At 37.6% G+C, this 72,089-nt stretch overlaps 2 protein-coding genes across 2 annotated transcripts; one reads left to right on the plus strand and one right to left on the minus strand.

Moving 5' to 3' along the window:
- Window positions 1–8,802: 8,802 nt before the first annotated feature.
- LOC140148906 (GTPase IMAP family member 9-like) lies at window positions 8,803–16,403 on the plus strand. Its single transcript, XM_072171006.1, has 2 exons — window positions 8,803–8,882; window positions 15,144–16,403. Exon 2 carries the CDS (start codon window positions 15,178–15,180, stop codon window positions 16,243–16,245), a length of 1,068 nt encoding a protein of 355 aa, XP_072027107.1. The 5' UTR covers window positions 8,803–8,882; window positions 15,144–15,177; the 3' UTR covers window positions 16,246–16,403.
- Window positions 16,404–20,176: 3,773 nt separating this feature from the next.
- Window positions 20,177–53,978, minus strand: LOC140148905 (serine--tRNA ligase, cytoplasmic-like). The gene is made up of 11 exons (XM_072171003.1): window positions 53,746–53,978; window positions 44,092–44,174; window positions 39,738–39,818; window positions 38,794–38,952; window positions 34,872–35,012; window positions 33,683–33,838; window positions 31,763–31,984; window positions 29,988–30,117; window positions 29,063–29,220; window positions 25,244–25,373; window positions 20,177–23,570 (listed from the first exon to the last, which is right to left on the minus strand). Exons 1-11 carry the CDS (start codon window positions 53,879–53,881, stop codon window positions 23,422–23,424), a joined length of 1,545 nt encoding a protein of 514 aa, XP_072027104.1. The 5' UTR covers window positions 53,882–53,978; the 3' UTR covers window positions 20,177–23,421.
- Between the last annotated feature and the right edge of the window lie 18,111 nt (window positions 53,979–72,089).

Consider the following 72,089-nt stretch of genomic DNA (forward strand, 5'->3'; position numbering starts at 1 on the left):
CACGCTTTTGGTGTATTCCCGATGTGTTAGAGTAATTTGTCAGAACATAATAAAACCCGGGCATCAAAAGAACACTTTCACTAGGCTTGAAAACACTTATATTGAAGACATTCAGAACGCATAAACATCGATGTGTTCTTGTAGAGCACTATATCAGAGCACACTAAGAACACAATGTTCTGTTTTTGCGTCCGATGTGTTGTGCAGTTTTTGCAGTGTACAAAGTCACTACTGATGAGACAGTGACGTCACTCTTGTCTTAATTATTATTATACTATTCATTCCTAAGATATTAGGAACTATCTAATTATCTTTTCTATTTTCTACGCTGTAATCTTCAATCTTACATCGCTAAATTAATGACCGTCCTAAATTTACATTAATTCCATTCATTTTTGTTTTTCTATATTTAAGCTGATTGCGTAGATGACGGGCAACGGAAGCAAACAGATTAATAGATTTAAACTGATGAGGAATTATACTGTGCTGACTATGTATGTTAAGTTGAAAGTCTTTTCCAATTAAATTACTAAACTAATACGAAGTTCAAATCACGACATGAAAATGCCCTCTTCTTTAAATGATCTGATACTATATACATATATTTTCTTTGATTCGACCTTCTGCCGCTTTATACATGTTATATACTTGATAGAGGGGGAATGTGGATTTAAGTGTATGCGTGCGATGAGATGCTGGATTTGGTAAAAGCTAATTTAATAATCAGCAGGATTCAGGGATCGTGATCAGCAGGATTCAGAATTGATGAATGTGTTTCAGCAAATATGATTATTAGGTTGTCAAGATAGAGTGGATCGGAGGAGACACAAGCTATTAGATGGTTCGAACAACAGAGCATCATTATGCAATTACCCCTAGACAGAGAATCACCAAACTTGGACTAAAATGTGCGATATTTGTCTGCCCTCAGAGAGGATCATTTATTCAACACATATACCAATAATAATTCCACATACATGCAATAATTGAAGTACTGATCGATCATTTACCCGTACATCATATAACTTGATACATATAGGACATAGCCACAAAACACACAAAATATATATTGAGACCTGAGTAACCGTACCCATAGACACAACCTCCTGGTAAAAAGGCCAACCTGCCAATGGAGGCTAATTTAACACAAAGTATATATATATATTATTATTGGGACCTGAGTAAACGTACCCATAGACATCACAGCCTTCCGGTAAAAAGGCCAACCTGCCGATGAAGGCTAATATTAGGACCAGAATAAACGTACCCTTAGTCATTACTTCCTGGTAAACATAGGCCTACCACTGAAAGCTAATTAATTGTATATATTATGACTTGAGTAAAATCGGAGAGCAAACCATACCCATAGCCACTACTTCCTGGTAAACATACCACTGAAAGCTAATTAACTGTACATAATAACTATTATGACCTGAGTAAATCAGAGAGCAAACCATACCCATGATCACTACTTCCGGTAAAACTACCGCTGAAGCTAATTGAACATAACATAACATTTATAACATAACATAACAAGTTAACCTAATAATAAATATGTGGTCATATGATCAGAATTGATATAATTAACAAGAAATAATATAAAGAAAATAAACCGCCCTTAAAGGAATAATTTTTCAAGCTATGGGCTGGGTTGGTGGGGAAATTCATCTCGATCCGCTCTGAGCAATTGCAGACAAAAAAGTGACGATTCAAATGAACCCGGCAAGCAACGTCACACAGTGCATAAACAAAAAGGAGAACGCCCATTGGATGAACGAAGAGGCCGATTGGCAATGAAATCAATACAATAACAATGGGCTCAACCATTCTCTGCTGAGGTAAATTGGTTCTATTTAGACAAGCTAAATATAACCGTATATGCAGAGTGATATAGCAAGTCTTGGTAAACTTTAAAAACCTATTCAAATGCGTTTTGGTTATTTTGTTTTCTACTCCGACACAGGTATATTGTGCGTAAATGTGGGTTTGGGAAAAAGGACTTCGCTATTATTCAAATAATTTTGATTTTTTTTTTTAATGACATATCATTAAAATATGTTTTGAAATATGTAATTCAAATTCAGAATGCAATTTGGTGCGTCTGACGTGCTCTCAGGCCACACAATAAATACTGTGCAAAGGTGGGTGACCGATCCTTTAACATGTGGTTAATAGATTGCGAATTACATAATGCACATGTAGCCTGCATTTGGAAAGATTACCTTTGTACAGCGATTGCTATGGAACAAATTATCATAATTATTATGCAATGATTCGCGTTCAACGGTCTTGATTTCTTATTACCGCATACTTCATCATTTCAATCATCATTATCATAATCGCCGGCATCGTCGTCGGCTATTAATTTTCACATCAACTATATAAATTTAGAATCGATATAAGAGTGTATACGACGTGCTTTGTATATTTCAAATAAACGTTAAACCGAAACAAACGAAGACACAATCTTCTTCTTTATTCTCCGTATATATACGTTGGAAGCAGAATTTATTTCTGCACATTTTGACACCTCATTTGTAGCAATTGACTAAATATTGACGTCACAGTGTACATTTAAATCAATGTTACCCAATATTATAATGGAAGGAAATATGTGTAATATGATATCTGAGTGTTTTTGTATTGTATGTAAGTGCAACTTTTAAATCTGGACCTCGCTACATTAACTCGACTGGTGTTTTATTGTTTTCTGGGCTATCGTATCAAATGAGGTGTCAAAATGCGCAGAAATATATTCTGCTTCCAACGCATTTTACAGATTTGTAATATAATAACCCCTTTTTGAATAATGGCCATTATTTAACGGGGGTTAGTTACTTTTTTTCAGATGTTTATAAACTTCAAGAACATAAACGCTCTGGAATGGTAGAAAGAGCCAGTCGTTATTTCCATGGAGTATAGTGACCTGCTTTTCAGGTCATCTTTAAGATGTAATCAAAGGATTTAATAGCATTAGCGCCTAGCTTTTATTCCTCCATGGATTCAACTTAACTCGGATTTTATTCGGGTCATGCAAAAATTTGTTTACCTCTCTATGAAGGATGAAATCCGTCTGAGCGCAACTAACCAATTAATGGAATAATAATAAAAGGTTGTTCGGATTGCTCTCATTTCATACTGCTCCGTATAATCTAAACTGCGTCATTTCTTCTCATTTGAAAAACAAAGGCTATAATGTATACTGAATGAAAAATGTCGAAAAGGATCGGACGTATATGGGCACTTCATGATACATAATACATTGATATTGCTGCTTATATATGTATATCAGTTCATTGTCAATTGTTTATGGACTCTTTAATGTGCTATTCCACTTTTTGTCCTGTCATGAGTTGAAATCCAGTGTCCAAACATATGGAAATGTTTCTATACAAAAACGATTCTCTTATAAACCATCATGCGCACAGTTTCCACCTCGATACGCACATTTTCGTCCAAGAGCTCTCAAACAAGCAGTGAATTGTCTCCGCACAGTCTTTGATTACACTACACGGTTGAGTGCATAGCCATAGCAATGTAAGAGCTGTGGAGCTTCTAGCTGAAAAATGGGCCTCTTTGTTTTTTGTCGAAACCTCAAGTGTTCCCTTCATCCAATCAGATTTTTTTTGTATCAAACGAAAGCTAACACTTCCCCTAAAAACACTTTTCGTCACTAGGTCAACAGATAACGCAATTCAATGTTATAGCAAGGCGAATGTGGAAAATCTGTTGAAAACTACCTATCCAAGCACATTTTTTTACCAAAATGTAGGTTTTAAAAGTCAAACCCTCAAGTGTTCCTTACAATATTTAAAAACAATTTATGTCATTAAATGAAAAAGCACATTTATATTGCCCATTACAAGCATCACTAGAATGAGCAATGGCCAATTCTCTTTAAATTGCAAATCTTGTGCAAAAAGTTTTCGCCTGTTGTAAATTCAATGAACTATGACTTTGCTCAAGAGCGCTTATAAATTGATATGGACGAAAAAATCCAGCAGAAATTTTTTTCAAAATCGGAAATCCTCAACTTGAGTGGCTCATTTTGACAATTCCGTGATTTTTCATTCACTTAATTGCACTTCCCAAGTTTTTTTTTTCATTGGCAACTGGACTTTTAGTTGTTTTCAGAAAGCAAACCTGGACATTCTTGAAAAGTTATACTCCTCTATATAGGGGGTGTGCACTTATTTTCTGGAATAGCCCAGTATCACTATACACTATCAGTAGAGCATTACCTTAAATCTAACAGAAAAATAGTTCAAAAGCGGAAATCCTCAATTTGAGAGGCTCATTTTGACAATTCCGTGATTTTTCATTCACTTAAGGGATCTAAAATGAGCGTTTATTGTGTTTCGATAGTATTTTTTGTGGGACATGAGAGCACCTCAGACCTATCGAATTGCATTCTGAATACGAAGCATGTCTTTCTGATATCAAATAATTTTCATTTTTGAAAATCACAATATAATACAAATTTTATGACAAATTATAAAAATTTGATATTTTTCAAATTTTGATATATAACAGTCCTTGAAGTAAATTATATAAATCTAATGATATATTCTTAAAGTGTATGTAGCAGGGACGAAAAGCCGACGGTCAATTGAAAATTTTGACCTTTCATATTAGAGATATGGATGTTTTTCCCAAAAAGACCTAAAATTTTTTGGTGTTTTGGGAAAAAAAATCCATATCTTCAATACGAAAGGTCAAAATTTTCAATTGATCGTCGGCTTTTCATCCCACCTACATACACTTAAAGTATAAATCATCAGATTTATAAAGTTTACGTCAAGTACTGTTAAATATCAAAAATATCAATTTTTAATGATTTGCCATAAAATGTGTATTAAATTTCAAATTTCAAAAAATCAAAATTATTTGATATCAGAATGACATTCTTCGTATTCAGAATGCAATTCGATACGTCTGATGTGCTCCAATGTCCCACAATAAATACTGTCCAAACGTTCATACCCCAGCCCTTAATTGCACTTTCAAGTTTTTTTCCACTGCCAACTGGAATTCTAATTGTTTTCATAAAGCAAACTTGGACATTTCATTTCTTGAAACGTTATAGGTGTATACTTATTTTCTGGAATTGTCCAATATCACATATTTGTACACTATCAGTGCGGCGTTACCTTAAAGATTAAAACTGTGTCATCATCAAGACGCCTACCTCTTCCGATGAGAAGAGATGAGATGTAATTAGTAAAAACTATAATCTATTATCATTCGTTAATTGATCAGTAAACCGATTGATGCATGGATGGTCATAATCAATCCCTCCAGTCATATTTAGTGTCGCTGATGTCTTAAGATAATATTGTGAAATATTTTTGATAATTAAATAACACTTTTATCGTCATACATCGTAACCCGGGATGATAACAAAACGAAAATAAATACCAATCTTTATCTTTCCTTAAGGGCTCGGATAGCAACGTTTGCACAGTATTTTTGTGGGACATGAGAGCACATCAGACGTATCGAATTGCATTCTGAATACAATACTAAGAATGTCCTTCTGATATCAAATAATTTCATTCACGTGGAAAGGTTTCTATCAGAGCTGCCAACATTTGAATCTTGAAAAAAGGGAGATTTCCTGTTGTAATCAGCAGAGATGCCACTCAGTGTTCTCAAAAATCCTGAAATGGCACAAAATTCCTGAAAAATGTACTTTTCCTATGTATTAAGTACAGGATCATCTGATTAAAATTTCCTGAAATTAGGAAATTTCCTGAAGACTGGCAACACTGAATCAGGGAGATTTGTCAAAATGTGTACATCTTTAATGGACGAAACCATTTCCTTTTCAGGGAGATGACCAAAAATTAAGGGTTCTGAAGGGTTAAAAGTAGGGAGTCTCCTGCGAAAAGAGGGAGAGTTGGCACGAATTAAAAAAATCGACTTCGGCCTATAATGCCGCGCTATTTAAAAAAAAAAAGGGGGGAAGGTAAAATAGAGAAACATATGCAGATGCATAAAGTGATGAGTCTGAAATATCGCCTTAAACTTTCTGATCGAGACTGATGTATTAGAAAGAAAAAAAGTCGCCGCTACATGATAAAGTAAATATTTAGAGAAAATAATGTAAAACTTTTCGTCACTATGTCAACAGATAACGCAATTCAATATTATAGCAAGGCGAATGTGGAAAATCTGTTGAAAACTACCTATCCAAGCACATTTTTGACCAAAATGTAGGTTTTAGAAGTCAAAATTTTATGTCATTAAATGAAAAAGCACACTTATATTGTCCATATACTAGGGTCACTAGAATGAGCAATGGTCAATTCTCTCTAAATTGCCAATCTTGTGCAAAAAGTTACTATTTTCGCCTGTTTTGTCCTACGGTTGTAAATTCAATGAATTGTGACTTTGCTAAAGAGCGCTTACAAATTGATATGTTTTTTAATTTGCGATATAATACAAATTATGATGGCAAATCATTAGAAACTAATATTTTTGATATTTAACAGTCCTCGAAGTAAAGTTTACAAATCTAATGATAAGTAGCTGGGAGGAAAAGCCGACGATCATTTGAAAATTTTGAATTTTCGTATATACCCCAAAAAAAAAAAAGAAAAACAAAACAAAAATAAAGACCAAAAAAATAATTATAGATATGAAAAAAAAAAATTCAATTTTTAATAATAGGCCTATTTGCAATAAAATGTAATATCGCCAATTTCAAAATATCAAAATTACTTGATATCAGAAGGACATTCCTCGTATACAGAATGCAATTTGATATGTCTGATGTCCCACGATAAATACTGTGCAAACGTTGCTATCCGATTCCTTTATAATAAGAAATAAATTTTTGGATTCCAATTTACCAAACTTTTAAGTTTGGCAAATTGGAATCCAAAATCCATTTAAAAATGGTCTATACATATAACGTAGGCCTATATTGCGAGCACATATTTTGCAATTACCCTCTCGACTTGCCAAAATTGCCCCCCCTCTTCTGCTGGCCAAAAAATCTTGCCCCCGAAACTGATTCCGGAAGCCAAGCTCAGTCCAAATTTGTTTTATTAAACATTGATATCTTCGATGCATGGGAGGTGATATATTAATTATTACTATCATTTCAATAATCATAACGTATTTTAAGCATCGGTATTATTTGACATATTTTCATTATGTACATCTTTTTATTATTACTTATCATAAATAATTTACAGCATGAACTTATCTATATCCCACCTTATGAGCCGTCTTGGGCCCATTCCCATCCCAAGTTTTTTATGATGTAGGCTAATTTATAATGACAGTGATATTATGTTGTCAATTTAATCATACCGATGCAAACTGTTGTATGCTGAATTATATGACATGTGACAATTTCATAGTGTCATCATCGGTAAAATACTGTTATGAAGAATGTATTTTTTATTAGCTAAATGACATTTATTGCAGATTGGAATGGAGTTGGAAGAAGCCGAGAGGCATGTTGGTAAGCTAATTCCGTCATTGCACATGTTCAGGATTTGTTTTAGTTTCATCGGTAATTTGAGCTGATACATCTCATGATCTATGCTATATATCGAGTTCTGGGATTGACAGGGGTTTAAAATTAAAAGCATTAAATCTGTCGAATAATTCGCCGTATATAACGCAATTTAAAACTGATTTTATTTTGTAGTACAAAAATAATAATAATAACCACAACAACAACAACAACAATAATAATAATAATAATAATAATAGTAATTATAATAATAATAATAATAACACTATAATAATAATAATAATAATATAACAACAACAACAACAATAATAATAATATGTGTTGAGGTCATCATCAAATAAATATAAACGCATTAGATGAAGTCATCATTTGAATAAGCTTCATCTTTAACACGAATGTAAAATTGGACGCATCAAGGTTGTCCTCTATCGGATTAGAAATTAGAATATGTAAATGTTAAACAAAACAATTTATATGGCACTATTCCAGAAAATTTCATATAAATATAATATCAAAGCCACAATTCGTTTCACGTCCGCCTCACTCCTCACTTTCTGGAATCAGTTCATATTTCATTTTATTTTTCAATTTTCGTATTAAATTTAAGCCTTTTTAAAGTTAAACTATTGCACTTTCAAGTGTTGTGGCACTCCAACTAAGGGGTCTAACCCAAAAAAATTGTTTTCCTCGAAGATACTGAAAACTGCTAGCAATATGTCAATTTTACCTTAAAACTGAGGCTGTATCAATCAATGTAAATTTTGCCACAAAAAAACCCACACGATCCTCCCTCCTCACTTTTCAAAAACGGGGACGACTTTTAATCGTATATATGGCCTAGGGGCCCAAATTTGCAAAAAGTCGGCGTCAATCAAATTGCGGCCCCTATTTCAACAACAACAAAATTATGACCCCCCCAACGATACACCTTACCCCAATTAGGCTAAAATTGTATTGAAATCAGTATTTTTGAATAAAATAAACACACTATCTGTGGTCATCTTGTGACTCACTACATTTTGGTCATCAAAAATTTTATGACCCCCCTATTTTTCTTTCCAAAAATTATGACCCCCCCCTCCGAAGAAAATGACTATTTGTATTTTCTCTGATCTTAAAGAATTTCACTAAGTACCAAAGATCGCATAAAAATTTATATCATCATGATCATGCCTATATGTCAATATTTTGATACCAAAGAATCGATACCATATAAGAGTAATATTGATAAACGTGATCTATGCAAGAATACTTTGATCTATGCAAGACGAGGTCATGAACTGGTTCCGTCTCTCGGTCTCTACGCATGCTCAGTATATATCTTTAATGTACTCGAGAAGATATTTCCTGGACTCGGCGTTATGCTTTGCAGGCATGTTTTAAGCAATTTAAGGTAAGAAATTTATTCCAATCCTAAATTATCGTATGCAGCCATGTTTTAATATCTTAACTGTGTAAGAATAGTGTCCCAAATATATTGAAAATATCAATGTTTGTTGGTTTAACTCATAAAACATGTTGATTGCTCAATAAGTAACATGAAGACGTACATGTACTCAATATACATGTCAACATACTTGGTATCGGTAAATTTTGGTATATTGGCCGGTTTTTGGTGTGTTGGTTCAGGTACCAGTAGTGGTGCCAGTACCTTTAATATTAAATCAAATTATTATTATATATCCCGGTTATATTGAGTGTGATTTACAGCTGTATCATAAAAACATATCCGAAGCGAAATGTATTTTATAGAAAATACTATTGGCATGACGGTCGCCGGTCGCAAGTACATTATGTAATAAATGTATGTACAACATAATCATAATGAACATAATTATTGGTACTGTGACTATATAATTAAATATTATTAATACCTGATGTAATTAAGGCTCATTTGTATACATAGGCCTATTTAACATGCAGTCGGGCACGACAATAGCTATGACAATGTGGATATGCCATCCTGATAATGAGAAAACAATCCTGATTAAAAATAATTATTCTGATGTGGAACTACCAGGCCGCGCGCGGTACTGACTGACATAGGCCTGGACCTAAATGGTTTGGCAGACGCCAGTTAGTTCTAGTTTTAGTTCTCTCAATATTTTGTTGCATGGTAGTAGGCCTACTACTACTAGTAGGCATAGCACAGAAACTAGAGTCTATAGAAAATGGTTTCAGTGGTTTAAATATAATTAGGAACATGTTGATTCTAGCTCTTTCAGTGTAAACATATGTCATAGTAATTTAGTGAACGCCTACATAGTTAAAATTGGAAAAAATGCTTTAAACAATTCCTGCTCTTTTACGGGCTCTTTTAGTAGCTTTCAATGTTAACATAATAACATATGTCCGCAATAGTGTACATGACCCATGCTGACAAACTGCATAGAATTAATTCACACTTGACATTATAAGGTACGGTTTCGATTCGATTAAATGTAAATAGCATTCACACAAATCTACAAAGCGTGAAAAGGTCATTCAACGATTGTCCCGAAACGAAATACTGTGTTCTGTATTTTTTTTAAATATGCAAATGTAGGATCGTTACCGGTTACCCTATAATTGCCTAAGTCATTTTTTGTAATTTTTAGAATTAAGTACAAAACGTGTTTCAAGCATGCATCAGTTACGTAATCTGCCTAATTATTTCGGATTATTACCTTTCATTAGTATCACCATTAGGGTGCATCAAACGCCCCTCATGTCAACCATATATTTTGTACCTAGTGTCAAACTGTGCCACTTAACTAGAAAACCATCCCCTCCAAATTTAAATTCAATCGGAGGTCAGGATGGGGGTCCACCGTGAGCTTAAAGTTCGGACAGAGGCAACCAATAAAAGTCCGGCCGGCAGCTATTGTATTATATATAGGCCTACAGTTATACACACACATTAATAGCTGCCTTTAGTGAAAGTTTTTAAAGTACTTCATATCTCAGCCAATACTCAATCAAATGCAATTATCCATTTGAACTAAGCAAAAAGGCAGCTATTTTCAGACATATTTGAGGTAATAATAATAGCTGCCATGTGCATATTTCTCTATTTACAGCTGTTTCTGCATGGAAAATGGATCCATCATGCGCTACACGCTTAAAGTTTGTGTATGATAGGTGCCTTTAACAAATGACAAATCAATCAGGCAGCTATTTAGTTTTCATTACTTTATACTGCACATCGATCACTGTGGCTGCCCTATGAATAACAATTGTAATAAATTGCTTAATATTTATCAGTCCATACATGTATGATATGCTTTCTCAGATTAGGTGTCTGCTTTCTATCTTGCTCCACCACTTGCAAGACATTTGATTATGTTTCTCACTCTGGGCAGTAGCTAGGAAATCTGTATGAGTTTAACGACACTTTCTGCTGCATCATTTACCACATTGACGGCTCTAACATTGCTAAGCGATAGCAGTAAAGCTAAGGACTCGGGCCAATCAATTACATTCAAGCAGTCATGTATGTCCAAACTGCTGTATAGTGTCAACATCTCTCTAATGCAGAATCACATTGAACAGCTTCCACAAGGCACTGTGACAACTAAGCACCAGCTACCAAAGATATGTGAATTTGTTGTATTTGCAACAATAATCTAAAGTTCCTGCTGGATAACATACAGTGTTGCTTCTGACCCGCCATGGAATGATCTTCAGTTGTACAAGCGCCTCCTGTAGTATGCCGATATCAATTTCGGTGTTGCAACAAGTGCACGCAAACCCACAAAGCCCTGAGCAGACATCTGTGGTACATGTATCTCACAGAAGAGATGGCAACGCTTGCTCTCTTCAGTGGAAAGGTACCAGTACAATAGAGACAAGCTTTAGCGAGAAGGCTACTTGAACTTAAAGCTGATGCAGCAGCACTAAAGCCATATATTCGCTTGGCGCAGGCTTTGGAAAGCCAAAGTTCCCTGACCCTGAGAATATCACAGTCGTCCTAGCTGATTTTGCAGGCAAGGTTCACTAAGAACATCCTGCAGATCAATGACAAATTCCTAGCAGACAATGTTGACACTTGGCCCGAGTCCTCAGTTTATCTGCAATCGCTTAGCAATGTTAGAGCCTAGATTTCCTAGCTGCTGCCCACAGTTAGGAACATTATCAAAATGTCTTGCAAGTGGTGGAGCAAGATAGAAAACGGACACCTAATCTGAGAGAGCGTAAACTGAATGATGTTACCTAATTTACCAATATCACATGGACTGATAAGCAACATAGATAAGTACATTTATTACATTGTTATTCATATGGCAGCCACAGTGATGTTCAGTATAAAGTAATGAAAACTAAATAGCTGCCTGATTGATTTGTCATTAAGTAAAAGGCACCTATCATGCAAACTTTAAGCTCGCAGCATGCGATGGACCCATTTTCCATGCAGAAATGGCTGTAAAGAGAAACGTGCACATGGCAGCTATTATTATGACTTCAAATATGTCTGAAAATAGCTGCCTTTTTGCTTAGTTCAAATGGATTTGCATTTTATTGTGTATTGTCTGAGATATGAGGTACTATAAAAACATTCACTAAAAGCAGCTATTAATATGTATGTATAACTGTAGGCTATATATAATTCAATAGCTGCCGGCCGGACTTTTACTGGTTGCCTCTGTCCGAACTTTAAGCTCACGGTGGACCCCCTTCCCGACCTCCGATTGAATTTAAATTTGGAGGGGATGATTTTCTAGTTAAATGGCACAGTTTGACACTAGGTACAAAAAATATGGTTGACATGAGGGGCGTTTGATGCACCCTAATTCATTATCATTGGTTCTTGAGCAAAGATTTAGTAAGAAAAATATGTTTAAATGCATGCTTGACCATATTCTGTACTTTGTTCTCAAAATTACAAAAAATGTAACGCAATTAGGCTGACGAAATGTAGCTTTCCTTGTGTATTTTATTTTCAATTTTGATCAAATCTCGGCGTCTGTTTTGATATGTTTAAATCGGCCATTTACTATACATAATTTCATCCTCAGTCCCACCCCCCTCAATAATTCCAGATGAAGTAAGATACCGGGAAAATGGGTGTTTTTGACCTATTTTTCGCAAAATTTCCTGACTCCCCCCAGGATGGGTCACCAAAATTCAAATTTCCCAATCATAGTGCATTGTAGGAATGCCTTTAAGCCTCCTCTGCTTAACAGCTAGACTTTCTTATTCTTAGGCGCTGATAATCAATAATGTAATAATGTTCAAAATTAAAAAAACAACACTTGAATGACATTATAAAGACTATTTGTTAGGCCTCGTATATTTCAGACAGGATATCGAAAGTGTTTTGCTCTATGGCTATACGTGCATGCATAGGAGAGTGATACCGGTTGGTAGCTTCCTTCATATGATAACGCGGATTCTTGAAATAAAGAAAATTATAATGAATTTGCAGTTTTTGTACCATTATTATATTGTTACATATATCCAATGTCAGTAGATGCCACATACTGCAGTTACTGTCCGTTTTCCTATACACAATACACAGTGCTCTCACCATTGACGCGTGACCTCTACAAATGATGTATGTTGGGAGAATGGACACTTGCCTAGTTAACATCACTGTGTGAAAAATAACCAGCCAATATTTTATTTATTCTCCAAAACTTCTAGCAAATATATTTCTCTAACATGACCTAAAATTACAGCTAGGTTAGATGTTCAGAAATGGTCGCACTTTTGTAAAATATGAGTGAGGGCAAGGCATAGCTAGCCAACTCCCCGTGTTAATTGAATGAAGATTTGACCGAAAATATTGGTATCGGACCGCTCACTTCTAAAAAAAAACAAAAAAAAACGGTAAAAGCTACATTTAAATTATTCTAAATAGGTTCTAGAAAATAAAGTTTTGTAACATGTCCTAAATTTTTAGCTAATTTAGATGTTTGGAGAGGGTCGCACTTTTGTGTTTTAGGAAGGATATGTAAACGACAGATAACACCAAAAATATGAAGAAATTATTTCCAAACCGTGTTAAGTCAACAATCATTATGTTACTCATTTTGAAGAATGCTGGTTAACAAAAAGCAGGTCTTTGTCTCATTTCGTGAACAAAAGTACACATACCATTGTTTCCTTTCGTTTCCTTTATAATCGGTTACCCAACTGAAGCTATAATACCAGGTTTATTGCGATGTCGCACATTGAAAACAGACACTTGTGCACAACCAGAGAAGATCTGATTTAATCAGTTGAGCTGCTTCAATGAGTGTTATCTTGGTTTAATAGCTTTTAATGGGGTTTAAGTCCTGCAAAGGTCGAGATGAATTCTACTGTAGACATGACTGCATCATGATAGTTTTCAAAGAGCAGTTCATTTCAGTACCTTGGCATGTTGGCTGCAGAGGCGTAGCCGGGGGGCAAAGGGCGGCTGCCCCTTGTGAGAAGTCCCCCTGTGGGATGCTGGAGGCCCTGATATTTTCAGGCCTCTTTGTATCTTTTGGCCCATCTTGACCATTTTCGTCAAAAGTTTACCCCCTTAAAAGTTGTCTGGCTACGACACTGTTTGGCTATGGGGCATTGGGAGCATTTGCAATTTTGTATATTGAATGCGGAAATGCGGAATAAGGATAGCTTACTTTCAAATGTATATTCTTTGCATTGGTTAATATAGATCGAGCTTACTTCTCTCATCATGCTTATTGTTTTTTACAATGTGATTATAATTATATACCAACGCAAAGAAGAAAATGCGAAGATAAATTAAAGCCACAGGCCTACCCTCCATACTGCAATGTCGGGACAGAAAGTTTCTACAATTAATTTAGGGCCTAGGCCTACATCTCAATTCTCAATTACTTGAATTCCATCACATGCTTTATCAGATTTCGTTTATCTAGTTTATCTGTCAATTGTTGTTCTAAAGTGCATGTTTATCAATCATGAGCGTAAATAGATTGAGTTGTGTCCTTAAACTTATATATACGCAGATCTGTATACTGTAGGCATGAGAATTTGGCGGCTGAAACATTACAATTTGGAAGGGGCATATTCTGTGCATGTTTCACTAGCACATAAAATATTTTCAATTTCAGTCTATTTTTACTCAAATTTAAGGCAAGACTGAACTTATAAATGTGATTTTCAACCTATTCTTTTGAAACTTAGCTGGACTGAATATCTTAGTGAGGAATAATCTTAGTGAGGATTTTTAACGTAAAAATTTGCAATATTTTGTCGTGTTGCCATGACAAGGTGGTATAATATTACGTATGTTTGTTTAAATTGTCGCTTCGTGCAGAGATACGCTTTGATCTTGATATGACAAGACACAAACAAAATGTTCAAACCAGGCTAAAGAGCTTATGCCTATACATGTATGTAAAAACTGTAGTAATATGAACATTTCATATTTGTTTCGTCATAACATTAACCATTTCTTCATAAGAGGGGTTGATCACACGATCGAGACTGGTGTGAGCTTTCGATACTCGAGCGTGTCATCGTCAGAGCAAGTAATTTAGGACAGCGTTTTGTGCGTCCAATTCGAGTTTATTCATCCCCAAATTCTCCAATTCCGTGTTATGTACACAGCGTGTTTTCTATTTCCTTCAAATTTTTGACCGGTATTGTTTGAAACAGCCCAGTTTTAGCGTGATGTTATTTTATTAATCAATTGTATTTCTATTTTCTTATTTGCCTACAGGTCGACAAGGTGAACCACTCTTTAACTTGTCAAGATGACTAACACCAAATACCGTGTCATCTTCCTGGGTCCCACCGGCGGTGGCAAAACCTCCGTTATAAAAACTCTCCTTCGAGTCAGTGCCAACTCCACACCAACTACCAATGAGCCTGAAAGTACCACCGCTACTACTACTACGCACCAAACATACACAGCAACTATCCTCGGCAAAGAGATGGTGTTGACGGACACACCGGGTTTACGCGATCCTGCAGGTGAAGCTGGCATTGAATCGGAACTACACGGTGCTTTTCATGACATATTACCAGGTCCTCACATCGTCGTCATAGTCTTCAGTGTCAGAACATCGGCAGATGTCATACGTAAAACTTTCCTACGATGTCAAGATCGATTGGGTCAAGACGTCACAAGACACATAGCCGTTGTATTTACTTGCGTGGATTCGTTAGAATCTTCTGGTAGCAATTTCAAAGGACACGTCGACTCGCTGCCACGGCATATCAAACAACTCATTGGTCCACAACCTGTGGCTTTGAACAACAATGCCAATGCGCCACTTATTAACGTGCTACAAGTTAAAGAATTGATGACCAAATTTGATCAAATTCTAACCAAAAACTTCGGCATGCATTTTAACGTAAGACGATTGGTTGGATTTGGTCGGGGTGATATCGCAACTGACGTTACAGACGTATTTGAAAAGAACTCCCAAGTTCTAGACAAAAAACTATCAGATAAGAGAGTAACGGAACAAGATAGCTCAAATACTGGAGTAACTGTTGTTACTATTGAACAAACTCCTGGTATTCAGAACGCTGTTTCAGATGCTCATGATGACAACCACGGTAACGGGACCAGCCTCACGCAACAAAACGGCCAAGAAACCAACGCACTTCAGCCCCATCCGGAAAACGTTCGGCTGCAATCTTTACCACGCAGCGAACATGGTGAAACCGCGTCCAGAGTTAGCGACGATGCCAGCCTGATAACGAGCAGTAGCAGCAACCAGGATAAAGATAGCCAGACGTGCTGCTGCTTTGCGAACATAACAAGAAGATTCAGATCGTCTCAAAATGAGCCCGAATTTAAACAATTTAAATAACTTTGTTTTCATTGTCAATAATGATAATGGTGCTTGCTGGTACTAGCATAAATAATTATTTGAAACTATTTCAAATACTGGAAACGTGAAATTTGCAGATCTCTCTTCGATGCATCCGGCATCAGAGATGCCATTCAGTTTTACTCAAAAAAGCTAATCCTGGTGAAAAAAAACCCTGAAAAAAGGGCACGTGTGGATGCAGCCCAAAAGCCCTCAAATGGGTTGAATATAAATAAAAACGCGTGAATTCGGACTCACAAAAAAACCTAAATTCGGGCTAAAACCTGAAAAGTGGCATCTCTGGGAACCATCGAACCTCTTGCATCTTATGATGATGTATACATGTAAACAGGGAACGGACGGACGGGGAAGCCCTTTGAGGTTGCGATTTCTTAATACATGCAATACGCCAAGAATTACTTCTATACCTGGAGTTCTAATGTAGACGACTCTCTCCTCCTCTCCCACTCTCTCTCCTCCTCTCCCACTCTCTCTTCCTCTCCCCCTCTCTCTTACTCTCTCCCCTAGATCATGGAAGAAAGAGAAGAATCTTATCGCTTTCTTCCATGGGCAGATTAACCACAGATATAACCATTCGATTTTGAATTGCTTTACCTGGAGTACATACACGTGTAAGCATTGACGTACCTCCTAATAGCTGGTATCAGCTAGTTGATATCTGCCATTTCAATCATTTTTAGTTTGATGGCTGATTCCCCAATTTGTTGATTACCGAACGCGGCGTGTCTGTCCCCTCCCATAATTTGTTCATTAATTCCAAAGAGTTGTCACTGAGGAGAGGTGGGGCTGGGATCGACTATAGTTCTTACAATGATTGTGTATATAGCATAGCTGCAAATTTCAAATTTCTTTTTCCCAATAATCTACGCCAATTATGATAGAGCCTAATAGTATACTTCAGCTTCTTCCTTAACCATGTTAACGTATTTGTATACATGTATGTGCAAAACTGATTATCAAAAAGTTAACCAAACTTCAAAACGATCAAGTCAAGGTATATCCCACCAAAGATCAAAGCAATACCGTACTTACTTCTCTACAAAAACGGTAACTTTACGTAAATTAAGTTTGTATCAATATATTCAATATGTGATATCTTATACAAGCTAATCGTTGAACTGGTAAGATTCAATGGATAATGCTGCCCAACTACCAAATGCTCGTAATTTTAAGAGTACTGATGTAATAATGTGACATACTTCGTATTATATTCCATATTGTATCAGTAATGGTGAATATTTGCATATCGTTTTGAACATGTTTGATGCCGTACTCCTTTTCAAACAGCTCAACTTGCTAGCATGAAAGTTCATCTGTGTTGGCAAACTTCATAATTGGAAATTTAAACTTATGATCTCAACACAATAAACTATTTAACGATAAACTATTTAACTATGATGATAAAAAGTCGCATGAAGTCAATAACTACGGGTAAGGTGTTGCGCGATGTTTGAATGTCTTAAACATGTTAAAAATATCAATGTTTTTCCAACATTGACTTCACAATGTTTTCAATCTACTTGTCATGAAAGGGAATTAAATAGTAATGTTATAACACCTCATACTTTCTTGATAAATAAAGTGGACAAAATTACAACCAAATCAGTAAAATCACAGTATACGTCAGTCACTGCTATAAGGGACTGATACGTATGATTTTAAAGCTTTGAAGTAGATTTCAAATAATGTTATATCTCAAAAAGTCATTTGTTAACTTCGTGCTCATTGTGTTACAGTGGGTGTTTTCAATGTTTTTATTTCAATGGTAAATGTATTTTTGAACATCACAGCTTAGATTTGGGGTGCAAGAAGTGAAGCAAAAATAAGAGTTAAGACTTGATGACCAAACACTCGTAAACCAAATCAAAATCTAGGGTGCACTATTTATACGAAATGAACGACCTGCTGCGAACTGTCGCAAGTATCTCACTGGTGGCCGACTGAGAGAACCAACTTAGGCTGATGTTGATGGCACAAATTATACAACTGGTAATGGAAGCCAGGTTATTCCAGATATGAATGGACCTTGGAACTAGAACTATAACATTCAGAAAATCGTCTCCTTGTATATCAACAGATTCTCCCATATACAGGATTGGGTGGGATTTTAAATGTATACATTCTCAGAAATTTGTTCCTGTGGAAGGGCAAATGGGATACATTTTTGATTTAGCACCAAACAAGAGGCTGATTTATATTGTAATTTTTTTCAAACCCAATGTCACCAAGATCTGTGGGGACAGTATTTTCCGTGTCCCACCCACCATCACCACCCACTGGTTGAACTTTATGTCCAGTTAATAGCAAATTCGAAAAAAAAAATGCTCAGAAATGTGAAACATTTTGTGAATACTTCTGTTTTTAACAGAAAATCTGATAAAATGTATACGTTATTCAATGTCTTGACTTGTAGTAAGTTGTAATTCATATAGGTCGTTGACTTTGATTACTTGAAATATTTTAATGCCCTGTACTTAAAAAGTGATATAAATTTCATACCGTACTCTTTCATATTATAGAACTATAATATAAAGCTACAATATCCATAAGGATAGTATATTTATTAAATGTTTGTATACAAATATGCTGAAAGTTGTCCAGTGTTCATTTTTTCCTCGTATGGGTATGAAATATAACTTACATTTAGCTTTTCTTGCTTTTTCTATAAGAAAATGTTTCACAATCAAGTGCTTTTCCAAAGGCAAAAACCCCCACATACTCCCTCATTGTTCATGAAGCCAACATTAACAGTTGTGCTTCAAGCTAAATATCCACGGGGGATGGGAGGGGGCAAAATTGCAAAGTTGCCTCATACACTGATCGACTTCCAGAATGCCTTTACTAGGAAATTTACACACTGAAATCACAATTTTAATGCTGAAGTGTAATGCATATCGCACATTTTGGTCCAATTTTATTCCAGTATTTGACACAATCAAGCTAAATGAGGACAAGTAAATTGAAAGCAATTTTTGAGATTATACGGCACCAGCAAAGTCAGTAGAACACTTGATTTCATGCATTTTTTACCTCTGCTCCACAAAATAGTATAGATTCATGGCAGAGTTAAACAGCAAAATGGTGATAATTATTAGTGAAAACAATGAATCCGAACCAAGTTTTGTCGTCTTACAAATGTAGTTTTACTGGGCATCAGAGTCTATGCACTGGGTCATATCTGTGTTGTAACTGAAGTATCTTATAGTGTATGAGGTGCTCCAAGCAATATATCCCCCCCCCCACACCCCCACAGACATCAATAATAAACTTCCTGTAGTCCAGTTGGCTTCCTATAGGCAGTGACGTCAGTGCATTCTCCAGTGGGCACTCTTAAAACAAACTTATTAAAATGAATAGATTCCTCTTCAGAGTTGGACTTACAAGGTTTCTCTCCAATTTTACAAGGTTCCTCTTCAAAAATTGTAAATTGAATGAGGGGTCAAAGGTCAAATAAAAGCTTAATACTTGTCAGAAATATAGAAGTATGCTTCTTATGCTTCTTTGTTATATTTCTGACAAGAATATTAAGCTTTTGTTTGACCTTTGACCTCTCACTCAATTTATAATTTTTGAAGAGAAACCTTGTAAAATTGAAGAGAAACCTTGTAAGTCCACCTTTGAAGAGGAATCTATTCATTTTGATAAGTTTGTTTTAAGAGTGCAGTATTAATTCGGGTCTGTTGACTCAAAACTGCAGTGTTTACATGCGTGATCAATGGCAGTACATGTAATGTCTAAACGCATTGAGTAACTGCAATACAGTACTGATATCACTGCCCTGAGGAAACCAAGAGCAAGTGACAGTTTCTGAGTTGTAATGGTTTCAAAATCTCATACACAAAACTGATCTCCTTGTCCTCAACTTTCCATTTGTAAATTTAAAAATAAATCACCATACAACACAAAAAAGTTGATTTTTTTTTACAATTTATTACATACTTGTAGCATATTGTTTTTGTGACCATTATCTGTATCTGAATAAATATGGACATTTTGTGGGTATAATGAAACTGGCTTTATAATAAAAACCAAAAGACACCCTGGTCCAATTTCTCAAAGTCTGGCTAGTGGTCAGACTTTCTAAGTCAGCAGGCTAGCCCTACCAATGTGGATCCATTTTATGGATTTATCTTTCTAGGTCTTGTTTGAAGTGAAATTGTAAGCACTGGTATATAGGACTACTTGGGCTTAATTAAGCCTGATGGCTTAGGAAGCCTGACCACTTGCCATGCTTTGAGAAAGCGGTCCTCTGTGTCATACCATTCATGATAGCCACCCTCTAAATTGCACGAGTCATCTGGCAATTGTGTATTGTCCTATGCCGGTACTACTTTCATGTAAAGATTAGGCAAAAAAAATTGGAATATCTTTACATCATAGATGACAAAATTTGAAGAAACTAAACAAATAGCCCTTTAACCCACCACAGAAAATTTACATTATCATACAAGTATTGTAACCTTTAATATACATGATACCAAAACCCGTCTTTCGAAAAAAAAAGAAATAAACTGAAAATAATACTCTATTTTTCTTATAATTTGAAATATATTCTTAAAGGAAATTTGTGTTCTTTGTTTTTGTCTAGGTCTAAATAAAAGGAACTTTATATAAATCATATCAAAATCAATAGAAAGTGTCATCAATAATAATAATAACAAAACATGATTATTTTTAAGATGATCTAATATTTCTAGAAGAAAAGTGTTTTTGTAATAAATAGGGGAGATAGAATATGCTCAAATCAGTTCTCAGCAAGTTCCCTTTGCACTTTGTGTGCACCCTGTTAATTGCACGAAAAGTAGGTCACCTAAGGTCACACAGATTTTGCACTGAATGAGGTATCGATATTTTGTGAGGTGATAAAATCAGCATCCCATATGCAGTACAAGTGCGACATTGGCAAACATTGGCAAACATTTGCAAACATTTGCAAAGGAACATTGATTAAGTGTGCAACCCATAGCACAAAATATATCCAAGTTTTAGCACAAACCAGAACAGGTTGCTCTGTAAAGCTATTTAATTTCGCTTGTACTTAATTTCGCTAATTGCCAATAACCACCATTTTCGTGGGTTTTTAATTTCGCTAAAGCAGCAATTCATGTTTACAATTCAATGTAACACTGTCAAATTCATGGGTATGTAATTAAGTGAAGTAAGGCTTCTAGCAAAATTAAATACCTAGCGAAATTAAATGGTTTTACAGTATACCCATAGTCAAAAATCCCCCCTCACTGCAGAGCAACTTGAGGAAAATTGTGCATCTGGTTTGCTCTCCCTTAACTAAATACATGTAGTAGAATGCAGAGGTAACATCTGAACAAATTGTGCAAAGAGGCAGTTCATGAATTCTTCTCTGAACATGTACTACATGCACACTGCTGAAGTTGATAAACAATGTCAATAATATTTCGTAAAATTACAACCGAGAACGTCTTCTTTTCTTGAAGCAAGTGGGATTGACCAGGAGTATACAAATTTGGACTCATTCTTCTCACCATACTGCAGTACATTCCTGACGGCTACCAATTCAGAGCAGGCAAGACTATGATATGTATTAACTCCACCTGAGCCTATATTCTGGTGTGATTGGCACACTTTCACAGTTATGTAGGGTGCCTGTGTGCATCACCTTCTTACCTCTTTGGGTTAATATCACTACACGGTTGCAGCAACTTGGCAGTGTTATTCCCACTGGGTGGTGGTGTTCAGTGAATGTATAGCACCTCATGTCCAAGTGGTATACACTGTGAATACAAATACCTTGTAACACTCTTAATAAGAACAAAGTTCAGCTTAAAGCATTTGGGCAAGTTTGTACATGTAACATAAACTGATTGAAAAGTTCCCAGCATGTAACATCAAATGATGTGCATTGTGGACATCTTCCAAGTCCAAGTTTTGCCAACATCCATTACGCCCTTGTTATCACAAGTACATGATCCTGTGTACATAGTGCACACACAATTACACATACAACACACTGTATACACATATTCAAATGGTTGCAGACCCTGCGTATGTTTAATCATACAGAATCAAGCAAAATCAAGCAAGCTGTGTACACTTTATCACACAGGCACAAAGCCTGAGCATATTTAAACCCTGACTGTGTACACATATTCACAAAGATGCAGTCCATATATGCAAACATCGGGCTCTGTGGTTGGCAAAAAAATGCACTTGGATAGCACCACAAGTACCTGCTGAATTATGATTATTTAATAACAAATTCAGAGAATACAGAATGACAGTAATGGAATGGCTTGTCAGTGAATATAGGGATATATATATTGATTTAAACCAAGAGAACTTACAACTACACCATGTTTATGTGTTCAATGAGAAAAAAGTATACCTTTTGTGAGCCATTGAAAATTTATGGGGGCTCGTCCGGGACATAGACTACAGCAGGAATTTTATTTTCAAAAGCCCAGAAATTTCCGGCAGATTTACATCCCTGTTTCAAAAGCCAATTATCATTTATAGAGGTATACTATTATGGTCCCCAATGAGTGACAATCCTATATGGTGGATTCTCCTGGTCTGATATCTTTGGAAACATATAATTTTCCAACTGGTTTTCAAATAATAAACAGGCAACCCTGCTAATTCCGATTATGTATCATACCAATACATTACCCCTTCCAAAAACTGACCACTCAAAGGGCATGTTATAACATCTTAAAAGGGAGTGGACCGATTTTTCATGTTATGTTTTAATCTTACATTGAGCAGTATGTTTCCAAAATTTTGAGTTGCATTGCTCCAGAGGTTGTGATATAAGAAGCAAAAATGTGTAGAACAATGCCCCATAAGATAGTATATACTTTTGGTTGTGGTTATCACAATTCACCACCATCTAAGCAAAACATTTCTTGGGCCTTAAATTTTTACTGGGGTCACACCCCTTTGAACTGTAATTAAACAAACCCATTTTATGGGTGGGGTCTTTTATTAAATACACTTTACGAAGTCTCCATAAACCTGTTTCTAACCATCACAGAAAAAAAAGCAGCCAACTAAATAGACCTGTTGTTTTTATTGCAAGTTTGATGTATACATTGGTCAATTGATTATATTAAAAAAACAGAGCAAGATTATGTACTTTTAAATGTTTCCTATCTACTGCTTACAGAGTTGATACCCATGTTATTTGCCTAGCTCCATATTCTCGACACCGTCTGCCACATCGCCTTTTGCCCCCTTCCCTCCTTTCTTGCCGCCGCCTTTCTTCTTTTCTTTCTTGGTTTGTTCTTCTATCGGTGCTGGTTTTACGAATTTGATCATCTCTTGGTAAGCTGTCAAATAAAAACCAAAAAAAAGGAACCATGACTTAGAGATACAATCACTATACTGTCCAGAAGGAACCCATTTGGCTCCATTAATGTGCTCACCACAAAAAAATGTAAGTTTTCAACTAAGATCAATTCTAGATTATACAACAGAACAGATCAACTCCTGAAAACTCTTAGCTGATAAGAATTCATGTGCAGTCATAATGCTAAAACAGCACTTTCACTCCAACACAAAACATTATCATATTTGCTTTTCCACAAGAGTAACGCTGAACAGATACTGGGTAGATTAATCCAGCTGACTACTTGTGGGAGTATGTAGAATGCTTACAGAGTAAATGTGAGAATATTTGGGGAAAAATCCCATATTAATTGCACTTTTGATGCATATATTGTTTGCAAAAACTACATGCATGTCATAGCACCACTGTTTTAAATAATCTATTCAAAAACACACTAGCAATACTTGTGAATATGCCTGTATGCCATATATACTAGTTCAACACGGCAGTTTGCGAGCCACTAGATCCCCCCACCCATCGTGGTCACTGAGAGGCTTGTAATACAAATAAGCGGTACTCGAACCACTGGTTCTCCTGCCATAGCATTGACAAGGTTTATAGCAATTTAACTCTATTTGACCCCATTTGACCTTTGACACATGACACACCTCCTAATTCAACCACCGCCTACTTGACATACATCTTTGCTGCGAAGATGGACACCCATACTAGCTTCGATCGAGAGATATCACGTTAACAAGGTTGATAGCAATTTGAACAATTTAACCATCTTTGACCCCTGACATATGACCCTCCTCCGAACTCAACAACTGCCTACTTGAGATACATCTATGCTGCGAAGATGGACACCCATACTAGCCTAAATCGAGAGATATCGCGTTGACAAGGTTTGTAGCAATTTAATCCTATTTGACCCCATTTGATTGCTTTAGCGTGGGCATTTCGGCATAGAAAAAAAAAAAACATGTAGGAAAATCACATTTTTAAGAATGCTACACCATATTTTTTTTTTTTTTACAAGAAATGCACTCACTGCATATTGGGAAATGTATGAAAATGATTAATTAATAGAATTGGGGGCATTCATAATCAACCTCAATTATTTTAATGAACCCGAAAGTCATAAGAGTGCACACCAGTAAATAAGAATCTCCTAAACCATTTGGAGCAAATATCAAGGTTTTAAAAAGTGGTTAAGTGGTATAACACTTAAAAGTAATACATTAGGAAAGGCTTAAAAACAATTAGGCCCTGATTCATATATTTAATCCTCATTTAAGCCTGTGTATTAGCTTGTCAATGAAAAATGAGCAGGATCCAACTTTTTTATGAAGATTTGGCTAAGCTTTCAAAATGTATTACATTTCAGAAACACCAAGCTATTTTTGCGCTGGCATAAGGTGTGTGGCCTATAGGGTGATCTAGTTGGCAATTTTCTGTGAGAAGTTGCAAAAAGTCACTGGACTCCTGTATGTTTTCTGTGCACTGGCTGTCTTTATCTGACCTTCAACTTGCAGAAAGTGTAAGTTTTGAAGAGCTGAATACCTCTCATGTCAAGAAAATGATGTTTTCCCGGACCCTGTTTATACAGAGAGTCAATGGGGAGCATTTACTGGTATGCACTCATAAGTCATGAACATTGTTAACACAAACCTTCAGGCATGTATTTCCTTAGGCCTTCTGGGACAACAATTCCTTCGTCTGTTTGGTTGTTTTCCAAGATGGCACATATTACCCTGGTATTGGCACACATGGTAGCATTTAACATGTGACAAAATTCAGCCTGAAAAAATAACACAGAGAGCTTGTAAGATTTAGGCCTTTGTATGAAGAAAAGAATAGCCGGTTATTATAGTGTCTCATCTTTAGTTGAGAGTAACGTCTCTGATTTCGCAGTTGCCAGATATGAATCGGTGCATTTACGTGTGCTTGTATATGCCCCGCGGGATTAGGTTAGCACACAAGTAACAAATCTGTCGCTATGGAATCCATCCTGACACTACTCTCAACTTGAGACAAGACGCACTATAGTCTAGTAACACACTATAGTCACAGAGTCTAACAGCAGACAATTGACTATTTCTGTAATTTTTAGAGCTTTCAAAATATTTATTTTCCTACATAATACAGGGTGTCCCAAAAAAAGAGGCCCTCATTGCGCCCTCTTTTTAGCCTATTTCTAAAAAGTTGATGAAATATATTTTGGTATGTAAAGAAACCTTTAATTATTAGCTTTAATAAACCAAAACAAATATTTCAATCCGCTCACAACTTTTGAAGATATGCCCTTTTAAAGACAAGTACCGTTTTTCACTCTGTCCACGGATAGCAAACAGAGTGGTTGGGATGGGTCATGCTGTGGAGTGGCCTGCAAGATCACCAGACCTCACACCACTTGATTTCTTCATTTGTGGCAAAATCCAAGATCTTTGCAAATGTATTACTGCTATATTCGCAAGTATCCGGCGCACAAGGTTGGTACGCAACGCAATTGATGCAATGAGGACCAGGGCTGAAACCTGTATTCGTTAAGGAGGTAACCAGGTAGAGGGCAGAGCAGCACAGTAAACTCACTTCAAAAGAACAAGGACAAACTAAACAGCCCTTTTCAGGGCTATATTTTATTCCAAAAAGAGAAATGACTTGTCAATAAAAAGAAAGCAAGAAACAATAAAGTAAGAAAGTAAGAAACATAATAAAACAAAAAGGCATAAAATAACCGAGAAAAACATAAGTAATTGCAAGTATAGCAAAAGAAGTCCCATCCCACATCAATTTTGCCCAAATTAATGACGCTTAACAAAATCCAAGGATTTCACCTCAAGGTGATTTCACCTCAAATCTAAGGATGTTCACCTCACCAGGCTTCTACAAACCCTGCTCCAGAACAGAAGGATCTTTGTTGAACTAGGAGGAAGCGAAGCCGATGGCGCAGACAATCTAAACGGACTCCCCAAGGAAGTGTCCTAGCTCCTCTGCTATACAACATCTATACTAACGACCAGCCAGTTGACAGCCAAACCAAGCGGTTTATATATGCAGATGACTAGCGTAACCAGCCAGAGTACCAGCTTTGAGGTGATCGAAGACACTCTGACAGATACACTGACTGGACTAGGAGAGTACTACGACGAGAATCAATCTGGCATAAACCCAGGGAAGACCCAGGTCTGTGCCTTCCACCTTATCAACAAGGAAGCCAAGCGACAGTTGAACATCACCTGGTCTGGTACCAAGCTCCCTTTCTGCCCTAACCCAGTGTACCTGGGGGTCACACTAGATCGATGCCTATCCTACAAGGCCCACATGGAGAAGACCAAGGCCAAGGTCAGCACACGCAACAACATCTTGCGCAAACTTGCCAACACCAGATGGGGTGCTAGCCCAGATACCATCAGATCAACAGCACTGGCTTTGAGTTTCTCCACCATGAATACGCATGCCCTGCTTGGGAGAGATCATCACATGCTAGGAAGCTGGACTCTGCACTCAACGCAAGCTGCCGCTCCATCACAGGATGTCTAAGGCCTACCAACATGGACAAGGTCTACCTCTTGGCAGGTATCGCACCACCTGACATCCGGAGAGCCGTGGCAAGCAAAGAGGAACGCCGTAAACAGACCACGGACGTAAGACACCCCCTCTTCAACCACACACCACCAACCAGACGGCTGAAGTCAAGGAAAAGCTTCATCACAAGCACCATCCCTCTGCAAACAACATCATCAGAGGATCGCACCCAGATGTGGAAAGAAAGGCTTTCATCTGAAGTAGTCACCACTGAGATGGGGATTCAACCCACAGAATCACTACCTCCAGGAGCAAACGAAGTCTGGGCAAACTGGAGATGCCTTAACCGCCTCCGAACCGGTGTTGGACGTTGCAAGGATACCCTTCACAAATGGGGATACATCAGTGGCCCGACCATGTGTGATTGTGGACAAGAGCCACAGGCGATGCAACATCTGCTGGAATGCCCGCTTTTGGAAGATCCTGTGACGACAGACGATCTGGCGCAATTTTCTCAACGGGCACAAAAGTGTGTTTCTCAGTGGATAAGTACAGTTTGATGTAAGGACATGAAAGAAGAAGAAGAACAAAATCCATAACCCATAAGCCCACCGTTAAAGCCCATTCCCTAAAATAAAGTTGTTATTTTATAAAGTTATCATCGAGGAATGTTTTATATTCATGCATGGTATATGCACTTTTCAATCTTTGAAGTAGCCAAACCTCCTCCGTGGACAGAGTGAAAAACGGATACATATCTTTAAAAGGGCATATCTTCAAAAGTTATGAGCCGATTGAAATAATTGTTTCGGTTTATTAAAGCTAACGGATAAAGGCGTCTTTACATACCAACATATACTTGATCAACAACTTTTCTGAAATAGGAGAAAAAGAGGGCGCAATGAGGGGCCTGCTCTTTTTGGGACACCGTATTTAGTTTTGGTTTTTTTATTAGTAAAAAAGAGAATTTCATTGAAAAGAATACACCCAGATCTTGCAAATGATAGTCCTTGGTTGGAAGTTGATACAAAGACACACACACCCCTGTGTGTGTTTGCCGCCAACCGAGGACAGTGTGTATTTCTATCTAACCACGGACGTGTGTATCATGTTTTCATCGCCTAACCATGGACTAAAATGGCAGATTTTTTTTTGGGTGTGATACGAAGAGGTATTTCATCCATCAACTGCTGACTGTAGTTTTTACACGTATGGTCCGCGGTTTGGAGCAAATATCACTATAATGCATTTAGCATGCATTTGAGGTCTTCTGCAGCAGTTTGAGATTGAGAACTGTCCTCGGTTGGAGGTAAGTCCGCAGTTTAGGGCGAAAAATCTTGTGTGTGTCCTCGTTTGCCGGCAAACACATACGCACACACCCCCACCCCATAGAAATCATCACCTCCCCCCCACACCCCCAACCAGGCGCGTAGCAAGCGGGGGGACAGGGTGGACGAAGTCCATGGGCCCCGAGGGTTCAGGGGCCCCGGCACAAAAGCAAAAATTAAATAAGGGCTGATAATGGAGAGCAGGGCCGGATTTTTATACCATTGGGCCAGATGGGCCCGGGTCCAGGGCAATTTTGGGCCCCCAAAAATTGCCCTATGCATCTTTCTTTTAACCCCAATAACAGCATGTTTTGTGGGTCAAAATAGGGCAAAATTGTAAATTTTCCGCGCTTCGCGCCCATTAAAATACCAACATTTATGTTGATCTGGGGCCAAAGTAGTCTGAAATTGAATTGAACAAAATATGTTAGTCCCCCTTTAGTTAAACCAAAACTTGGCCACTGACTTGAGTGCACATGCCTTCCTCGGCACATGAGTTCGGGACCTCCAAATTTTGGCCTGGCCCAGGGCCCATAAGGTAGGCTAAATCCCGCCCTGGTTAAAAGGGCCCGGACTGTTCCTTGTCCATGGGCCCCCGATGCTCTTGCTATGCCCCTGCCCCCAACAAACTCACCTGTGCATTCATCTTCTTTGTTTGTCCATACCGTACTAGTAATCTCCTTGCCTGGTAGTCGGTACAATTTGAACAAGACACTAATTCACGGAAGGCACCTGACCCTGGGAACCAAGCTTCAAGGTCAAGCTTCTTGGCAGCAGCATTGTTTAAGGCGCCTGGAATGCATAAAAGAAGTGTTTGGTTTCAAGACTGGGTGGATCATTAGGTCTCAATGGTTGCCGTTAATTAACAATAGGCAATATAATATTGATTTCCATCATCCTATTTATCAAGTAAAAAAAAAGGTTATGCATTGCATTTTTGCTGTATCAACCAACAAGATGTCATTAATTTATGGCCTGATTCTCAAACCCATAAAATAAATTCTACAAATTCAATAAAAAGGTAAGCTTGGACCAGACTGTGTTTTGAATGCAGACTCTGGCTATATGCAGAGCTGCCGGCATATATTTTACTACCACACAATGTGCTCATTACACAATCAATTTTATGATTGTTGCACGGATGGATCTCAGTTCAGTGTGGAGACCTATATTCTTTCCAGGATCTGTGGTTTAAGTTTTTAAACTCTTGGTCCGTATGCACAAAAAGAGATAGACCGGGTCTAAAGTTAGACCTGGTCTAAGTGGAATTTAGTCAAGGACATTTTCCTTTACATTTGTTATTTTGTATTACGTTTGAATATTGCATTTAAATCTTTAGAATTTTCTACCTACTCTAGGAAGGAAATAATAGTAAAGGACCATTCCTGATGGAACTAAATTTCACTTAGACCCGGTCTAACTCTTTTGTGCATACGGACCTTCCATGTAAAGTGTAGACCAAGTCTAAAAAAATATGCTACTTAGACCAGGTCTAAGGTGAAGCCTGTTTTGTGCATACCAGCCTAGAGGAGTTCAAATGTAAACTTAATTTGACTAACCTGAAACTATATTAACAACGCGGTATGGTATACCGAGTGATTTGCAGAAGTCTTCCGCCACACTAATCATTTCATCAAACATTTCCCATGACTTATTATCTTGCGGTGAGGTGATGCAGAACTGCTCTATCTGTGGGTTACAAATTGGTCAAATCAACAGAAATATAGATGTTACATTCAATGAATTTTATTAATTTTTTAATATTTTATAAAAATTTTCAACTGTAATTCTTATTTTAAATAAGTTCCTTGCTCCAGCGGATTGCTAAAATATGCATCAGTTGGAGAAAGAGACAACTCATTTTCAAACCTGACAACAAAACCCAACTCTTTAAATTTGAATTGTGACCTTTGTTCGCCACAATACAATGTAAGTTTTCAACTAAATAAGATCAATTCTGGATTATACAAAAGAACAGATCAACTCTCTGAAAACTCAGCTGATAAGAATTCATGTGCAGTCATAATGCTAAAACAGCACTTTCACTCCAACAGAAAACGTTATCATATTTGCTTTACCACAAGAGTAACGCTGAACAGATACAGGGTGGATCAACCCAGCTGACTACTTGTGGGAGTGACTTGCTGATTAATGTTTTGTTTAAAGCAATAATGTGTGATTTGCATAAAGAATAGATTCCTATTTAAATGTTTGTTTTTGAGCCAAACAAATGAGATATAACGAAGAAAATTGCAATTTCATTCCAGTGCCTACAATGCGTGTACTACACTCGCCGATCGTATTATATGTAATATTGCACGGAGCATCGCGCTTGACGTGTGTACTCATAAGCTGACATCCACGGGACATGTTAGCAAGCATTCGATCAACAAACTCTGAATAAAACTGGGTCTTCCCGGTTTTAATATAAAAAGTTAAATATTACTGTTATTAAAGCACTTCAGGCTTAGTCTTTTATGTGATATTTTAGTACACCACTGGGCATTATAATTATGCAAAAAGTAGAAATCTGAATAAAATTGAGGGCGTCGCTGTGAAGCAAATCACACATTATGGCTTTAAGCGCTGTCCATTTTTCACGCTTTAGAACCTATTTATATATTACATGGTGCATTGTGACTTGCTCACATGGGGGGGTGCAGGAGTGTGCATTGTTTTTATAAATCATGTATTATCAGGCCTTGCCATCTAGATTTTAAAGGCGAGTGATTCATCACTCGCCAACATGAATGCTAGTGGTTGAATTTTCACCACTTTGGGTATACTAGTTATCACATAGAGCTTCTGTCTTCAAACAGTATTGATGTATTTGTTGAAATGCGTGCGAAGCGCGGTAAAATTTGCGACTTTCTCCGCTTGGAAGGGCACAGAATCGATTAAATACTGAATTGGCTGATTCGATGGCTGAATTTTGGGAGATTCGCAGCAAGTGATATTTAGTGTCTATGGCGAGTGGAAAAATTAGAAAAATTAGAAATCAAGTTTGGGACGAGCGGTGGCAAGCGAGAGCATCGCTCGCCTCAAACGGCAAGGCCTGTATTATAATCTTAACCCAGTCCTGTCATAAATATCATGTGATTGGTTCCAGCAAAATACAACTGAATTTGGCCTAGCAAATTCTATGAAATGAAAAAACCAAAAGCTGGAAAAATAGAAAGAATATTGCCAAAGTGAATCTAAAACACTCTTGATCAGAACTTTCCCCACATTTTGTCCTGTAAAATACCACTGTGTTACTGCTGCGCTCATTCAAATAAAAAAATTTCTGTAGATATGCCCTCTTTCCAATATCAAATGACTTTTCCCAACTTACTTTTTCAAACTGATGAACCCTGAAGATCCCTCTTGTATCTCTCCCGTGGGATCCAACTTCTTGGCGGAAACATGAAGACATACCGGCGTATTTCTTGGGGAGTTCGTCTGTTGCCATCCATTCGTTCCGATGGAAGGCTGCTATAGGTTGCTCTGAGGTGGCAATTAAGTATTTCTCTTCTATGATGTTTTCTTCTGCCTTTTCACTACCCTTTCCTACAACCTGAAAGAATATAATTTGTTTGAAATGACGATCATAATGATCACAGTGATTGAAACCCCACAAATGATCCCAACTCAAAATTTCCATAGCTTTAATATTTCCTAAAACTATTCTGTATTCGGAAAATCAAGAAATATCAAACTTTCATCTATGAGCAATTAAAATTGTATAAAGTAGGCTTGTTTAATCGTTGTATACATCTTTACTTTATATTGCTTTTACTAATATACTTCCATATTTTACTGATTTTTTATATTTTCATTAAATTACATGGCCATATTGCATTATGTCGAAATTGTTGAAATTCGAACGGAATATAATCATTTCATTTGAATAGGAGCGTTGCACTTCAGTTTTCATATTTTTCACATTTACTTTTTGCAAATTGGCACCATGGTATAGCACTTCAGTTTCTGCCAGAGAAGAACTAACAGCATTTATTTACATTTTGAGAACATGCACAGCGTAAACACGGAAGTGGGGTTCTGATTGGCTGATTCAATTGTCTGACGTAATCTGATTGGCTGGATTACGTGTCAAAACGTTGGTCAGCGCAAACAAAGCTCCCCGTATGTCTCTCATTAACAGAGCGCTCGTGTTAATCTGAGCAAGGGACTGCCGTTCTTCTCTGAAACCGAGTGTACCGCTGTACTTCATTTGCATGCAACGATCAAATGAAACCTGATGAAGTAACTAGATCATAGTTCATTGCTTCAAAAGTCGTTTTTCTTTTTTTTTTTTCTTTATTAGTTTACACTTGATCACTATATAGATGCGGTGACTGCAGCGTATATATTTACAAAGGTTAGGCCATTTTAATTTAATAGTTCATCTCAAAGCCCTTCCCAAGTTAAAAACCTAATGCTGAATGAATTTTTTTTTTTTTTTGCTTAAATTTTTTTTTTCTGTGGGCCGAACTTTTTGACAAGAATAGACCACCTTTTGCATCTCTCAAGGATGAAGAATGCACTGTGGTCAAGATGGAAGAAGTTCAGATTTACGATTTAGGCTATTTTGACGTCTGGCGATGTCAGACGTGAGAATTTTTTGTGGTGAATTTGAAAAAAAAAACCAGCAGATAAAACTGAATAACACATAAAAAGCGGGTGATTTTATTAATGGGCGTGGAGGTTTTGAGACAAACTACATGTATTAAATTAAGATGGCCTTAGGAACTGGTCTATTGAAATGCTTGAAGTAACAGCATATATCAATTTCACCGGTCAATAGCTTGATGAATACCTGATGTGGTATACAAGGTTTAAAGCACAGATCCTCATATCAAAAAAACATGATGTGCACGCATACTACCAGGCAATGAAAAATGACTATATTTTTGCAGATTTTGCTGACCAACTGTTTGGTCACAAGTCACCTTATCTATTGAAACCAAAATAAGGACAAAAAATATGTTTGGTTGCCCTTCGCGACCGACTGACAAAATAGAAATCTTAGGCCAGGTAGTTTTTTTTCAATCATTTTTTTTTAAAGAAACCTTAAATTTTGACAATATCAAGGACATTTTATATTTATTATTCACTCATTTTATTCATTAAATGCATATTTGATTAAAAACAAGAAGTATTTCAATTTAAATTCAGTCCAAAAACGCACATTGGGATTCACCTACCGACTCTCCAAATTTTTGTCTTAGAAGGGCAACCAACCAATCAATTTTTTTTGCCTAACTCCTCATACCTTATAGAGTTCCTCATCAAATTGGCTAAGTTGTGCTACCTCTTGCATGACTTCTTTCCTCATAAAGAATGGTGTGTATAGAGGTGTGTAGCCTTTATCATGTAGCATGCGCATGGCATGTTGCTGTACTGCATGTGACAAAAACACTGCAGCACCCTACAATAGAGAAGGGAAAGTGTTTAATACACAGCAACCTTTACACATGAAGTAGTAGGAAATAGTAAAAAGGTGGTACATTATAATAGGGGTTTTTTTGTGGCAAGTTGTGCAGATTTATATTTTTACCACGGTCACTCTTACATTACCTGCTCACAACATTCGTAAGTCACATTTGCAGAAACAAAACCAACCCAAGTCAAGCTAGCTCAATCAAAAAGGCATTCGACTATGGTCCAAAAGGTTACAGGTTCAAACCCTGTCGGTGGTCAGTACACTCCCGTGTTAAAATTGAGTTAGCTTTAAATTCCCCTGGACAAGGAACTTACTGGTAATTGTCTTGTTGTAACCCATACAAAACTTGGGGAGCTGATCCTGCCTGCGATGGTCAATTGCAGAATGTGTAGGGTGTGCGTTTCTTCTGCAAGTTCCTTTGTGTTACTTAATGGTTTATATAAAGATATGGGCCGTAGTGGTCAGCGACAACCTGTTAAGTGTGATGAGGCTTGTGGATCAACGTCTAGGGATTGTGCCTGTGCGTAGCGCACTATAAATCACTGCATAAAATTAAACTTGTTAAATTTATTCAACTGGACTCACGGTTTTTGAGAAGCAGCGGTTTCACACCTTATCTAGGTGCATCTTCAGGCCGCCTGTTGGTCTGTCGGCAATTGGTCACTGACCAGTGGCGAGATGGTGTTGCCAGAGGTCGTAGATAGACAGACAGACCAACAGACGGCCTGAAGATGCACCTAGGATAAGGTGTGAAACCGTTGCCTCTCAAAACCGTGAGTCCAGTTGAATAGATTTAACAAGTTTAATTTTATATTTGATTATACCTGGATGAATGACAACCTTCACAAATATAAATCACTGCCTTTTTTATTTTTTATTTTTATAGAATGGCTATGTTTTCAGACATTTTGAATACAGACACAGGTTTAATTTAAGTTAATTCCAAAACTCAGATCATGTTACAAATTACCCATCTTGGGCGAGGTTTCCTGCACTGCTTCTATCAATCATTCCTTACCGTTAGAAAATACCCTCTACTCCCAGCTACCGTTGCCCCTCTGTCTCCATCCATACCGTCAATCATGTGTATTAAGTCAACATGAGAATATTTCTTTTTTACTTCGCAGTCACCGATGATTCTCTCAATACCATTCTCATCCTACAAAGAAAAAGAAAAAACCTTGTCATAATGAGTATAACTCACTAAATGTCTACCTGCAAGAGCTAATAATATAAACTGCTCCAAAAAAGAAACTTACCAGGTAAGAAATTTGTCTGTCAAATTCAAACGACAAATTGTGTTACACTAAATGGGATATGAGTGGAAGCAGTGTTAATTGACGCGAATTTTACACCTCATTTGTTGCAAACGGATGAGTATTTTTGAAGTTATGCTTATTTAACGAACCTATCCACTGGAATGAAAGTTGCACTCATACCACTTGAGATGGTTGGCAGTATACAGGTGTAATCAGTGCTCTCCTCTTCTTCTTTGCATGACTAACTTTCCTATTGCTTCTTGTGAGGATGAAGAATGATCAAAGTTCTGAACATCCTTTCATGTGTCTGTTTATTGTGTGAATTCATTGGGGCGGACCTGCAACTTTCAAATTTGATAGTAGGCTTGTTCAAATGAGCATAACTTCAAAGGTTTTGATCTGTTTGCGACAAATGAGGTGTCAAACTCCGCGTAAATGTACACCGCTTCCACTCATATGCTATTCAGTATAATACGATTTGTCGTTTGAACTTGACAGACGAATTTCTTACCTGGTAAGTTACTTTTTGGGACCAGTTTACAAATATTAACTGTCTATGAGTGTGATGGTCGAAATATAATCACAAGGTGAAAGATGGATTGTTCCATTCCACAAGCCGGAACGGCGAGTGGAATGGAACAATACATCTTTCACCAGTGATTATATTTCACCATTACACAAATTTAAGACAGTTAATATTTGTTTTATATCACTCATGCATAAATCCTATTACTAAAATACTATTTAAGGTAGGAAATACATTTTTCATCAACATTACACCATGTTTTGCCGTGATATACTTCACATTTTGGGGTCCACCCCATAATTAAATCGGCGAGTCCAAGAGTCAGCGCACGGCTTGGCACATGCGCACTACGGCAGAGCACTATGATAGTAAAGACTATCACACAGAGAGGGTGATGGTAAAAATGATAAATGGTAATCAACCAATGAACTGTCTAGAATTTATGTATGAGTGATATAATACCAAATCTAAACACCATGAAATTCACCACATCACGACCAAGCTCACATTGGGCGCCCCATTCCTTTTTTAAAAGAGGTCTAAAAGTTGCATTGCCCTTAAAGCTCCAAAGTCACAGTACTTTTTAATTTCTGTCACAATGTAATGTAGGTAATACTCAGGGGAATTCTGCAAGCCTCAGTGATTTGCACACGTCATGCAAGTCATGAGTGCCGGCAGTTCGGGCCTACATGACAGTAAACTATTATGTTATATATATTCAATCAACAGCAGGCAGAATGGGGCTTGCTAAAACTGTAAACATTGACAGATGTTAAAAAGTGCAATTTTTTAATCGCTATCCATAATGTAGTGTTGATGTCTCAATTTCATTCTCATGTTAACATCATTTTATCAGCAAATGAAATATAACAGAAAATGAGTATCTTAACTTGACCGATGACCGTATAAGTTACCTGGCCGTATTTAAATTGCAATGAAATTTACATATCTGTAACAATGTTTCATTATGATTTTCTATTAGAGATTTGTGATTTTCAAGTACTCATTAAATTAAAATTAAATTCAAATTAAATTCAAATATCTTACACTCAAAAAATGCACCACAATTTTCAAAAAACGCACGAAACGTGATTCCCCCCCCCCCAAAAAAAAACGCAAAAAAAAATCTAGTGTATCTCTTACCTCATCATTACACAGAAAAAGAAAAACCCTTGTCATAATGAGTATAACTCACTAAATGTCTACCTGCAAGAGCTAATAATATACAAATATTAACTGTCTATGAGTGTGATGGTGAAATATAATCACAAGGTGAAAGATGGTTTGTTCCATTCCACAAGCCGGAACGGCGAGTGGAATGGAACAATACATCTTTCACCGAAAGTGATTATATTTCACCATTACATCTTTAATTTAAGACAGTTAATATTTGTTTTATATCACTCATGCATAAATCCTATTACTAAAATACTATTTAAGGTAGGAAATACATTTTTCATCAACATAACACCATGTTTTGCCGTGATATACTTCACATTTTGGGGTCCACCCCATAATTAAATCGGCGAGTCCAAGAGTCAGCGCACGGCTTGGCACAGGCGCACTACGGCAGAGCACTATGATAGTAAAGTCTATCACACGGAGAGGGTGATGGTAAAAATGATAAATGGTAATCAACCAATGAACTGTCTAGAATTTATGTATGAGTGATATAATACCAAATCTAAACACCATGAAATTCACCACATCACGACCAAGCTCACATTGGGCGCCCCATTCCTTTTTTAAAAGAGGTCTAAAAGTTGCATTGCCCTTAAAGCTCCAAAGTCACAGTACTTTTTAATTTCTGTCACAATGTAATGTAGGTAATACTCAGGGAATTCTGCAAGCCTCAGTGATTTGCACACGTCATGCAAGTCATGAGTGCCGGCAGTTCGGGCCTACATGACAGTAAACTATTATGTTATATATATTCAATCAACAGCAGGCAGAATGGGGCTTGCTAAAACTGTAAACATTGACAGATGTTAAAAAGTGCAATTTTTTAATCGCTACCTTCCATCAATTTTTTTTCTTCATAATTTGGTAACTTCTGCATCATTTGCCATCACTGACTTCTCAAATTAAAGAAAACAACATCCTTACACACATTGTGGTTACTTTCATTTTTTTAAATCCAAACTCACTTTGGCTGTGGGGTCATGTTCAAAAAGTGGTGCCTTATTTATTGTGTAGACTGTATATTTAACATTAAACAAATACAACAGGTGTCCCACAGGTTTTCTGAATTATGGATGTTCTAATCTAGACATCACCCCTGCTGCTCTTACCACTATACATTACAAGTATTATCTATAACAGGTTATTATATAAATCATCACATACTTCTCAAGATTCATTCTTTACAAGAAACCTGCCAGTAAGAATTGTCTTTAAAACACTCTTTTTGAACATTAAATTAATCAAAATCCATCACTAATTAATTAGATTGTGCCATATGAAAATGTATCATGGAAGAACACCATTTTAAATGCGCCTGTTGATTTGATGTAAACAATCAATCACTTAATTGAATCAAATTCATTAATAAAAATAAATAAATACACAGGACAAAATGAAAATCACTAAATTGAAAATGAAGGAGTAAATAAACTAATGAAAGAACGGACACAAAAATAAACCAAATAAATAAGTACAATTAAAAAAAATCGAGTGCAGCCTGTATTCTTGTGCAATATTAATCACTACTTGTAGCCAGCTAAAAGGCTAGCCCTGCTGGGTTACCATCATTACACACATCTAGACCAAGTTTCCTGCTATTATAGCATTTAGCTCATGCAGAGAAGATAATATCCATAATGTAGTGTTGATGTCTCAATTTCATTCTCATGTTAACATCATTTTATCAGCAAATGAAATATAACAGAAAATGAGTATCTTAACTTGACCGATGACCGTATAAGTTACCTGGCCGTATTTAAATTGCAATGAAATTTACATATCTGTAACAATGTTTCATTATGATTTTCTATTAGAGATTTGTGATTTTCAAGTACTCATTAAATTAAAATTAAATTCAAATTAAATTCAAATATCTTACACTCAAAAAATGCACCACAATTTTCAAAAAACCGCACGAAACGTGATTCCCCCCCCCAAAAAAAACGCAAAAAAAAATCTAGTGTATCTCTTACCTCATCATTACTGATGACGACTGATTCATGGAGAATGTTGCCTATCTCCATCAGGTTTGCTTTGCGCACTTTCTCGCATTCCGCCCGCTCCTGGTCGCACTGTGCTATCCTTTCGTCGATCAACTGCCGTACTTTCTTAATTTGTGATACAGAGAGTTCCTGTTCCAGAAATAAAATTTTGAATAAATTTACTACATGTGTAAAATATAATTATTTTAAAGAGGGTGGTGAATTTTAACTTCTACTGTTTCTACACCATATAGCACAAAAGAACTAACAAAAATACAGATTTAATGGTGTATGAATGAAACCAGGCCCATATACAGGGGGTATCCCTCCCTCCCAAAAAAATCCCATAAAAGCTCCACCTTTTGCTGACGATTCACAGAAAGAAGGACAAGGGGGTTTAGTATACAAAAAAGGTCCTGTAAAAACAAATCCTGCGTACATGTAAAGGCCTGAATGAAAGGGGCATGAGGGGTTAAAAAAAGCTCAATTCACAAATAATCTACACACACATGTATTTCATATGATGCGATTGCATCATCATGTGAACAGTCATATGGGCACGGAAAGCTTGGCTGGCTAAGGTAGACCCACATGACAAGGTGTGCCTGTGCGCGTGGCTGGCAATCGAGGGGTCCGTGGGTCAAAACCCCACCCGAGGAAAAAAGTTTTTTCTTCTTCTTTCTTTCTTTCTCCTTTCCGTCCCCCTCGCCAAAAAGCTACTGAGGCATTAGGGTTAACAATCTGACAAATCTGGTATTACATTTTCAAAATCATAAGCTTTTCAGACACCTTCAAGGACCTTGAAGCTTTTCTGATTTTAGATTTAAAGAATAAAAGCACACTGTTCTTCAGGGAAATGAAAGGACTTCTTGTGCAATCAAACCTACATTGTAACAGACCTCCTCAAAAATGCTTTCAAACTTATCTACTCTTACCCTCAACTTGTCGTTGTCCAGTGCCTCAAGGGATGAGGTGATTTCTTCTGGGACTGGTGTATCATCATCAGCACTTTTTTTCTGAATATAACAGGCATTGGAAAACGTATTAATTTACATCTACACAAAACACAGGAATGTTTTAGGGGGGGGCCAAATTTCCTGAATTCTGGTAATTTCCGGAAGATTTACATCCCTGAAAACAAAAACATTATTAAATTATTAAATATTATGTGTGTATCATCTTGGCTCCACAAAATTCAAACAGGAGAATGCAGACTCCATTATATGGTGAGTTAATGCGCACTGTGCTCAGTGTGCTGCCTTGTGTTTAGTTGTAACTTGTTACTAATGAAATAGTTTTAGTTGAATATTTTCACTGTACCGGTGTTTGAATGGACATCAGCTTTTAAATAAAGCATTTACTGTATTTGGTGCCCTCCCTAATGTACGCGTATTTAGGATTTCTCTACCAGAAGTCAATTTGTGCCCAAATTCTTCCCTTGTAATGCCATATAGGCGTATTGCATAACAAAGGAGATTGATTAACCTCCAAACTGCAAAAATGCAATACACCAGGGAGGAATTTCGGCAAAATTTGACTTCTGGTAGAGAAATCCTAAATCCGCACAAGGCAGCCAAATCATATTACATGTGTACACAGATCTCTGCTCAAAACGGGATAAAAAGAAATAAAAACATGGCAATTTAGGCCAAAAAAAAAGGGAATTCCTTTTAAATAAGGAAAATTCTCATGCCTACATTACTTTATGTAAAAAATAGCAATATTAAGGTGGTGTTAAAGGCAAGGTTTAGGGAAATCATGAATTCCAACATTTTTGCAAATATCTCCAAAACCTTTCATGATACAATCTCAAGTGCGTTTGTACTTATGTAGGGATATGTTGGCCATGTTATGAAGGTAATAAAACCGTTGCCATGGTAAACAAGCAGTCGCTATTGGCTTCTGACCAATCACATTGAAAGTTGGATTTTCCGTAAATCACTTCATTTCAATTTGTCCCAATAAAAGTATACTCACATGTTGAGTCATGTTCCTGCGCACCTCCACTGATTTTCCCGTAAAAAATCCCAGTGGAATTCCCCCTGGGGGGGTCAAAGTGAAATTTCCGTTTTTTGGCCACAGATTCCATATTACTTACAAACTTTTTACGGGAAAATCAGCAGAGGTCATTCGTGATGTTCTTGAACGATTTGACACCATTTTTTAAATTTTTTTGGACATGTGCAATTTCAACCGTATGAGGGCAGTATCCAGGTCTGAAATTTCTCGGTCCCTGGAGAGCAATAATCAGAGGAGGTAGGGTGCTGAAAACACTGCCGAAAATATTTAAAAATTATTATCTTCTTCTGTGCCAAAGATGAAAACGATCCATAGATCTTAAATTTGCATTTAAAACCACCTTAATACAAAAAATACATAACACAAGGTACCCATTAGTGGGTGAAACAGCCTGATAAGTAATAGGAAGTGTCTGTCTGTGTATGAGTGATTTTATTTCCATCTGAATCCAAATTTTAAAAAATCTGTTTCATAATTAAAATGTCAGACACTTGGCATGTTTTTGGAATCACATGTTTCAGTTCATGAGCCAGCAAGATACAATACAATACTAGTGGCAAATGGTGGTCATAGACCACAAACCTAGCTGGGGCGTGTTGGTGTTGTGGAGATATCTGACACCAGCAAAATGTCCCAAAAATGTTCCCATGGTCATGAGGTTTGTTGTCACCGAGTTTGAGTCCCGTACTCCTTACAGATGTCCAGAAAATGCAACTCTAAGATCTTACCCCAGATGACCATTGACCTGACCCCTGCAACATGTTCCAAAAATGTTCCCTGGTCATCAAGTTTGTTGTCACCAAGTTTGAGCCCTGTACCCTTTACAGATGTCCAGAAAATACATTTCTAAGATTTGACCTCTGCATGACCTTTGACCTGACCCTTGCAAAATGTTCCCCTGGTCATGAGATTTGTTGTCACTGAGTGTGAGTCCCATACCCCTTACAAATATTCAGAAAATACAATTATAAGATTTGACCCCAAATAACCTTTGACCTGACCCTTCTAAAGTTTTCCAACATATTCCCCTGATCATTAAGTTTGTTGTCACCATGTTTGAGATCTGTACCCCTTACAGATGTCCAGGAAATGCATTTCTAAAATTTGACCTTTGCATGACCTTTGACCTGACCCCTGCAAAATCTTCCCTTGGTCATGAGATTTGTTGTCACCGAGTTTGAGCCCCATACCCCATACAGATGTCCAGATAATGCCACTGTAAGATTTTACCCCTTTAATGACCTTTGACCCCAATTCTGTATGCACGTTATAGGCATGTGGTATAGCTGATGCATATGCAAATGACATCATTGTACTATATAATGTGTGACAGAAGAAGCATTTTGAAGGTATTTGGTTAAATACTGGAAATGCCCCCTTAATGACCTTTGATCCCAATTCTGTTTAAACAATATAGGCACTGGATATAGCCGATACATATGTGCAAGTTACGTAATTGTAGGGTGTATCGTGTAGGAGGAGTAGCATTTTAAAGTTTGTTGGCAGAAGAAGAAAGAAAGAACTAGTGGCAAATGGTGGTCATAGACCACAAACCTAGCTGGGGCGTGTTGGTGTTGTGGAGGTATCTGACCCCTGCAAAATGTTCCCCTGGTCATGAGGTTTGTTGTCACTGAGTTTGAGTCCCGTACTTCTTACAGATGTTCAGAAAATACTATTTTAAGATTTGACCCCAGATGACCTTTAACCTGACCCCTACAAAATGTTCCAAAATGTTCCCCTGTTCATCTAGTTTGTTGTCACCGAGTTTGAGCCCCGTCACGCCTTATAGATGTCCAGAAAATTCATTTCTAAGATTTGACCTCTGTATGACCTTTGCCCTGACCTCTGCAAAATGTTCCCCTGTTCATGAGATTTGTTGTCACTGAGTTTGAGCCCCAAAACCCTTACAGATATCCAGAAAATGAAATTATAAGATTTGACCCCATATAACCTTTGACTTGACCCATGCAAAGTGTTCCCCTGATCATTAAGTTTGTTGTCACCAAGTTTGAGCCCCATACCCCTTACAGATGTCCAGGAAATGCATTTCTAAAATTTGACCTCTGCATGACCTTTGACCTGACCCCTGCAAAATGTTCCCGTGGTCATGAGATTTATTGTAACCGAGTTTGAGCCCCATACCCCTTACAGATGTCCAGATAATGCAATTGTAAGATTTTACCCTTTAATGACCTTTGACCCCAATTCTGTATGCAAGTTATAGGCGTGTAGTATAGCCGATGCATATATATATATGCAAATGACATCATTGTACTATATAATATGTGGTAGAAGAAGCATTTTGAAGGTATTTGGTTAAATACCAGAAATGCCCCCTTAATGACCTTTGACCCCAATTCTGTTTAGACACTATGGGCACTGGACATAGCCGATACATATGTGCAAGTTACGTAATTGTAGGGTGTAACATGTAGGAGAAGAAGCATTTTGAAGTTTGTTGGCAGAAGAAAGAAAGAAGAATCGGAGAGCATTACAGTACCTAGCTGGGGGGTGTAAACCCCCCAGCTAGGTAAAGAAGAATCGGATTGAAAACAGTACCTAGCTCGGGGGGTTGAAAACCCCCCAGCTAGGTAATTATGCATATATGTTGTGAGTGTGTGATGATGCATTTATCACTTTGAGCAGGGTGAGGTATTATTATAGCTCAGCTCTTTTGCATAGTCTCAGTCCTCCCATAAGGTATCTTCCTAAAAGACGTTTTAAGCCAGAGCACATAACATTGTTTGATTTCATCAGGTTTTGGTATCCCCAAGTGACAATCCAAATTTGGCAGACTTCCCACATGTGGCATTGTACACTGGACCACAATGTATGATGAGTTTAGATGTACATGTAATGTGAATATACCCACTGCAAAGCATTTTTCATCTACTTCTGTTCCTAGCCACTGATGCCCAAGCTGATGTACTCATAAAGGTGGTGATCTCATCTCTTCGCCTTTTGTCTTCCTCTTCTCCTCTTTCCAGTCATTTAATCTTCTGCAAGGTATCTTTGACTAGGGTTACTTTTCTGATTTCTGTATGTCAGACTCTACCACGTAATGAGAGGTGGAGCATTTTCCTTTCCATAGCTCTCTGTGCTGTTACCAATTTCTGTTCCATTTCTTTTGTTGTTGACGAAGTCTCTGCACCATAGGTCATAGTTGTTAGCACACACTGGTCATTAACTCTTCACCTCTGTGACAGTGGTATGTTTTTATTACACAGACACACAAACATACAAACAATAACATAACACAGGACTACTCACTCCTTTCATGGCTTTCATTTTTTCCCCGATGACTTTGCTGCACTGATTCTTCATCTTGTTCAGATTGTCCGCTTGGTACCTCACTGCAAAGAGATGAGAGAGAGAGAGAAAATTAAAAACTACAATAAAAGAGTTAAAATTCATCATTATATTACCATATTATTATAATAACAAGAATTATTTTGCGATAATTAATCTTTCATTAATTATCGCAAAATGACAATTATCACAAAATAACAAAAATTGCAATGCTGACCGACCCTGAGACTAGGATACCTGAAGAATCTCAGGACCGACTGAAAGACGATAGCAACATACTCTAGCATCGAATGCGTAACTATCGACGTACAGTTGTATAGTGTGCAAATTCGAAAACTGGAGTTCTCCAGTAAAAAGAAAATCAACCAAACATCGTGGAAAATAAGCAATTTTTTTTAATCAATCAAGAAATATTTATTATTCATATCTCGACCATTTATGGAATCGATGCATTCCAAAAACAGTTGAGTAGATATCGTAGATAAAGTTATTATTTTAATTTAGCTTTCTTCGCCAACCAATTACCCGGGAGTCCAAGCTTCAAAATAAGCAGGCAGTGCACCCAGGAGTCATTTACCCAATGGTCATAACATTTTGGCTCCTGTTCCACACCAAAATCATATGAACCAGCCTCAACCAGGCTCTACAATTTTTTTAATAGAACCTAGTACAATGTAGATAAAGCAGGTTTTGCAAATTTATTGTGTACAATTAAAATTTAAAATACTCTTAGCTCTTTAAAAATTGCTCCTGTTCACTAGATAATCACAGGACCAGGAGCTGCTTTTTCCAAATGTGTGTCCTGGTCACTGTTATCATACTGACATTTCGATTCAATGCATTGAATTGAAATGAAAAATGGCCAAAATCAAATTCAATTCAATTCCTATTCCAACATATCCAATATAGTAGGTCAGCTACATGTATCTACTGCCACCATGTAACCCCAGCGGGATCCTCCGACAAACCAGGCATTTTCTTGCTTAACACATCCCAATGCTTGTAAAATCAGCTAAAATGATTGAACAATTTGCTGAAAAGTATCTGTGTCAGAGAAAATAGACAATTTTTCTGAGTCTAAAAACAATAAATCGCTAATCGAGAAAATCACATTTTAATTTCCACTTTTGTACACAAGTCAACGAAGAATGATTGAAAAATTGAAACACCCAGAACACATTTGTAAAAACAATATTTTTATTTCAAATAGCAATAATTGCAAAAAGTACATTTGCTATGTCAACAGGCAAAAAAAATATTTCTGTACATTTGACACATTTGATATTTCGGTACATTTGACACATTTGACATTTGACACAAATATTTCGGTACATTTGACATTTGACACATTTTTCTCAAAAATTTGATGACGTCATCAAATTGACGTCACTGCGTCTATGCATCCCAAAACTTTTGCTTTGTACATCATTTTTCTTGTTTACTGGACCATATGGGATGTCACCCTGGCCAAGTCGGAGGATCCCACTGGGGGTGCATGGTGGCAGTAAATAACTAAACTGACAGGTCTACTAATACCAATGCATTGAAATAACACTAACGTAAACGCTGCAATTGAGTCAGAATTTGTTTATACCGCAGTTAAACATAAACAAATATTTTGAAATTAAAAACCAAAATATCAAAATCTGACATTTAAAAAAAAAAAAAAATTTGGGTCGCTCGATAAGGGCAAGTCAACTTATTTTTAAGCCTCATGACAGTCATGACAGTGCAAGTTGCAACACCTGATTTATTATTTCTAAAGCACATGTCAACAATGTGTGCCAGAAACCTACATAGTTGTAACTGATGCAATAATAAAATTAATAATATGTCAACACAGCTGCACTTAATGTATGTATACACTAATACACAGTTCCAATTTTTTTTATTGAAACTCGGGCTCCGACCGGGAGTTCCAATAGACAGGTGTGACTATACTATGTGTTTATAATTATGTATAAAATGTGCATTTACATACAAAGACTTCAGTCTTTATCATAAGCATAAATCTATATTATAATACGCTATTCTCTGTAGATCTGTCTGTCTGTCTGTCTGTCTGTCTGTGACTGCTAATGTGAGGCCACCGTGAGGTCATACATGGGCTCAAACTTGGTGGGTGGGTGCAGCTTGGTATGAGGAAGAACGAGTTTATATTTTTTAAGGTCAAAGGTCAAGGACGGGGTCAAGTTCAATTATTATAATACGCTATTCTCTGTAGATCTGTCTGTCTGTCTGTCTGTCTGTCTGTGACTGCTAATGTGAGGCCACCGTGGGTCATACGGGCTCAAACTTGGTGGGTGGGTGCAGCTTGGTATGAGGAAGAACAAGTTTATATTTTTTAAGGTCAAAGGTCAAGGACGGGTCAAGTTCAATTGAAGTCTAATTTCAAATACTTTAAATGGCAAATCTAGCCATGCCATTGTGTTGACCTTGGACTAACAAACAAAAGTTTCCACGGTGACCTTTTCGTCAGACCAACGGTTAAGAGGTCAAAGGTCAAGAAAGGTACAAATTTCAAACTGCCCCTATGAAGCTCAAACTTGGTGGGTGGATGGAACTTGGAATAACAAATAAAAGTTTCCACACTGACCTTTTTGTCAGACCTACGGTTAAGAGGTCATAGGTCAAGAGAGGTAACAATTTCAAATTGCCCCTATGGAGCTCAAACTTGGTGGGTGGGTGGACCTTGAACTAACAAACAAAACTTTCCACAGTGACCTTTTCATCATACCTACGGTTAAGAGGTCATAGGTCAAGAAAGGTAACAATTTTAAATTGCTCCTATGGAGCTCAAACGTGGTGGGTGGGTGGACCTTGGACTAACAAACAAAAGTTTCCACGGTGACCTTTTCGTCATACCTACGGTTAAGAGGGTCATAGGTCAAGAAAGGTAATAATTTCAAATTGCTCCCATTGAGCTCAAACTTGGTGGGTGGGTGGACCTTGGACTAACAAACAAAAGTTTCCACAGTGATCTTTTCGTCAGACCTACGGTTAAGAGGTCATAGGTCAAGAAATGTCAAAATTTTCAATTGTCCCTATGGATCTCAAACTTTGTAGGTGGTGGGTGGACCTTGGACTAACAAACAAAAGTTTCCACGGTGACCTTTTCGTCAGACCTACGGTGAAGAGGTCATAGGTCAAAAAGGTCAAAATTTCAAATTGCCCTCTGGAACTCAAACTTGGTGGGTGGGTGGACCTTGGACTAACAAAAACAAAAGTTTCCACGGTGATCTTTTCTTCAGACCCCACGGTTAAGAGGTCAAAGGTCAAAAAGGTACAAATTTCAAATTGCCTATGGAGCTCATACTTGGTGGGTAGGTGGAAATTGGACTAACAAACAAAAGTTCCATTGTGACCTTTTTGTCAGACCTTCGGTTGAGAGGTCATAGGTCAAAAAAACAAAGATTTCAAATTGCTCATGGAGCTCAAACTTGGTCGGTGGGTGTAACTTTAGCCAAGGAAGCCCAGGTTTGAGATCTGCAAAAGCCAATAATTATGACAGCCGAGAACCGCGAAATACGGGAACCGCCTAGTAATCTATATAATAATACGCTATTCTCTGTCTGCGCCTCTGTTTGTCTGTGACTGCTAATGTGAGGCCGCCGTAGGTCATACGGGACTCAAACTTGGTGGGTGGGTGCAGCTTGGTATGAGGAAGAACGAGTTTATATTTTTTAAGGTCAAAGGTCAAGGATGGGGTCAAGTTCAATTGAAGTCTAAATTCAAATTGCCCCTATGGAGCTCAAACTTGGTGGGTGGGTGGACCTTGGACTAACAAACAAAAGTTTTCACGGTGACCTTTTTGTCAGACCTACGGTTAAGAGGTCAGAGGTCAAGAAAGGTAACAAATTTCAAATTGCCCCTATGGAGCTCAAACATCGTGAGTGGGTGGACCTTGGACTAACAAACAAAAGTTTCCATGGTGACCTTTCCATCATACCTATGGTTAAGAGGTCATAGGTCAAGAAAGGTAACAATTTCAAATTGCTCCTATGGAGCTCAAACTTGGTGGGTGGGTGGACCTTGGACTAACAAGCAAAAGTTTCCATGGTGACCTTTTGGTCATACCTACGGTTAAGAGGTCATAGGTCAAGAAAGGTAACAATTTCAAATTGCTCCCATTGAGCTCAAACTTGGTGGGTGGGTGAACCTTGGACTAACAAACAAAAGTTTCCACGGTGATCTTTTCGTCAGACCTACGGTTAAGAGGTCATAGGTCAAGAAAGGTCAAAATTTCAAATTGCCCCTTGAACTTGGTGGGTATGTGGAAATTGGACTAACAAACAAAAGTTCCATTGTGACCTTTTTGTCAGCCCTACGGTTGAGAGGTCATAGGTCAAAAAACAAAGATTTCGTTGGAGCTCAAACTTGGTCGGTGGGTGTAACTTTGGCCAAGGAAGCCCAGGTTTGAGATCTGCAAAAGCCAATAACTATGACAGCCGAGAACCGCGAAATACGGGTAACCGCCTAGTATACAATTATTGACTGCTATGAGGGGCATGGTTAAAATTATAGGCCCAAGGTGATCTCAAATAGTCATGGTTTTGAGATCACCGCGGGCGCGGGCCTATAATTTTAACCATTCCCCGAATAAAAAGCAGTTAATATTTGTTTTATATACCAAATCTTAAGATTCTTGTCATCTGGTTGGTTAAAAGTATCGATATTGGGAAGAGAAATTAATAGTTTCAATGCGAACGGCACATATTACAATCTGTGATTTCCGCGTAATTATAACGTGCAAAAATATTAACGCAAACGTAATATCATTTTACGCTGGAACAATGCACACGCAGAACTATGCCCGGGGAATAATTACTTTTGCGGGCATAGTCAAAACTATGCACGCTCTTTTAACCAATGGGAATCTTTATGCAATCTACAGACCTGAAGTCTTGCAGTACATGGATCGAATCCATGGGTTCCTACAGTCACCCATGGAAACTTACCTCATATCAGTTTTAGTTGCCCCTAATAACTCCAAATTGACATGACAATTAATTCTATTTGCTCAATTTCATACCAAAATCAAGGAAAACATGGTTTTATTATTGCAAAATAACAAGAAAATCAGAAAGGTTATATCTAGTCATTTGCAGTAGGCCACTTCATGTAATCAATATTGGTACTTGAATTGCATGACTCAGTGACTTTCTGCTCATTGTTAAACTAAGAGTGATAGTGTTGTAAACTTGATTGCATAACAATAAGATTGCCAACTGACATCCTTTGTATTTGAGTTGTCTGTTGATGGTATTAGAACTGTCACGGATGTAAACATTACACAAAATGTAGGTATGCCAGGTGAATTCAAATTTGCCATCAAACTGCATCATTTTATATATCAAATTAAAGCCCTTGAGTAAAGAAAGCCAACACTGAAAACCTTTTTGTCATAGCACTTTCCGTAGCAAAGTTAAATCTAGTCAAAGATTGACTTTCATCAAAATGATTCTGCTAGCAAAATTCCCCAAAACAGCATTACGGGGGTGTTTCTAGAATCTATCTTAGTCTCATGACGATAGCAGCTTTTTTTTTTAAATGGAACTGCTATCAAAATCCTCTGAAATACCATGTGCGAGTCTCTCATCACCAAAAAAAAACCATATATTTGGGTCAAGTGAAGTATAGACAACATATTTATGAAGGTTTCCTTGAGCAAGAGGTTCTTTTAAATTTCGATGTAAATTTGTATTGCCGGATTAGGCCATTTTGACACTGCTGTGCAGAACTATCTCATTTTGGAAAATGGATCTCATTTTGAAAATCATCTCAAATTGGATAGAATTGAGACCCAATTTGAGAATGAATTTGAGTACAATATGAGATCCATAATCACCCAATTGGTGCTTAAGGGTAGACAGGGTATTGTTGGTCGAAGCAGCCAAAAAAATCGATTTTTATTGTCTAAATCAATATATTAGTGAAAAATAACACTTTGATGTTTTGCAAAAGTTCATTCTACAAATCATATACTTTGAAAACTTGCTTAATTTATTGTTGTTAATGAGTTATGTACATTTTACAAAAGTGTTGTTGTTTTAGCCCTCTTTACAACATAACTCAAGAACCACAGGACCTATAAAAGCATTTCTGTGATATTTGAATTCTTCTACACGCTTTCATAAGGAAATGAGCAATGCAATTTTGCGAAACTCACTACCATTCGCAAGATGTTGTGAACTACCAAATCGCAACACTTTAAAATTGTGTATTACCTTATACATTGGTGCCACCAAATGTTTATCATTTCATGGTCAAAGAAGTTGGGGATCACCAAAATTGTGTTTTTGACAGAGCAAGGCCTAATTACTCCAATTTAATAGCTGAAGTAGTATTGGGAATTTTGTGCTTGCAGATCAGGTTTCTCTGCCAAGAAGACAAGGTCAATTATACTATGAAACATCTTATTGTTGATACATACTTCAACTTTATGTATCCCACTTTAAATATCAGGATTTTGCTTCAGTATTCACTGCATGAATTATTTCCACATTACTTATGCAATGCTGTTGTTCTTTTCATTTTTTGTAGCAAACAACCTGAAACCAACTATCATCCTGGAAATTATAAGTCCTTTGTTAGTGATTGAGCTTGCAATTTTCCGAGCGATTATATGAGTATCAGATTTTAAGTTTGTGAGATATTCTGATGTTTTAAATAATTTGAAAAACATTCTCTTGATTTTTTGTTGCTTTGAAAAGGAACAAGAAAAACATTTTTAGATCAATTTACCTTATGGTCACCTTGTTTATACTCAAAAGACCATGAACAGCAATTAAACCCATACTTGACCATGAGAAGTCTAGACACTGCTTCCATACAGTACCATACTTCATCAACTATAATAGTTAGCAACTTAGCACCCAATAAAACCTAATTGGGTGGATTATATCTCAATTTGTCACTCAAATTGGATCTCATATTGGATCTCAAATTGCTTCTCAAATCTATTCAATTTGAGATGATTACAAATATGAGATCCATTTTCCAAAATGAGATACTTTTGAATATCAGTGTGACTGACTAGCAAATGTGTTAACTGAGGTTTCCCTGTCATACCTACAAAATGTCAACAAAACATGCTACTGCAGAACTCTTTATGGCTATGCCTGTATGTGTGTGTCTGAGGGCTGATCTGAGGGCTGATGAGTGATGACACACATTCGATGGGTGTAGTCTTGCAGCATTGCTTGTGAAAGCCAACTCATCCTTACTGTTCATGATTTAGCTCAAGGTTTAAATAAGAAATCCCAAATTGATATGGCAATTATGGACTTTTCAAAAGCTTTCGATAGCGTACCCCACAACCGGCTTTTATTTAAACTTGAAAGATATGGTATCCTTAATAACACACACAGATGGATCAGCAACTTCCTCAAGCACCGTGTCCAGAGGGTCGTCGCCGGTGGCGAACACTCGACCTGGGCTGACGTTGTTTCGGGCGTCCCTCAGGGCACGGTGCTTGGCCCGTTGCTGTTCCTCATTTACATAAATGATTTGCCTAACAACTAATACTTGCATTCATCTGTTCGTCTATTCGCAGACGACTGCGTCTTGTATCATGAAATTCAAAACGATCTTGACGCTGAGGAGCTCCAAGAAGACTTAGACGCCCTGGTTAAATGGGAAAAGGACTGGCAGTTGTGTTTTAACCCCTCAAAATGTTTCATTATGCGTCTAACTCATGTTAGATCCCCCAAACACTTTGATTACAAACTTGGTGACACAACACTGAGTGAAGCTGATGGCCACCCCTATCTGGGCGTATACATCACCAACAAACTCGCCTGGAATAGTCATGTTAACCAAATAACATCCAAAGCCAACCGTACTCTTGGGTTCATAAAAAGGAATTTATATTCCTGCCCACAATCCACCAAGGAAGCGGCGTATAAAAGCCTTGTGAGACCTTTAGTTGAATACTCATCCGCCATATGGGACCCATACACCAAGGATCTTTCAAACAAGATCGAAACAATCCAGAGAAGGTCAGCTCGCTTTGTTTTTAACGACTACAAGTCACAGTCACCAGGAGTCGTCACCAACATGTTGAAATCCCTAAACTGGACATCACTGAGCGACAGACGCAAGGTACACAGACTCACCATCCTACAACAAGCACGCCAAGGTCACTTATCCCTGCCAACTGGAAAGCTCCTACAGCCGGTCCAGCGTCAATCACGGCATCTCCATTCAAACGCCTACACTATAATATCCACCAACAAAGACTGCATGAAACATTCGTACTTTCCACGCACAGTAATAGACTGGAACTCTCTACCTGAGCATATTACCAACATATCATCTATACCTAAATTCAAAGAAGCCGTTACCAACCACATCCAAGAATCAGCCAAGCAACTACAAGATTAATAGCAGAATACATGCGCACACACTTCCTGACCGTCTGACTCCACCTGGAGTGTTGGCCAGTATTCGTACAAAGACAAAGACAAAGGTACATAAAATAAGGATGCACTGTGCATTTTTAAAAGGAATCCAAACTTCAAGCATCAAGAAATATACCTTGTATTTGTCAGTTTTACCTCATCATCCTGTAGACCCTCAAACACTCAGCATACTGAGTTATAGTGCACTCTATTTATATCTTTTCCACAAATAAGAAACATCACAATATGTGGGCTCATGTTGGGCTCCAATGATGTAGACCAGGAAAGTTGAAAACGAGGAACTCTCAAGGACAGTTTTGGCCTGCATGGATGATTTTAATCCCATTGTACCAGAGTCTGGGCGTACATGGATGATTTTAATCCCATTGTACTATACTACCATACCAAAGTTGAGATAATTGATCTACATTGATCTCATCTTTTGGGTGGGTTCAACATTCCCTGAGTTGGCAAAACCTGCAATCTTCATGGAGTAATTTACTTAGTGCAAAAGTGGTCAAAATATTGCTCTGCAAAATTGCTTTATTTTCATGATTTGGATTTATCATATTGAGCAGCATTCTCCTTGTGATGTTTCTGCACTGAGTCTGTGTAGAGAGGGTCTAGTACAACATCTCTGAGGTAAAACTGACAAATACAAGGACGTATATTTCTTGATGGTTGAAGTTTGGATTTCTTAAACGTACAGTGCATCCCTATGTACCGCTGCAAGACTTCAGGTCCGTACAATGTAGATGTCATTATGTTTATGATAAAGACTGAAGTCTTGCTGGCAAGACTATCAAACACTACACACTGTAGTGTAGAAACATCACAAGTAGAATGCTGCTCAATATGATAAATCCAAATCACAAAAATTAAGACATTTTGCAGAGCAATATTTTGACCACTTTTGCACTATCACCCATGTCATGAGATTGCATTTGCAGGTTTTGCAATTGCAGAGGTCAACATTGCAACAGGCAGGTTGTTAAAATTATTGTCAATCATCAATCATGCAATATCATGAATATATTACCGTAGTAATATTTTGCGACATTTATAATGCAAACAATTAACACTGAGGACACCCTATGGCACCTGCTACAACTTGAGAACAAGTCCTCAAACGTTCGAAATTTGTAGTTACTACAAGCATGACAAGTGATGAGAATAGCTAGTACCGTAAGTACAGCACACAAAAAATACTTACACTTTCGCCATTTTGTGTCGGCTTCAACAACATTGTCAATCAATGTTACATCTTTGAAGCGTTTCGCCTGATTTTCTTTGATTTTATCAGGATCTCCGCCTTTATCAGCACGGAATTGTTCGACATCTAAAACCATTTTTCATTCAAATACTGGATTAGACACGATAAAACAAATGCTATTTTGTTGCCGTCAACCTTGCACACATGTACCGGTGGAAAGATTTGCAATGAAAACAGGTCAAAGGTCAACTTGAAGCAGGGATTGTGTCCAAACTTGTTGAGTTGTCATCATACACAAAACAAGAATTCCAAATAAAAACTACCAATTGAGACTACAGATTGATGTAAATATTTCATTTGTAAATACATTAAATCCAAATAATTCAGTAAATTCTATACAATTGCTTCGTCATTATAATAATGAAAATAACTGATCAATCTAATAAATTTGATTTTAAGAGCTTTTAACACGATCCCTGTCGGTAACCCATCCCATCAATTTAGTGCTGAGCAAAACGCCAAGAAAAGAAAGTAATTTGTGATTGGGAAAGAAGAAGGGAGTGTTCAAAAAACCAGGCCCGTACGCAGGGGGGCCGGGGGATGCGGGAGTGCGGCCCAAAAATATACGGGTTTTTTATGCTTTTTTGGCCAAATGTTTGAGGAAAAGTCCACTTTTCACAACATTGCCCCATGGAAAAAGGTCCACTTTTTCAAAATCAGCACCCCCCCAAAAAAAAAAATCATGCGTAGGCCTACGGGCCTCAGTGGGGAGAAATATTTTTTTCACGAATGAAAACTATAACTTTCAAGCTCTTTCTGACCCCATTCATGTGGTCCCAAACTTTTTGACCCAACCCCCCCCCCCCTCCCTCAGTTATAACCATAGCCGGGATGATAGCCCTACTTATGTAGGCCTACCGGTGTTCAACAAATACTAGGGCTATTGCGGGCTGGCATTTTCTTCGGAAGGGGGGTCCCAAAAATACAGGGGGGGGTCATAGAATTTTCAGACCAAAAATAGGGGGGTTATAATTTTTTAACACCCAAAATAGGGGGGTTATAGACATATTATTAAGGGCTGGTGACTCAAAATTTTCGCGCGCTGCGTGCGCATTCTTTAACTTCGCAATCGAAATTTTAATGCGCTCCACACACTTTCTTCACTTTTAAGTTTTGAGGCTCCGCGTCTTAGTTCCGGCAATGAATAATTTTTTTGAGTCTGTGTAGTTGGAAGGGGGGGGTCATAAAATTTTCGACCCGCGATAGGGGGGTCGTAAAATTTGCCCGCGATAGGGGGGGGGGTCATAAAAAAATTGACTCCGGTCACCGACATATTTGGGACCCCCCCCTTCCGAAGAAAATGCCAGCCCCCTTAGAGGATGTCATTTTCCGCGCGGGTCGAAACATTTTATGACCCCCCCTTCCTGCCCATACAGAGTCAAGTGACAAATTATTCTTCACTGTTGGAGTCGCCCATAGTAGGCCTATACAGTTATAACATGATTCGACCTTTGCAGTAAACCTGCAGGACAATGGGAGAGAGCGTGGCGCAATGGTTAGGGCAGGCCTCCAAAAATTTCAAAGTTTTCGGCGACTTTGGAGAACCACTGGACCTATTATGAAATTTCAGGATCATTCACAGTTAATTTAAAAAAACAAAACTATTTTGGTTGTTAAAAATTATAACCCCCTTTTTGGTCTCAAAATCTTATGACCCCGGCCCGTATATTCACGGCCCCCCCCACTTCCGAAGAAAGTGACAGCCCCTTATTCATTGCTGGACCTGGCAGAGCCCGCAGAGTGTGCAAAACTGCAGAGTGCAGTGCATGCACGAAGCACAATTTACAACTTTGATTGCAAGTGTAAGGTGTGCGGCACTCGCGTGAAAATTGCATAATATCATGAGGCCCCCTAACTAAAGATCATCATGCATATTTTGATCGTATAATTAAACTGAGAATGTCGTGCGCCGCGCAGCGGCACGAAAATTTTGAGTTACCAGCCCTTAATGTGACCCGCCCCACCCCATATTTTTGGTATAAAATAATTATGACCCCCTATTTTTGGTATAAAAATTCTATGACCCCCAGCCCCCAGTAAAATCCTGCCCCCCCCCCCCATTCCAATGATACCCCCCTTACACCAGGTGGATCGAGTTCCAACCAAAAATCAACGTATTGCCCGGTAGGGCCTAAATGTAGGCCCTATCATGACTTTTATAATAATCAATTCACTTACCATAAAATTATGAATCACAAAGATACATGCAGGCCTACCGTACCTACCGGTACCTACAAAATAAGCCTATATGATGATGGTGATGTCGGGGGTAAGGAGTTAACGTTGCACGGTCAACTCAGGCTCTACACTCTAATGACGGCCTATTCATTTTTTTGAATAGAAAGTCTATTCATTTTTTTAAAATAGAAACTCGTCAATTTGAATAGATCCCTTATCATTTTTAAACCGAATCATACCGTTTGATGCGATTTAGTATCAACATCGCAGAAAACTTTGAATCGACACACTCATCAAAATGACGTCAACTATTCAACACCACGGTGATGAGTCGCATTGTTCCTCTCTTAGCGCGAAGCGGAAGTATTTCCAGGCATTTATTCGTTCCCTTTTGACTAGAGTCAAATAGATTCAAATAAATTGGCTAGATTCTAATCAACTGTAACTAGTAAAATATTCATTTTCTGACAAGTGACCTCTTCATTTTTGAATAGAATTTTGGATCATTTATTTGAATAGAATTTTCTATTCATTTTGAATAGATTCTCTTAAGTGCCCGGCGTACATGTTTACCTATTCAAATTTGAATAGATTCTATCCATTTTTGAATAGGTATTTTTTAGAGTGTACCTTTTTACAATCCGATTTCTTTGCAAACAGGTCTAGATTTTAGAAAATAAATCCAGCCATGCGCATGAATCCCGGGGGGTACTCAAGTTTGATTTTGGTAGTGAGTGTGTCGCTGAGAATTTGAATGTGGAGCCATTAAAACACCAAGAAATTTGGACGCATGCATGTACCAAAAGTCAAAATTTCCAGCCAAATTTAAATAAGATTTTACAAATTTCCCCAATTTCCCGGGGGGGGGGCACTTCCATGACAGATATGCATCATGTGCCTCAGGATAGACCCCTTTTTCAAACCGGCTTGTACCCAATGACCCCTTTTTTGTGTTATGGTCCTACATATTACCCAATGACCCCCCTTTAAAAAAATTCATGTACTCAATGACCCCCTTTTTCTATTTCCTGCTGTACCCAATGACCCCCCTTTTAATTCCCAAATTTAGGTGGTATTTGTGTTCTCCTCTAGAAATAATGAGATTTTTCACATTTCCAAGGTGGCCAAGTTGTTTTTACGCAGTTTGGCACTTATTTATGTGTACTTAATGATACTCTTTTGGTAATCCTGTACTCAATGAGTCCCATTTTACTTTTTGTTACCCCAATGACCATCCTTTTTTCAAAGTTTCATACCGAATGACCCCATTTTTATTCAGATTGTGTACTGAATGACCCCATATTTTTGTAATTGTACATTTGACCTGAATGCCCCCTACTTTTAACATGGCCGAGGCACATCCCTGCTATTTCAGATAGGGAGTGCCTCCCCCGGCGTAGATCCCAATATTTTTTATAGGGGGATGCTCCATACAATCATCAGCCCCCCCCCATGTTGACGCCTGTAGGCCTACTGTGTTTCTGACCGAATTAACCTCATTGGCTCCCGGGGGGTACTCAAGTTTGGTTTTGGTAGGGACGTGCCGCTGAGATTTTGGAAGTGGACCCATAAATATACCAATTTTTCAAGAAATTTGGACCCATTGATATAATTAAGTTAGCCTTAAAAGTGTCAAGTTTCTATGCGCTTGGCGCGCGATTTTAATCCACTTTTGCACCATATTTAACTAGTTTAGCTTCAATATACTTAATTTTTTTCGCCCTCACCCCCACCTTTTTTTTTTAGTTTTTGGCTTGCCAAAAATTAATATTCCCCCGCCCCGTAACTCCCAAGGGCTCATAATTAGTGCACAGCCCCTTAGCTAAAGTTCCGAAAATGAACTGAGCAACGTATACCGCCCAAGCTGAAATTTACAGGGGATTGCGTCAGCTCGTCTGCTCCCAGTTTCTAATTTTAGTTTGACAAACATTCTTTTAAAAGGAACGTATACTGTCACATAACATCATGGGACCACGATTCGTACGATTCATGCCCGGATTTATGGGGGAAAAGGAAGAAACCGCCAGTTGATAAAGAAAGGAAGAAAGGTTGATAAATCAGTTTAGTGCGGCCCAGATATTCATCTTTATTGATCATCCATATATAGGCCTAGTCTTTTGGTGGATATTCATGATTATGGCCGGGGATTATGGGTCGGTTCGTGCCCGGGGTTCGTGCACTAATTAAGGGACCGTTCACAAACACTTGTTGGGGGGGGCCTGATGCAAATGGGGGCCCCTGAAAATTTTTGACCCTCCTAAGGGGGGACCATGAAAAAAATTACCACAAATTTTCCTGGAAAAATTGTGTTTATATTATTGTTATTTCACTCCAGAAAATTGATTTCAATTCATGATTCCTATTCAATTCTTTCTAGTTTCTACACCTGGAGTCTTGCTATTCAATTCCAATTCAATCCACCTTGCTTTAGAATTAATTCAATTCGATTCCAATTCAATTTTTCAATTTCAAAATCATTTCATTTCAATTCCAATCCAATGCAGTGAAATTAACTACTAATCAATTCTGAGCATTCATTTCAATTCCAATTCAATTCCAATGCAGTTTGTGTGTTAATTGACCAAAGACACACTGCAACAACTGTGTCTAGAGATTGAACAATTTTTTGTCCTCGATTTGTAAACGCATGTAAAATTTAAACACAAATGTCAAACTTCAAAACATCAAATGTTTAATATCTAAACACAAGGCATCAAATTACTAAACATGTTTAGCATTTAGACATGTTTACAAATTGAGGACAAGATGATGGTGTCTAGAATTGTGTTTAATATCTAGACACTGTTTTTGCAGTGCATGTTTTAAATTTTACTACCAATTTTATCATTTTATAATAGCTCAAAACAAAGTCAAAATCAAGTACACTACTTGTCACAAAAGTATTTCAACAGAAGATACTTAAAGGAGTATTTCGTGATCCTAGCATCCTCTTTTTATGACATTTTTCAGTACATATCCACGAAAAAGCCTATTCCCAAAATTTCAGTTGATTCCGATTTTGCGTTTGCGAGTTATGCATGATTATGTGTATTACACTGCTCCATAGACAATGCGTTGTAATTTCGTTCTGGTGCACCAGAACGAAATTCAAATTTCACGATATCTTTGCAAAACGAATTAATCTGCAAGAAATATTTTGTACATAAACATTATGTAGCCAGAGGTTTCCAGTGATATAAAAATCTCAACTTTTTTTGAGAAAAGTGGGGGATGAGGCTGTGGATCACGAAATGCCCCTTTAACTGTTATGTTAACTCACTTTTCACATTCAAACAATGTGAGTGATCCTAGAGCTCTGGGTCCTATTTTATGAAACTTTGGAACTTTTTACCTAGGACTTACTTCCTAATATTTGTCTAACTTCTTGTCCACCATGCACATTATTTTCTAAACTGAAAGGAGGATTTCGTGATCTTAGCATCCTCTTTTTATGACATTTTTCAGTGGCTATCCACGAAAAAAGCTTATTCCCAAAATTTGATTTTGCGTTTGCGAGTTTTGGATGTTTACGTGTATTACACTGCTCCATAGTCCACTGTTGTAATTTCGTTCTGGTATACAGGTTGTATCAAAATGATTGGTACTCCTAGTTTCCTATTATTATGGACAAGGCTGCGATGCCAGAATGCAACATATCTACCTAATTTGTTGATAAATGTTGTGGTTCATTTCAAGAGAACACAATGTTGTATTTGGCACAAACAGGCTTTTCAATTACAATCAAAACAAATGGGTACCCATTATTTTGATACAGCCTGTACAAGAACTATATTCAAATTTGACGATTATTTGTTAAAGGAATTAATCTGCAAGAATTTTTGGTACATAAACATTATGTAGCCAGAGGTTTCCAGTGGTATAAAAATCTCAACTTTTTTTGAGAAAAGTGGGGGGATGAGGCTGTGGATCACGCCCTTTTAAGGTGTGTGGTACGATCGATAATGGGACCCTGTCCCCACACTGACCTCAAGGATGTCAAAAATCAAGGTTTTGATACTATTAGATAGTCCCTACTTGTCTCCTGCTCCACCTAAGATTGTCACCTAAAATCATTATAAAAATAAAAAAGTGTGAAAAAAGCTGTCAAAGATATAAGCATTTTCTTTTATGGTTTTCTCACAATTTGTTCAAATGTACAATGACTTTTGAGCATAAAAATTAGAAGTTCGAGAAAAATAGGGGCTTTGTGATTAGTGCCAAAAGTTTTTAATATGTGTCTCTTGTGTGATTAGACCTGGAAGTGTATCAGAATTCAGAACGGGGGAAGGGCACTTTTTACAGGTGGAATGATCTGGAATCACAGACATCTGCTTGTGAATTGAAATGCTGAATTGAAATCAAACATACTGCAGTTACTGTCCGTTTTCCTATACACAATACACAGTGCTCTCACCATTGACGCGTGACCTCTAAAAATGATGTACGTTGGAAGAATGGGCACGTGCCTAGTTAACATCGCTGTGTGAAAAATAACCAGCCAATATTTTAGCTATTCTTCAAACTTCTAGCAAATATATTTCTCTAACATGACCTAAAATTACAGCTAGGTTAGATGTTCAGAAATAGTCGCACTTTTGTAAAATATGAGTGAGGGCAAGGCATAGCTAGCCAACTCCCCGTGTTAATTGAATGGAGATTTGACCGAAAATATTGGTATCGGACCGCTCACTTCTGAAGGATGCCACAAAAAACGGTACAAGCTACATCTTAACTATTCTAAATAGGTTCTAGAAAATATAGTTTTGTAACATGTCCTAAATTTTTAGCTAATTTAGATGTTTGGAGAGAGTCGCACTTTTGTGTTTTAGGAAGGATATGTAAACGACAGATAACACCAAAAATATGAAGAAATTATTTCCAAACCGTGTTAAGTCAACAATCATTATGTTGCTCATTTTGAAGAATGCTGGTTAACAAAAAGCAGGTCTTTGTCTCATTTCGTAAACAAAGCTACACATACCATTGTTTCCTTTCGTTTCCTTTATAATCGGTTAACCAACTGAAGCTATAATACCAGCTTTATTGCGATGTCGCACATTGAAAACAGACACTTGTGCACAACCAGAGAAGATCTGATTTATTCAGTTGAGCTGCTTCAATGAGTGTTATCTTGGTTTAATAGCTTTTAATGGGGTTTAAGTCCTGCAAAGGTCGAGATGAATTCTACTGTAGACATGACTACATCATGAGCTGAATTTCATTTCAATTCCACTTCATTCTTCTTCACTCAACATGATTTCAATTCCAATCCAATTCAATTCTTCATTGCTCATGATGATTTCAATTCCAATCCAATTCAATTCATGCCCAAGCCCACTCATTTAGATTCCAATTCAATTCCGATGCATTGAAATGAAAATCGCCCAAAATTCATTTCAATTCAATTCGATTTCAATGCATTGAATTAACATTAGTTTATATGCTTTTCTATGGGGTTGACCAGGGTTTTCTTTAGCATTTTGCTGAAGGGGTAGGCCCTATTTTCAATTTTTTTACTCTTTCAGATCAATTGTGAATTTTTCCTCTGAAGGAGTCAAAAACATTGCCCAAGGGGTATTTTATAATATTATTTTTGAAGACATTTTTAACAATACGTGTGTTTTTGGAGCCAAAGGCGTAGATCCGGTGGGGGGGAGATATCTCCCCAATATTTTGCCAGGGATGGTCCATACAATCATCCCCCCGATGTTAACGCCTGTATGTGGGTTTCTGACCAAATTAACCTCATATTATTTCGTAATTTTAGCCCCAAAAGTGCAAATTTTTGCGCGCTTAGCGCGAATTTATTCCACTTTGGCACCATATTTCAACAGTTTTGCTTCAAAATGGCAAAATTGTTGGTACCATAAACTTATTCTTTCGCCAAAAGGTGCTGGATTCACTATACTTCAAGACATTTTTCACCCACCACCCCCCCAAGTCAAAAAAGAAGTAAAAGAGAAGTAAGAAACTTTTCCAAAATGAAGACCTAATTGAAGCAATTTGGTGGATCATTTTGGCACTATTAATGTGTAAAATTTTCGTTTAAAAAAGCCGAAGTTTTCCCTATTATGGTAGGCCTATAAATTGTGTTAAACATAAATTGGCAAATGTCGAAAGCAGAAGTGAAAGTGGCCATTTGTTTATCAACTACGCAGCTGGGCGATGTTTCCCCCTCAGACCATTTTGGCACTATTACTGTGTAAAATTTAAGTTGGAAAGCCGAAAATTGTAAAATGACGGTTCATGAAGCCTTTCGTTGTCACGTTTTCCCTATTTGGCCTATAAATTGTGTTAAACATAGGGCCTAAATTGGCAAATGTCGAAAGCAGAAGCGAAAATGGTCACTTGTTTATCCACTACGCATGGGGGTGTCTGAGGGGGAATGTTCCCCCCTGAGAGGGAAAATTTTGCAAAATTAAAGTCCAATTGCATCATTTAAACAGAAAAAAGGACCCGAACCCAATTTGCAAGATTTCAAACTGACACTCTACAATTTTGGAGACTCGCAACACAGATATTCCAATATCTGTGCTCGCAATCACTAAAACATGCATGGATCGATGCTGACAAAATGTGACGGGCCCTACAATTGTATCAATTTAAAGCGCGAACAAATACTTCTGCTAAATAATTTGGGATTTCTATTCCCTTAGTTATAAATTGTACTTTTTTATAAGGACATTTTAGCTTTAGCTTGTATTTTGTATAATCTTTGCCATATGAGTTCAATACTATTTATTATGTTATTGATTTACCATGTATAAGATGTAAATCAATATGATTGTATTACAGTATTTTATAATTGTATGAGGGCCTGCTTGGAAAGCAGTGCTTGACACTGAAGTGGAATTACCCTCAATAAAGAAAGATTATTATTATTACATATCGGGAGTAGGTCCTAAATGCCAAAAGCCGAGTAAATGCACAATATCGGGTGTTTCTCTATTCAAATCTTGCAATATCTGAACGCGTACAGGTGTGGTCGTTGGACATTTTGACCCGGAAAAAATTGGTAAAAAGCTGATTTTTGCACCAGACAAGCAGAATACACCATAAAACATCATATCCAAAATCCGAAGAAATCCTCCTTGGGGAATTTGTTTTATCCAAGATGGCCGCCAAAATGGCTGCCACAACATATAATTAGCTGTATCTAAGCTTCTAAAGCAGATATGATGATGATTTTAGTGTCTTTGAATAGGTTTAAGAGGTCAGAGAATTCAAATTTGTACAAATCTAACACACTGATGTCTTCAATCACACTGAAATCCAAGATGGCCGCCAAAATGGCCGCCACAACATATAATTAGCTGTATCTTAGCTTCTAAAGCAGATATGATGATGATTTTAGTGTCTTTGAATAGGTTTAAGAGGTCAGAGAATTCATATTTGTACAAATCTAACACACTGATGTCTTCAATTACACTGAAATCCAAGATGGCCGCCAAAATGGCCACCACCACATATGATTAGATATATCTCCGCTTCTGAAGCAGATATGATGATGATTTTAGTGTCCTTGAATATATTTCAGAGGTCAAAGAATTCAAATTTGTACGTATCTAAAACACTGAAGTCTTCATTCACACTGGAATTCAAGATGGCCGCCAAAATGGCCGCCACCACCACGTGTTATGTTTAGGTATATTTTGGCTTATGAAGCAGATATGATAATGATTTTAGTGTCTTTGAATATGTTTTAGGTGATGCAAAAGTCAATTTTGTATTTATCTAAAGTACTAAGTCAAGTCTTCACTCACACTATATTCCAAGATGATCCTAAATATGGCTAAAATCGAACATGCTTAACTGTATATCTCAGCTTCTGAAACCAATATAATGATGATCTTTTATATCTTTGAATAGGCTTTTAAGAAAATGTAGGTTTTAGGGGTTGCAGATTTCAATGTTGCAATTACTTAAAACACGGAAGTAAGTGCTCAGTAACAATAGAATCCAAAACAGCTGCCACCACATGATTTTCTATATCTCAGTTTCTGAAGCAAAAGTAGCTATCTTCGACTTCATCTGCAAGTATAATCGCCTCAGCGTTTTGACAATTTTCTCCTCTGCAATCTCCACAAGCTGTGACACATTTAAATCCCTTTTTGCGACAGGAACATCCGTTATTTCTACAAGGACTCCTGGAGGATAGTTTACATTTGTATCATACAAACTTAAGCAAGCCTTGTGGTGCTGTATCTACATCCGTAAGGACCGGTGCTAGTACGGTGTCAGAGAGTTTCCAACCCCATTGATTTGGATCCAAGTTATCCACTATCAATGTGTCAGCATCTCCGGTACTATTGTGCACCATTCATCGACTCAACAGCGAGATAAACTGGCATTTGTTCTTATCATATTCAGCTCACAGAATCTATGAAAGTTCTCATCATGACCAGCAGACCTTCCTCTCGAATGAGAAGAACAACAGTCAGTTTATCTCGCTGCTGAGTCGATACTTGGAAACCATTGGTCAGATCGTGCACAATATAATAGTACTGGAGATCCTGACACTTTGATAGTGGAATGTACCCTTCAATTTGCAAGACAAGGAAGAGAAGTACCTGTAGTAGCAGATGACGCAGATATACTTGTCCTTTTGATGTACCACTGAGACCAGACTATGGCTGATATCTTATCTACTTCCATTCAGAGAAGAAAGGGTTGGTGGTTTGGAAAGTTCAAGACCTCCTGTTTATCCATGCATGGAGTGGTTGCGACTCAACTTCTGCAACATTTGGACATGGAAAGACAAGTTTGTGGAAGAAGATCAAAGAATTGCAGCAGATATCATCCTATAGATGAGCGATCCTGAGGCGACATTAGAACAGATTGGTACAGCTGGCATCAGATTATTTGTTGTCTTATATGGTGGCAGAGAAGAAGATTCTTTAAACGGTCTGTGGCGATGGTATCGTCAAATAAAGCATCATTGATCCACAGCTATATACAAAAGCTTTCACCTCAAGAGCAGCGTATTTTCACAGTCTGCGGGTTCTTTTACAGGTCATACTTTGGAGAAAGCTAACAAACAATGACTTGAATCCAATTTAAAGCAATGGGGCTGGAAACACTCTGACATCATTCTAGCACCGGTCCTTACGAATTTAGATGCAGCACCACATAGCTTGCTTAAGCTTGTACGATACAATTGTAAACTTTCCTCCAGGAATTCTTGTGTAAATAACGGATGATCCTGTCGCAAAAATGGACTTAAATGTGTCACAGCTTGTGAAGATTACACAGGAGAACATTGCCAAAACGCTGAGGCGATTATACCTGTAGATGAGAACGAAGACAGCTACTTTTGCTTCAGAAGCTGAGATATATATTCACATATGGTGGCAGCTATTTGGGATTATTGCGACTTGCACTTCAGTGTTATAAGCCCGGGTTTTAAGTAATTGCAACAATTCTCTGACCCTTAAAACCTACATTCTCTTAAAAACCTATTCAAAGATTAAAATCACCATTATATTGGCTTCAGAAGCTGAGATATTTTGCTAATCACGTTTGATTTTAGCAATATTGAGGGCCATGTTGGATTGCAGTGTCAGTAAAGATATGAAGATTAATACAAAATTGACTCCTAAAACCTATTCAAAGACACTAAAATCATTATCATATCTGCTTCATAAGCCAAAATATACCTAATCATATCTGCTTCAGAAGCGGAGATATATCTAATCATATGTGGTGGTGGCCATTTTGGCGGCCATCTTGGATTTCAGTGTAATTGAAGACATTAGTGTGTTAGATTTGTACAAATTTGAATTCTCTGACCTCTTAAACCTATTCAAAGACACTAAAATCATCATCATATCTGCTTTAGAAGCTAAGATACAGCTAATTATATGTTGTGGCGGCCATTTTGGCGGCCATCTTGGACTTCAGTGTGATTGAAGACATCAGTGTGTTAGATTTGTACAAATTTGAATTCTCTGACCTCTTAAACCTATTCAAAGACACTAAAATCATCATCATATCTGCTTTAGAAGCTAAGATACATCTAATTATATGTTGTGGCTGCCATTTTGGCGGCCATCTTGGATAAAACGAATTCCCCAAAGAGGATTTTTTCGGATTTTGGATATGATGTTCTATGATATATTCTGCTTGTCTGGTGCAAAAATCAGCTTTTTACCAATTTTTTCCGGGTAGCCACTGTTTTTCCTCTTCAACGACCATACTATGGACTTGGGACTTTGGGATTTAGTCAGCAAAGTGCCTGAACGCGTAAATACGCGTGTTTTGTGCGTTAAAGTAAACCCTGGGGTTGACCCATAATTTTCATGTCAAAAAGGGGGGCCCTGAAATTTTCGAGGTCTGTATAGGGGGGCCCTGAAAAATTTCGCGATAATTTTTTTTGCATCAGCCCCCCTTTTGTGAACGGTCCCTAAGGAGCCTTGGGGCATGGGGAATATAGGAAGAGTATAGGTCCTAAAGATGGGAAAATCGGAAAATGGCAAGCCAAAGGGAGGGTCGGGGCCGGTGGGGTAAGCGATTTTTGGCACTGTGTGGCGGCACTTTTTTTAATCAAAACGCTCTAAAGGCTTACGCGTGCCCCCTATAGCTTACCCAGAAAACAAAAAAACATTCTATACAGAAATATTTAATGTTTAAATGTCGGGTTATAAATAACATTCAGAAAACATTTTTGAAAACTTCATGTAATACATTTTGACATAATGTTTGCCAAAAAATGTTTTACAATAAGATTTTGACAACATTTTTGCATCATGGTGACATAACTTTGTGTCTTATAATGGGCTATTGCGTTAAACATGGAAGAAAGAGATAAGAAGGAACCACAACGAACGCATTCACTTTGTCCACTCCCTTTACCGACATTTAATTGACATTGTTATTCATGAGGATTTACTTTGATCAATACCCCGCGTTAAATAGGTGATTGGTATTGTACTCCATGTATTTGCATGTCTTCTGGAGCGTGTCTGAAGGATGATTTGAACTAATGACCTTCCGTGCAAGCACTCTATAGGATTTTCTCTGGTGACGTGATCATCGGTCATTGATGGCCTACATCTTTTTCTTCCATTTCGCCCAATTTTCCCGAACTTTGATGACTTTTTTCTCAGAGTTGGCAGTCTTTGGCACTGAAACGAGTTAGCTAGTTACGATTATACACATATAAACTATTAAATTAAATAGGTTTCATGTACCGGACTCAACCGGAACATTGTGCATTATTTAAGAACATTTTGCATCTATTTTTCATCGAAAAAGTCACCAAAATCTTACCTTATTTGCTAAAGATGAAACTCAGCAAAAAACGGCCGATTTTGATGACCTTTTCGATGTGTTAAAGGACGTTTTCTACACAACACGATCAAGAAAACAGTTTGACTGTAGATCCCAAAACAAAGCTACTATACATGTTCAGAACATCAGTGAAATTCCATAATCTTACTTCTGGGTAGCGTTTGTTTGTTCTTGGATGGGTTTGTTATAGTTTTTTTCCATTAATGATTTCGCCAAGCATCGATCGCGGTAAATGGATCATACATGAAAGTAAGTACCATTGATAGCTTTTCTTTTCATGCGTCAATAGATAAGCGGATTAAAACTTGGCCGATCGAAGTCGTTGTGGTTCCTTCTCATCTCTTTCTTCCATGCGTTAAACAACCACCCCTGCATGTAATGGGCATTGGAATTCCAGACTTTTCTGCAGCTTATTTTGTCTGGAATTCCACTACATTTTTGCTCATGGCAAATTGAACATAACAGAAATCGCTGGAATTCCAGACTAATTTTTATAATGTGCTCTGGAATTCCATGCAGGTTTTTCTTGCTAAACACAGATTTGCCCTCTATAGGGGGTGGTCATTTATTTTCCGGAATAGCCCAATATGACCGTTGCGTAGCCTGCATGGAGACGCGACTTTATATAGGCCTACTTGCATGGGAAGCGTCTTAGAACTGGTTTTATGAAACAGGACGCGTCTTTGATTTAAATAAATTGAGTTTTCAGACAAGGCACGTTGATTCTGTTCCTTGTGGATTTTAACATTTGTTATTTGTGAATCCAGAAACATTATGTAATTACGCGAAACACCCATGATGACAAAAAAAAATACGGCACCATATTGAACGATGGACAAGACACAGCGCAAAAAAAAATCACCATTGGACGGTGGACTATTTAATTGCACAAAAAAAGCGCAGTGATTTATAGTGCTCTACTACGCACAGGCTCAACTCCTAGACGTTGATCCACAAGCCTCAGCACACTTAACAGGTTGTCGCTGACCACTACGGCCACACATCATTCCATAAACCATTTAACAACAATTCAGGGACTTTGCTGCTACAAGAGCGCATGCATAGACATTCCACAAAATAATAACCTTCGCAACCAGGATCAGCTCCCCGAGTTTTGTGCGGGTTGAACGAGACAATTAGCAGTAAGTTTCTTGTCCAAGAGAATTTCAAGCTAACTCGATTTTTCCACAGGGAGCGTACTTGGCACCATGAGCTACCATGTATACCACCAGGGTTCGAACCCGCAACCTCTCGCACCATAGTCGAACACCTTATCGATTGAGCTCACTTGAACGCCTTATCGATTGAGCTGACAAGACGCTAATGCCAAAAAATAGACCATTGCTCATATCTAATTGCACAAGACACTAATATAATACAAAAAAAATACACCGCCCATTGGACAGTAAGCTAGTGGACTTACACCTTCTCCATACTGCATCGGTTTCAACCACCTTGTCAACCAGACTATCATCAGCATATCTCTTACGCTGGTTCTCTCGGATCTTTTCAGGATCACCTCCTTGATCTTCACGAAACAACCGTAAATCCATTGTATGTCGTCTGTAACTTGGAGAAAATGCTGTATTGAAGCTTTAGGAGTTAATTGTCAAGGTGCCAGCAGTATAATAATTATTGCTAAAGCATAATGAACAAATTGTATCTTGAGTTTTCGGAACACGTCCAAATAGCTCCAAATCCTTACATTACAAGTTGACAGGGCAGGGTCAATTTTATTGGACATATTCAAGGAAATGAGTGTGACAATCTCGTGCCAAAGTCGATGGTTTGTCAGCTTTGGTCACAACTGACTCACTCAAGAGTCAATACATGACATGATGCAGTCATGTCTACAGTAGAATTCATCTCGACCTTTGCAGGACTTAAACCCCATTAAAAGCTATTAAACCAAGATAACACTCATTGAAACAGCTCAACTGATTAAATCGGATCTTCTCTGGTTGTGCACATGTGTCTGTTTTATATGTGCGGTATCGCTATGAGGTGCTATAATACAGCTTCAGTTGGGTAACTGATTATAAAGGAAACGCAAGGAAACGATGGTATGTGGACCTTTGTTCACGAAATGAGACAATGGCCTGCTTTTTGTTAACCAGCATTCTTGAAAATGAGCAACATAATGATTGTTGACTTAACACGGTTTGGAAATAATTTCTTCATATTTTGGTGTTATCTGTCGTTTACATATCCTTCCTAAAACACAAAAGTGCGACTATTTCCAAACACCTAAATTAGCTCAAAATTTAGGACATGTTACAAAACTATATTTTCTAGAATTTCATAGAATAGTTTAAATGTAGCTTGTACCGTTTTTTTGTGGCATCCTTCAGAACGGAGCGGTCCGTTACCAATATAGCTCAATATTTTCGGTCAAATCTCCATTCAATTAACACGGGGAGTTGGCGAGCTATAGAGCTAGCTATGCTTTGCCCTCACTCATATTCTACGAAAGTGCGACTATTTCTGAACATAGCTGTAATTTTAGGTCATGTTAGAGAAATATATTTGCTAGAAGTTTGGAGAATAGTTTAAATATTGGCCGGTTATTTTTCACACAGTGATGTTAACTAGGCAAATGCAATATACTTCTAACATACACTATTTGTAAAGGTCGCGCGTCAATGGTGAGAGCACTGTGTATTGTGTATAGGAAAACGGACAGTAACTGCAGTATGACAAATCAGCGCCCAAGAAACGAAATCTGATACGTACTATCCAGTGCAGTTTTGGCCAATACCTGGGGTAGGGGCACTCATGCATGTATAAAAGTTGCAATCATGTGCGTGAATTGACTTTCTAAATGACCCTAAGTCAAACTAACCCTAAACGAGGATTTTACTCAAATAAAAACGCCCTAAGCGAGGAATTTGTTTGAAAGTTGTCCCTAAACAAGGATAGACATTGTGTGTGTCAGTCCTGGGGGTGTCAGTATGCCGGGGGTACCGTACTCAGTACAAATGACCATACGGGGACGTGCCGCAAATATGGGTAACATTTCAGCCTTTTGGTATATCAATGACCCCTTTTTCAAAGCCTATTTTGGTATATGAATGGGTCCTTTTTTCAACATTTTCTCAATTTCCCAATTTTTCCTAAATCTAGCCAAAATTTTGGGAAAATTTGTAAAAACTAAGACAATTTGGGTTAAATTCGGCCGAAAAGTTTGACTTTTGGTATATCAATGGGTCCAAATTTCTTTAAAAATTGGTATATTTATGGGTCCACTTTCAAATTCGCAGCGGCACGTCCCTACCCAAACCAAACTTGAGTACCCCCCGGGGGTCACTGTATGAGTGTCATTCAGAATTTTTTTTTCAATCTGGTTTGTAAAATCACTCGAAAACCACTCTTTTGTACCAAATAACTTGATAAACATGTCACCACTAATGGCCGGTAATTGGGTCATTTAAAAAAACTACCCTAAGCGAGGATCATCCTTAAAAAACACTCTTTCTTCCAGTAAAATAGCTTATAATGAGTGTTTTGAGACCCTAATCGCGGATCCGCGCGGATCCATGTTTTGCTTTTAAAACCACCCTAAATCCGTGTTTTCTTTCTCGCGGATGCTTATACAATTTTTATACATGAGTGCCCGGGGGGGGGCAATACAGCAACTATACATAAATTAAGAAAAACACATGGAACATACCAGCAAATAGAAACTAACAATATCACAACCAGTCATATATTAATATTATGTCATCACTGGTGCATACAAAGAAGAAAGGCGGAATCGGATTAAAATTAATTTAGGCCCATATACTTATAATGATAATTATACAATAACGGCTATATTAATAATAACCATGATAACGCAACGAACAATTCTCGTGCATTGAAACATGTGAAAGGTCTACCCAGGTTAAACAAGAATGAAATAAATTAAATAAAATGAAATAAAATAATGATTTCGCGGAACCTCCTTTAATTTATAACTCCCTGGTGCATCAGGTCAGGTCAAGCATATGAGGCTGAGTATAACTTGACAGATTGTCGTGAAACAATAGTGGATATCTGATCACCATTGAGCGTCAATTATGTTCCAGGTCATGGCAAGGTCATTTGAGGCTAACTTAGTATAGACTGTCATGAAACTTAGCAGATGTGATCACCATTGAACAGCGAAACTTTACAAGGATATTTGGTCAACTGAATATAGGTTGTTGGATTTTTTTTATGTTTGTCGTAAAAAAACTTGCTGGGTGTGATCTCTTCCATGTTTACTGAGCTTTTTGATATAAAATTATCAATAGATCACACCCAGCAAGTTTTTTTACGACAAAGATAAAAAAAAAATTCAACCTAAAATTATTTCAGTAATAATTGTCATAGTATTTCCCAGTATATGACACCGCTATACTTCCCCGCGGGTACTTCCCACCCGGTAAATCATTCCACACACACAACAAATTATCAGCATTACTAATTTTCAAATGCCGTGTCAAAATTGCCCCCCCCCCCCCTCACGGCCTGACAGAAATTATTTGCACCCCCTTTGCACATGCCAATTTGTTTGGTTCCCAGCATATAAGCTCATATAGACCATATAGACCTTTTCGCCGTTGATGTGTGTTTATATACAAGGTGCCCAAATTGTCAAATTTTCAAATACAGTTCTTGTTGAAACTAGTGTAACATATCCCTAACATAATAATTATACATGTACAGTTAAAGAGGGGCCAACATTTTTTAAAGTTTCTGGTTTGCAAATTAGAATTTTCGTACGTAAAAAATAAAATGTTTCACTCCAATCCCGGACTCCAATGTATTTTTGAGTACTCTCTTTACCCGTCGTA

This window comes from Amphiura filiformis, chromosome 3, assembly GCF_039555335.1.
Source record: "Amphiura filiformis chromosome 3, Afil_fr2py, whole genome shotgun sequence".
NCBI classification, from domain to species: Eukaryota; Metazoa; Echinodermata; class Ophiuroidea; order Amphilepidida; family Amphiuridae; genus Amphiura; species Amphiura filiformis.

Bases quoted from the DNA above. Each gene is read 5' to 3' on its own strand.
- LOC140148906 (XM_072171006.1), top strand. From the start codon at position 15,178: ATGACTAACACCAAATACCGTGTCATCTTCCTGGGTCCCACCGGCGGT.
- LOC140148905 (XM_072171003.1), bottom strand. From the start codon at position 53,881: ATGGTTTTAGATGTCGAACAATTCCGTGCTGATAAAGGCGGAGATCCT. The intron at 35,013-38,793 runs GTAAGAGATACA...TTTTCTTTGTAG, and splicing joins TCGTCATCAGTAATGATGAG to GATGAGAATGGTATTGAGAG. The intron at 23,571-25,243 runs GTTTGTGTTAAC...TTTATTTGACAG, and splicing joins AAGGAAATACATGCCTGAAG to CTTACCAAGAGATGATCAAA.